We start from the raw sequence: 70,853 nt of genomic DNA on the forward strand, positions 1-70,853 counted from the left end.
TGGAGGAGCCTGGTCCAATGCAGACTGGGGCTGGCCCTGAGGCCGGGGGCTAGACTCTGGGGCTGCAGTTGGCCACGAGGGCAGGGCCAGATGGGACTGCGGATGCCCCCGGAAGGGGGAGAACTGAGTGGGGCACAGCCGGAGGGCTCTGTCCAGAAGAGGAGGCCGCAAGTCAGGGAACAACATGGGTCCCAGACAGCACCGCAGAGCAATGGGTGACACGCCACCTGCAGGGGGGGCTCCATGGCTGGACAGAGCTAATTCCTGGAGCAGCCAGCAGGAGGCGCCGCGGTGGTGAGTCTGCAGGTGTTACAGGTGGGTTGGGACTGGGGCGTCGCTGCTGCTACCCTGAGTAAACTGCATCCGTGCCCCTGCTGGGAGGAGTGGCCTGGGGGCGACTGGGGGCTGGAACATGTCCTCAGTGCCAGCCCTGCCGTGAGCGACAGACAGGACTCGTGGAACGGTGCCCTTGGCACTTACACTTATGTACTTACAAATACGGGGACAAGTCTGGTGTGGAAATCGTGTTGCTCACGTATTTATATATAAAAGTACAAGTGTGTGTGACACTATAGTGCACAGACCGCATCTCATTCCACGAAATGGGCATTCTTCTTCCATAGCACGTCATCTCCAACAGATCATCCTGAAGATGGTTCCTTCTTGGCAAAAGGGCCGAAGCTGAAGTCCGAGCCCCACCGCCCAAAGCGTGAGCCTCACCACCCAGGGCCAAAGCCCAAGGGCTTTAGCTTTGGCCTCCCCGCGTGAGCTGGTGGGGCACAGGCAGGCTCGGGCTTCAGTCCTCTGTCCGGAGGTCACGTCGCAATGTTTGTTGGCAGAAGGGGGTCGCGGTGCAATGAAGTTTGAGAACCCCTGGACTAGAGCATCCCCATTTCTGTTTGTTCTTACCTTGGCCTGCATGCCCCTAGTCTGTCCCCATCCAGCCCTTCACTTTCATACCTGTTCTGTATCGCTCACCTGGCCCCACCCCCTCCCTGCAGTATTGGAATCAAATGTGACTGACGGGAAACCCTCTGCTCTTCCCCCCGTCCCAGTGCTCGTCCCTCCACAGCGATGAACGGTTCGAAAGCCACTCGGCTGCTGGCTCTCATGTTGGCACGGCTGATGCAGGAGGAGATGCCTGTCCTGTTCTCTGCCTGCCTTGTTCTGCTGACGTCAGCCATGGCTGCGCTGAGCCCTGCTCCTGCTCTGAGCCGCTTTTCCCTGGGCGACTGGGCCTGCCCCTAGCAGCAAGTGCTGGGGATTTCTGGTGCCCAAGGGGTTCCCAGGAGTGGGTGGAGTAGCTGGGTCCATCCAGCCCAGGGTTCTCCCTCTCCCACAGTGTTCAGTCGGAGGGGGAGGTGGGGTCCTACCTGGCCAGCTCTCACCCCGCCCATGGAAACTGCTTACCTGTGTCTTGCATCTGGGCCACAAGTACAAGAGCCCTTGCATGTGGGTGCCTGAGGGCACAAGGCCTGGCCCTGCGGGGAGCCGGGCTATCGTAGGTCACCCCATTGTTCCTGTAGGCTCATCAGTGGGGATTAGCTGGGCCCTGGGGGGATGGGAGGGGCACCCACTAAATCTATCACTGTGTTTATGAAGTATCAGAGGGTAGCCGTGTTAGTCTGTATCGACAAAAACAACAAGGAGTCTGGTGGCACCTTAAAGACTAACAGATTTATTTGGGCATAAGCTTTCGTGAGTAAAAACCTCACTTCTTCGGATGCAACAAATGTGAACATCCTCCTGCAAAGCCAGTGACTGAAAATCACCCGGATCCCAGGTCTGGATCAAGCCAGAGTCATGTGCCCAGGCCCGAAAGGCCTGCTGGGCTGAGGGACAAGAGACTTTCCTGTCCTCTTCCCTTCTCCATGAACTACCAAGATTAAGCACTGCCACGGACAGCGGATTCTCCTCTTTCTGGGGAGGGGCTGGTAGAGCAGTGTCCTTGGTAGGTCATCGGATATCGGCCCTTAAAAATCAGTCTGATTTACATCTCTCTCGCTCCCCCTCCCCCCGCCCGGCAGGTTCGTTATGGCCTTTAGCAGCCGTTGAGAAAATCGCTGCCCTAGAAAGCAGAGCTCTATGGCCCGGGAGCAGCTTGTCCCAGGGTCCTTAGGGTGTAGGGGCCTAAGGACGTTAGGTGGCACATTCAGAGGTTCTAAGGCCAGACGGGACCATTAGACCATCTGGTCTGACCTGCTGTCTGGCCTGGGCCAGAGAATTTCACCAGTCGCCAGGAGTGCTGCCAGCCGCCCTAGGCAGCGGAAGGTCCCGCCCCCGAAATGCCACCCCCGGCAGAGGCAGCGGAAGGTCCTGCCCCCGAAATACTGCCGATGACCGGGGCAGCCGAAGATCCGGCTGCCGCGGTCGCTGCCCCCCAAATGTTAGCGTCCTAGGCGACCGCCTAGGTCACCTAATGGGTTGAGCCGGCCCTGCCAGTCGCCCTGTATTGAGCCCAATAACTTGTGTTCAGCTAAAGCATCTGCCAGAAGGGCCCCAGGCTGGATCCGCTGCCCTCGGGAGATGGAGGAGCCCCCGGTTCCCTGGGGAGTGTGTGCCAATGGGTAATGACCCGCCCTGGTCACAACTCTCGCCTAATTCTAGCTGGGATTTGTCTGGCTTCCGTGGGATTTGGGGGCCTGGCTCCCTGCGGTGCCTTTGAACATCCCAACCTCCATCTTGGCTCTAGCCGTTCGTGAGCTTTGATCTGCTCAAATTATCTCAGAATTGAAGTAGGGACAGAAAAGCTAATTCCAGTCTCCAGTTACCTGGTCAGTTAGGCCCGAGAACAGTTGTGGGAGTTGCTGAGGAATTACTATTTCAAAGGGCTGGCACAATTCAAACCAATGAGGAAACAGTCGCTGCCCCAGGGAGCTCCCAGTCTCAGGTAAATTTAAATCCGTTCCCAGGAATCCCTCTGTCTCCCGGCTAACGGCGTTCCTGATTGCAGAGAGCTGGGCTGGGGGTGAGCTAGCGGCAGCCTGCCACCTTCTCTAAGCTAGAACAGGCTCCATCCAGTCCTTTGGGTCCCTTCACTCAGATCCCACAGCCAAAGCGAATTGATCATTTGTAACCATTTGTTGAGCTGAGCATGTAGCATCGCTTACACTGGACCATGAGCTCTTTGGGCGAGGACTGTCATCTTCTTATGTCTTACTGTGCTAGCGCCCCACATTGTAACAGTAGTTCATGTTGTGACAGTGTACCCCATAAGGTTTTATGGGGAGGGGGTGCTTATAAATGTATGTATGACATAGCTGGAATATGTTTTGTGCTGCCTGTGCCATGTAACATATCTCCCTAAAGGTTATGGTCTACTATATCTATTCATCCTATTTGTACATATATATCATTTTCTACTCGAGGTTAAGAATTTGGGCTGTATGCTGGCTTGGTTTCTAAGTAAGGTCTGTGAGGCATTTGGTCAGCTTCTTTAGGAAGGAATTTGCCAGGTTAAGTACCTGATCAGGAGACACTTAGGGAACAATGCATCTTGGAATGCTCCAATCCACATGAGAAGTCTTCCTGGAGACATGCAAGATACCATGTGGACAATGGCGTCGGCCTGCAAAGACTGAGTCATGAAGGGACATGTGACTTGCCCAGGTGACCCCAGAACTCCATCTTGGAGCTGGACTTTGCATAGGAGAGAGGAGGGGGGAGTCTCCACCCACAAGAGAGAGTCTATTTAAACCTGTGGGAGACCCCTCCATTTTGTCTTCAGCTGACTAAAGAAGGAGCCTCTCCACCCCCGCCCCCCAGGATACTTGAAGGAGACTGAAACAAAGGACAGTAACTACAGGGGGTGTGAGTGATTGCTGGACCCAGGCTAAAAGGAGATTAGCCTGTAAAAGGGAGCACTCTGGAACTGGTGAGGAAATTATCTGTATTCAGTTTGATTAGGCATAGATCTGCGCATTTTATTTTATTTTGCTTGGTGACTTACTTTGTTCTGTCTGTTACTACTTTGAACCGCTTAAATCCTACTGTCTGTATTTAATAAAATCACTTTTTATTTAGTAATTTACTCAGAGTATGTATTAATAGCTGAGGGAGCAAACAACTGTGCATATCTCTCTATCAGTGTTATAGAGGGTGAACAATTTATGAGTTTGCCCTGCATAAGCTTTATGCAGGGTAAAACGGATTTATCTGGGTTTAGACCCCATTGGGAGTTGGGCATCTGAGTGCTAAAGACAAGCACGCTACTGCGAGCTGTTTTCAGGTAAACTTGCAGCTTTGGGACAAGTGATTCAGACCCTGGATCTGTGTTGGAGCCAGACAGGAGTGTCTGGCTCAGCAAGACAGGGTGCTGGAGTCCTGAGCTGGCAGGGAAAGCAGAAGCAGGGGTAGTCTTTGCACATCGGGTGGCAGCTCCCAAGGGGGTTTCTGTGATCCAACCCGTCACACATGTGTCAAGTATCAAAGGGGGAGCCGTGTTAGTCTGGATCTGTAAAAAGCAACAGAGTCTTGTGGCACCTTTAAGACTAACAGACGTATTGGAGCATAAGCTTTCATGGGGAAATGCCCACTTCGGGTGATGCATCCAAAAAAGTGCTTATGCTCCAATACATCTGTTAGTCTTAAAGGTGCCACAGGACCCTCTGTTGCTTTTTAGTAGTTCATGTGTAAGCCGGGTCTGAACGAATGCTTCCCTGACAGCTGGCTGGGAGGGGAAGAGACGATGGGTGTGTTTATGTAAATAGTTTGCTCCTGCTCGGTTTACATATTCAGCACATACAGCGGTGTCAGTGATCAACTTAGGCTGGTGTTGGTAGAAATCACCTTTAGGACTGAATGCAGGGTAGTGAAATACAGTTACCAATGTTGTAATTATTGTAGGAATACAGGAAAGCAGGATAGTCCTTAACCTGTCCCAAATGAGGCGGCCACCGTCAGTGGAAAGAACCTCATTAAACCAACAGGAGTACTTGTGGCACCTTAGAGACTAACAAATTTATTAGAAGCTTTTGTGGGCTACAACCCACTTCTTCAGATGCATAGAATGGAACATATATTGAGGAGATATATACACACACATACAGAGAGCATGAACAGGTGGGAGTTGTCTTACCAACTCTGAGAGGCCAATTAAGTAAGAGGAAAAAACCTTTTTGAAGTGATAATCAAGCTAGCCCAGTACAGACAGTTTGATAAGAAGTGTGAGAATACTTACAAGGGGAGAGAGATTCAATGTTTGTAATGGCTCAGCCTTTCCCAGTCCTTATTCAATCCTAAATTGAACCAAATTAAATTAAACCAGGGGCTCAAATGTCAGGTATCCCTAGTCAGGAGGCTGCTAAGCCCTCAAGGAACCCCCGCCCCCTGCTCAAAGAGTAGGGCTTGATAGGCTTTGTTAGGAGCTTCTTTGTTCTGTTCAATGCCCAATCAGAGCTGGACTCAGTTGTGGTAGGACTGTGTGTCTGCCCAGCCTGCAAAGAGCTGAACGTTACTAGGAGCTGTGCAGTGGTCTCTGCAGAGAGGCAGCAGACGGTGACTGACAGTCAGCTGGTGAACGAGTGGCAGAGGGGCACGCTGGGAGGGTGGCTGGCAGAGGGGTGATGAGAGAGGTGAGCAGGCAGGTGGCAGGGTGGCTGGCAGAGGGCAGTGAGCGATTGCCTGAGCAGCGGAGCGAGTAAGGTTCCTCTTTACCCCAGTCGGTTGGGGGGGGGGGTTTGAACTCTGCAGATGCCCCTCTGAATTCTGGGTCTGCACTGACCAAGGACAGCGACTGTGAGTGAGGGGCAGAGAAGGGTCAGGCATGTGAAAGGGACTTTTGGGTAGCTGGACTTAACCTGAGGGGAAAAGGACACTGCCCAACCTATGATTTAGCTGGGAATTGGTCCTGCTTTGAGCAGGGGGTTGGACTAGATGACCTCTTGAGGTCCCTTCCAACTCTGATATTCTATGATTCTATGATTCTATGTGGGGGTGGGTCTTTTACTCATGGTTTATGTTTGAGCCCTGTTTGCGGTGTGTCTTCTCTCCTTTAATTAAAGTTTATTTTCTACGCTCAGACTCTGTGCTTGCTAGAGGGGAAGTTTTGTGCCTCAGAGGCGCCCGGGGGTAGTGTGTAAATTTCCCAGGTCACTGGGTGGGGGCTCGAGCCGGTTCTGTGTTGTATCGATGGAAAGGAACCCCTAGAACCTCTGAACCCGGCCCTGGGTGCTGCTGGCTCCACCTGGCAGACGGGTTACACACAGATTAGATTTAAGGCCTCAAGTGACCCCTCTGCCTGTCCAGTCTGACTTGTATAACTCTGGCCAGAGACTGACTCGGTAACTTCTGCATCGAGCCCAGTAACAGCTGGTTGGGCTAGAGCAGAGCTAGGAAAGGCGTCCAGGGCGGATTTAAAGACTTCACGTGATGGAGAATCCACCATGTCCCTACGTCAGGGGCACCGGAACGGGGGGGACCAGCGGGCCATGGCTACGCTCTCCCAGTTCTTACCAACTGTAAAAGCGAGCGACGGGGGGGGGGGGGGAGGGCATAGGGGGGATTGATTGGGGGGCAGGGTCTTGGGGGTGGGGGACGGTGCAGGAGCGAGGGCTTGCTGAGAAGGGGTGCTGTGGGGGCGGGACCTTTCAGGGAATGGGTAGCGTGAGGGCGGGGCCTTGGGGGGAAGGGGTGGGGCAGAGGCTTGGGGGAGGGGTGCTTTGGGGGATAGGAGTGGCACAAAGGCAAGGCTCAGGGAGATGGGGCAGTGTGGAGGAGGTGCCTCAGGGGCAGGGTGGGAGGTGGGGCCCTGGTTTGGGCACTTGTAGCCCCCCCACACTTTTAGGCCAACGGTTCCAGTGGCAGGTGAGCGTTATTGTTCAATGTTTACACCTGGTTCCTAGTCTGACTGTATCCACCTTCAGCTTCCAGACACTGGCTCTTGTTCTGCCTTTTACTCTTAAAGAGCCGGCTACGGTCAGAAATCTCCTTCCCGTGTGGGGGCTTCTAGACCCTGACCGAGTCACCTCTCCCTTGGCCCTCCCACAACACCAACTCCTTTCGTGGGAGTCCACAGAGTGAGGCGTTGGCTCACAGACGCTGCAGCTGTTCAGAAATGATCGAGCAGCTCCCAGCTCCACAGGGCCGTTGAGCTTGGCTCCCCTTCGGGGGCTCGAATATGGCCCTGGGCTCTGTTGGGCTCCTCACACGTGACTCTTGAGGAGTTTATGAATGGGATCCTATGCCTGGGTGGCCGGTGATAGCAGGGACTGGACTCAGTCACCCGGGGGCCCTTCCAGTCCTACGTTCCTATGTTTTCATGGGGTGGAGACTAAGTAGTGGGATCTCCCAGATGCTTGTGGCACTGAAATGAGACTCCACTCACAGTAGACGGCACCGACCTGTGACCGTCCCGCTCCTTTCTCAGCTGGTTTCCTGAGAAATTAAATAGTTAACAATGTGACAATGAAATAATCCTGACTAGGGGCTGAGTTAACCCCTCACTGGGATGAATGAGACTGTTTGTTCATTTTAGCAGTTACACCTTGGATCATGGTTATTGGTTATACAGGTTAATATAATGATCATTCCATTATGAAATATGGAAACCACATTGGCAAAGCTCCTTGTTACAGTGTTACGAAACTCACACAATAAAATTAAAACACACGCTGTATATTGCATAATATTGCATCACTTCAGCTGAAAGCAGTTACATTGTTATAAATGCCCTTGCGGGTTACATATACACACTGCGTGTGCAGGTAAAACATTGTCTGTGTGTTTAAATACACTTATGTTTTATAGCTTGCAGGGCCAGCTGCAGGCACCAGCATTCCAAGCAGGTGCTTGGGGCGGCAATCTGTAAGGGGTGGCAGTCCGTGTATTTTTGCCACCCCAAGCAGCGCGCCGAATTGCCGCTGTGGACGGTGGGGGCAGTCCGTGTGCCACATGCAGACATCAAAAATTGTCATAAAAACAAGACAATTAACCAAATACTCCAAATACAAAATTACATATTGAAACAAATCACCATCACAACAAGAAGTGTCATGTTTGCAACAGCCCTTATTTCAGCTGATTTAACCCTCAATTTATGGCCAGTGTCCCAACAACCCAAAATCAAATATTAGCACAACGTTAGGTTTCTTCCAGTCCTCTGGAACTTCCCGAGTGTGCCCAGACTTACTGAAAATCAACATAAATGCGCCAGTGAGCTCTTCAGCCAGCACTTCTAATCGTCTGGAATGCAAATTGTCTGGACCTGCTGATTTTAAAAATACCTAACTTTAGTAGCTGCTGTTTTACATCCTCCTGAGTTACTATTGGAATGGAAAGTGTTTCCTCCTCATACGATGTGATGACATCTGCTTTTTTCCCCAACTACAGAACAGAAATATTTATTGAACTCTTCTGCCTTTCCTGCATTATTATTGACAGTTCTACCATTTCCATCTAGTAATGGGCCAATACCATTGTCAGGATTCGTTTTGTTCCTAATAAACTTTAAAAACCTCCTTATTGTCCTTAACTATGTTGGCCATAGATTCCTTCTTGCGTCCCTTTGCTCCCCTTATCAGTTTTCTACAATTCCTAGCTTCTGATTTATATTCATTACTATCCATTTCCCCCCTTTTCCATTTGTTTTATATAAAATCTATTATTTTACAGGGCATTAATTTCCACTTTAAGCCAGGTTCCTTTCTTAACAAATCTGACCTTTCTTGATTGTGGCTTTTTGGGCAGCTGTGGTTTGGAGTTTGCATAAAGTTACACTGCCTACTCCCACTGCAAATCATCACTATAATCATCTCTCTCTCTCTCTCTCTCTCTCAAAGCACTTGAAACCAATACAGTTAAGTAAAACTTTACTTTTAGTAATTTCTGTTATTCCTTTAAGTTCTTTTACAGGTAAAATCCTACAGATGGGAACTGAGGCGAGACCGTGCAACGTGTCCAAAGTGACACAGGGTGTCTGTGGTAGGCTAGGAATAGATTCTCGATCACTTCCTAGTCAAGGGAACAGCCACAAAGCCACTCTTCCTGACCCATCTGGTTCCTTCTCACCAGGATCTGGAAGATACGATGACGGTAAATCCAGGGGCTCAGCAATTGGTGGTGGTGACAGCTACGAAGGTGAAACTCATTAAAATGTAGCAGCACCTTCGTATTGTTGCTCCCTAGCAAGTTGTCAAGTGCTCCCTCCCAAAAAGCTGGCTGTAAACCGAGCAGAAACCCTGCCCCTCAAAGAGAATCAAAGCCAGCCTCTGGCGGTCCCATGTATGAGCACTTATCGGAACAATGTCTCAGCTAGTAGCTATAGCTCATGAGAAACTTGAAACTCACTAATCACAGCTCAGTAAAGGCATCCAGCTCTCACTTCAATTTTTTTTTTAATAAATAATGTTTATGGTTCCAGGGTGGGAGTGAACTTTCCATCTTTCCCCCAGCATCCAGCCCCCTTCACAGTAAGACTAACCTTGACCCCATGCTGACTGGTGCCACATTAGCACATTCCTAAGTAGATGGAACTGTAACTCCCCCAGGTCGTGGGGAACACAAGTTGTGACGGGCTGTCACCCCCGGGCTGCAGTCTGGGAGCTGTGGGAACTGCTTTGCCCCCAACCATACAGCTGAACTGGTCTCTCTCACTGCTCTGCTGGTGAGTCAGCCAGCCGCTGCCCCCCCCCCGCCCTGTTATCCTCCAACATGACAGCAGGTGGCACCACACACCCAACTGAGCTACCTGAGTGCTTTACCTGAGCCACTCAAGGACAGACTGTGACGAACTGGGACTGTTCTTACTGTGGTCTGTGAATGCTGACAGGGGAGTGTGGCTAGGATAGTCTGCATTGGGGGATGGGAGATTGCCCGAATCTGCAGCTCGACCCTGGCAGAGAGGTGGTGACCTCGAGAAGGGCTGGCACACTAGGGGTCCCCCTGGGAACTGTGGGGAGCTGTGAGCACACAGGCCGGTGAGTGGCCAGCAGGAAGATGTATGCCAAGCGGCTTAAGAGCGACCTGGTGGAGCTGTGCAAGCAGAGGGGGCTGCGCAGTGGGAGGCTCACCAAAGAACAGCTCATTGCCCGGCTGGAGGCGGAAGATCGCGCGAATGAACTGATCCCTGTGTCTCAGGGAAGCAGCCTGGCAAATGCAGCTCAGGCACCAGTGTCTGTCCCAGCTGGGAGTGGTCAGCCGGCTGCTGAGGGCTTCCCGAGACCCCTCCTTCCTATGCCTAGGGGAAGGGTGGGGAGGAGCCCAGCAAATACCGAAGGCGCCGTGGCCCCCCCGGCCAGCAGGGGACCCTCCCGGCGAAGCTCGCCGGCCAGCAGAGGATCCTCCCGGCGACGTTCGGCATCCGGGGAGCGGAATTGGCTGGAATGGGAGAAAGAGCTAAAACTGAGAGAGCTGGAGGATCGTGAACAACAGAGACAGCATGAACGGGAGGAGAAAGAGAGACAGAGACAGCATGAAGAGAGACAGAGACAGCATGAAGAGAGACAGCATCAGCGTGAAGAGAGACAGCGTCAGCATGAACGGGAGGAGAATGAGAGACAGCGTCAGCATGACCTGGAACTGGCGAGATTGAAGGGCAGCGAACCCCCGGCTGCGGTGAGTGAGGGGGGACCCAGGACTGCACGGAGCTTTGATAAGTGCATCCTGGCCCCACGCAAGGAGGGGGAGGACATGGATGACTTCCTGGATGCCTTTGAGACGGCCTGCAAGCTGCACCGGGTTGATCCCGCGGACAGACTCCGGGTCCTTACCCCCTTACTGGACCCCAAAGCCGTGGCATTGTACCGCCAACTGGAAGAGGCAGAGAAAGGGGACTACGAACTATTCAAAAAGGCCCTGCTACGAGAGTTTGGGCTGACTCCTGAGATGTACCGGGAAAGGTTCCGGAGTCAGGATAAAACCCCTGAGATCTCATATCTGCAACTAGCCGTCCGCATGGAAGGATACGCCAGCAAGTGGGCTGATGGGGCCCAGACGAAGGAGGACCTGGTCAAACTGCTGGTACTGGAGCAACTGTATGAGCGGTGCCCATCCGACCTGAGGCTGTGGTTGGTGGACAGAAAGCCAGAGGACCCGCGACATGCAGGCCGGCTGGCCGATGAGTTTGTAAAGAGCCGGTCAGGAGATAACAGGGAGGAGTCCCAAAGGAACAGTCCCACCACAACGCAGAGAGAGAGTCACCATGGGACCTCCCCGTGGGAAAATACAGAAAAACCCCATCAAAGGGGAACATCCGGCGTCAGGACCATCCGACCCACTCAAGGGGACCCATGGGACATGGGCTGCTACCACTGTGGCCAGAAAGGCCACATACGGGCCCAGTGCCCCAGGCTCAGGGACAGACTGAGCAGACCGAACCCACAGAGGGTTGACTGGGTAGAGACCCAGCCAGGCGAGAGGCAGCATTCCCAGGGAAGGGGGGCTGGCAGAGTACCACCTGCTAAGGAGGGAGGAGAGCTCCAGGCCAGCTCCTCTGGGGGGCTGGATGCTCCAGACTCAGGGTTTTTGGTTTATACGGTGGGCGCGGGGCTGTCCCTCCGGAGAGAGTACCTTGTTCCCCTGGAGGTGGATGGGAGGAAGGTCAATGGATACTGGGATACGGGTGCAGAGGTGATGCTGGCCCGGCCCGAGGTGGTGGCCCCAGATCAGGTGGTGCCCAACACCTACCTGACCCTGACGGGGGTGGGCGGGACACCAGTCAAAGTGCCCTTGGCAAGGGTACACCTGAAGTGGGGGGCCAAGGAGGGCCCCAAGGATGTGGGGGTACACCCGCATTTGCCCACTGAGGTGTTGATGGGGGGGGACCTGGAGGACTGGCCAAGCAACCCCCAAAGGGCACTGGTTGTGACCCGCAGTCAGAGCCGGCGAGGGGCACTGCGCCCTGGCCTTGGGGGGGTGTGCCTTGTCCGAGGCGCAGGACCCTAACCTGGTGGGGAGGGAACGCCCAGGGACACGGCTTAGGGAGGCTGCAGCTTCAGACCCAGCGGGCGAGAAAGAGCAGGTGGCCATCCCTGTCCCAGCTGCTGAGTTCCAGGCCGAGTTGCAGAGAGATCCCTCCTTGCGGAAGATAAGGGACCTGGCCGACCTCAATGCGGTACAGACCATGGGACGAGGTGGCCGGAAAAGGTTCCTGTGGGAGAATGGGCTCCCCCAGGGAAAATGGAGTCAGGGGGGATCAGGAGGCAGCTGGTGGTACCCCAGAAGTATCGCCGCCAGCTGCTGTGCCGGGCCCATGACATTCCCCTCTCAGGGCAGCAGGGAACCTGGCATACCCAGCAGAGGCTGCTACGGAGCTTTTACTGGCCGGGGGTCTTTGTTACTGTCCGACAGTACTGCGGATCCTGTGACCCCTGTCAGAGGGGGAGGAAGGCCTGGGACAAGGGGAAAACAGCTTTAGGACCCTTGCCCAGCATAGAGGATCCTTTCCGGAGGGTGGCCAAGGTTAAAAGGGCGGCTCTGAACCAAGAGAGCCCAAAGCACAGACCTCCAGACTGGAGCGCTGGGAGAAGACCACAGCCCAGTTGGAACCCCAGGGGTATTGGGGTGGGAAAAGGGCACAGGCCGCATAAACCTTCCCACAGGCGAACTGCGAGTGCCATCAAGCACCCCCGACCTAAGGGGGGGCGTGAAACTGGAGGGGCCTGGTGTAATTCTCACCAAGGAATGGGAGGGATGCGGGGGCATCCATGGGAACGGGGGTAGGTTCGAACTTCCCCGGGTCACTGGTTAAAGTGACCCTGCTCAGTTCGGTCTCGAAGGGGGGAGATGTGACGAACTGGGACTGTTCTTAGTGTGGTCTGTGAATGCTGACAGGGGAGTGTGGCTGGGATAGTCTGCATTGGGGGATGGGAGTCTGCCCGAAGGAACATACCTGAGCTTGTAACATGAGAACCCAGGAAGGGGTTGGAGGCCAGGTGACACCTTGGCCCGGGAAACTGAACAAAGGCTGTGGGAGGGGTCGCTGAAGGCAGAGTGTTGGAAGCGGGCTGGAGAGATGGCTGGGAGGCAGAGATGGCTCTCACCTCCCAAAGTGGGGGGGGGCTGGGATGCCCTGGGACCCCAAGATGGACCTAACTGAGGGGGGCCCTGTTGTCTGTGCCTGCAAGACCTGTCTTGGACTGTATTCCCGTCATCCAAATAAACCTTCTGCTTTACTGGCTGGCTGAGAGTCATGGTGAATCGCAGGAAGCCGGGGGTGCAGGGCCCTGAGTCCCCCAATACTCCGTGACACAGACAGAAGCCAATTTCCCAGCTCCCCAGCCTTGCACCCTTGCTGGAGTATAAACCCAGAATTATACTGTCTTGCACTGCACAGGGACCTGTACAATGCAAGCTTGTTAATGTAGTTCGCTTTCTTCTTGATGTTGGAAAGGTATGCAACGGCCTTTGTTTACAGAGCAGAGATTTTCCCAGATGCTTCACTCAAAGCACACTGCTTAAGATAAAACATAAACCAAGCTTATTAACTACAGACAGATCGATTTTAAGTGATTATAAGTGATAGCAAACAGATCAAAGCAGATTACGTAGCAAATAAACAAAAACGCAAACTAAGCCTAACATACTAGATAGATAGGAGTTAAATTATCAATTTCTCACCCTGACTGATGATACAAGCAGTCCACCAGGTTTCCATACACAAGCTAGAAATCCCTTTAGCCTGTGACCAGCCCTTCCCCCCAGTTCAGTCTTTGTTCCTCAGGTGTTTCCAGGAATTCTCTTGTGTGGGGAGGGAGGCCCCGAGATGATGTCACTCCCCACCTTATATAGTTTTTCCATAGGGCGGGACCCTTTGTTCCAAGCCCAGTTGGTAGAAAAATACAGCTACCAAAATGGAATTCCGTGTCATGTGATCTGGTCACATGCCCTTGCTGAGTCCTAGCAGCCATTACTCACAGACTGGCTGAAACGTTCCCAGGAAGGCCAAGCTCCTCCGTGGTTTATTGTCGTTGTCGATGAGCCATTGGCACTGTCTGGCTTCTCCATTGTTGTACCTGACAAGCTAGTTGTGGGTGTTACCTATGTTACCTCATTAGACCCACAATTGGCTAGAAAGAAAGAAACAAACAAAACAACAATGCTGGGGGTGGAATGAGGTTAAGAAGCAAGTTGGAACTTCTAGCTTGCACTATCCACACCTGTTACCATTTTAATGGAAAAAGTCTTTAACTACGGCTGCTACTAAGAAATTCAGTGACTAATTTTAGGACTGGTTTTAATATGTGTAAAATGTAATAATCATGAATGTGCATAAATTAAAAAGAGTGGGGCCTGGGAGTGGGGATATTCTGTAGGAACAGCACTTTTTCTAGGCTAAAGAGCAGGATGACGTGGGGTGCTGAATCCCTCCAGTCCCTGGGGAAGGCCGTGGGGACGGACGTTCAGCATCTTGCAGGACTGAGCCATTTATTTTTGCCCCAAATTCACTCTTGTTTATCTGCAGTTAGTGCCTTGTACATTTCATTGACTTGGTGAATCACTTGCTCCATTTCATTGACTTGGCCAATCACTTGCTCCATTTCATTGACGGCTTCTCGGATTTTAGCTGCCAGCTCCGTTTTTGCGCCATTGTGGAGATCCACAGAATCCTTTGCTACAAAGATAATATCTAACCCCAGGGTGACACCTGTTAGAACATGGGTCGCAGCTCCTGCAAATTTTGCAATTCTACCAACATTAGCCAGGAGCTGCCCAGCTTTGACCATTTTCATGATGTTAAGAACAGCTCGTCCTGCCCCTGAACCTATCTGTGGGATTGCAAACACAAAAGCAATGTCTCCATAACTTTCCAAGAGTTTTATAGCCTTTTCGATATTATCCAGCTCAGTCTGACACTCCTGAAGGAGCTTCTCTACTGTCTCCTTCTTGACTTTACTTGTCACTATATCTGTGGTGGTTGCGGCAGCACTGGTCAGTCCCCCTGCGGTAGAAACAGCAAGCCCTGTAAGAGAGACTATCAGGGATGCTCCAAATGTAACAGGAGCGAGACAGAGGCCTACGATGGTCGTTATCCCCCCGGCAATTCCCACTGTCCCTCCAGTAACATTTGCTATTGTCGCTCCTTTGTGGACCCAGTCAATATCATCTGCAGTTTTCCGAAGTTCAGGGAAGTGTCTCTGCAATTTGTCTCTTGCCCTCAATAATGACTGCACCACTTCATTGATCTTCTTCCTTCCTGGAAAACTGACAGAAAAGGGAGAAAAATAAAAAAAATTAGTCTCCAGGTCTAAAATCCCTGCTCTTGCACCTTCTTGGGCAGTCTTGACTGGCTCCCATTGACTTCCATGGGAGCTCCATCCACTTACACCAGGGTTGAGTTTGGTCCTTGGTGATGGGTGAACCTCAATAGGTTTCATTTGGATAAACACACAACATTTAATTTAGGACCGTAGGAATTGCCACACTGGATCAGATCAATGGCCCATCTGCAGTTGACTGGTATTCTGTCTCCACTGGGGACTATTAGGATATAGATATTCAGGCCTGTCTGCAAAGGCCTATACTTTAAGTATTTAGGTATATGTTTATCATTTAGCTAGTTATAGAGGTATAAAAGAGAGAATCAAAATCACGGTTTGCCTGTGTAACGGCCTTCTCGTACTGTGACAGTCTGAGGCCTGGTTCTTAGGCTAAGGCCTTTGGCTAAGCAGCAGGGGCAGCCATAAACTGGGAAGTGAATGGTCACATCCCAAACCCGTCACATTGAAATAAATCAATCTGGGGCTGTTAGGAAGGTGATCTGATCTATCACATCCAGAGAAAGGGAAGAGCCTAGAAGATGTAAAAGGAAACTTCATTTGGTAGCATCCTGTCTGGCAAGAACTCACTTATCAATAGCTGGGATGTGAAATCCTCATTTCTGTATTGTTCTATCCACTTCCCTATTGTTTGTCTTAGAATCTCTGTCTGGTTCTGTGATTGTTTTTGTCTGCTGTATAATTAATTTTGTTGGGTGTAAACCAGTTAAGGTGGTGGGATATAATTGGATAGGTAATCATGTTACAATATTTTAGGATTGGTTAGTTAAAATTCAGTAAAATGATTGGTTAAGGTATAGCTAAGCAGAACTCAAGTTTTACTATATAGTCTGCAGTCAATCAGGAAGTATGCGGAGGGGAATTGGAATCCTGTTTTGCTAAGGGGGGGGGGGATGGGAACAGGGACACAGGCAAGGCTCTGTGGTGTCATAGCTGAGAAGGGGGACACTGAGGAAGGAAACTAGAATCATGCTTGCTGGAAGTTCATCCCCATAAACATCGAATTGTTTGCGCCTTCGGACTTCGGGTATTGCTGCTCTTTGTTCATGTGAGAAGGACCAGGGAACGGGAGGGTGAAGGAATAAGCCCCCTAACAGGGACAGTAACAGATGATTCAAATGAAGGTGAAACCCCTCATAAGGGGCAATTATGGAATACCAGGCCCAGAGGTTAAGTTGCTGCATTTTCCCAGCAGGAAGGTTTATATCCCTTTCAGATGTTTTATCCTATCTAATTTAATGGTGGATATTCTCTTCATCTATATTCACAGATAAACACTATATTAAATTGGAGTTAAGACTGAGAGTATAAACCTAGGAAATCGAGAGGTAAAATTAAAGTTAAAAGAAATCCAAACAGGGTGAGGTCGGGAACTGCACAGTCAGGGCCCTAAGAATCCTTAACTCTGCCTTGTAGTGATTCTATGAGGAAAGAATGAAACAAACCTAAATGTCTTTAGAAATCAGTTTATTGCATGGCATCGTTCTAGGGAAGAGTTAAGGCTGTTGGGTGCCTTCCTAGCAGAATTCTTCTCCCTGCGTAGGTGCTTATAAGCTGTGATCAAGTCACCTATGAATTATCTCCAGCGGCGGCTCGTGACTTGCTTGACAGATGAGTCACAAATTACAAAATGCCCTGAGGTGGTTGTTCAGTGTCTGGTGTCTGGGTTCTGCAGTGATTGGCATCACGTGACCACTGGGGACTGTCAAGCCCGTGGCACTGGGACTACACTGCACCAATTTCAGGGGTCCCTGGGACAGGAAGGAAACACCCTGTCACACTGTCTGGAGTGGCTCCAGGGCGTGAGTCCCAACCCCCGGGCAGACAGCCAGAGACAGTGCAAACCCCAGACTGGGTGTGGGCTCTGTACTTAGATCTTACACAGTATTTGGTCCTGCCATGCGGGCAGGGGACTGGACTCGATGACCTCTCAAGGTCCCTTCCAGTCCTAGAATCTATGAATCTCACCAACCCAGCGTCAAATATGAAAACCTCCGATACCATAACACCATGGAGTCACAGACAGCTCTCTGTTGCCTGTGCTTAGTAGCTCTTGCCCTGTTCAGTCCAAGTTGCATAAAAATAACTGTCGTCTTGTGAGGCATTTTCATGTTTCTGTTCCCCAGAGTTCAAGCTGATGGGACGTGTCCACAAGCACGAACCTCTCCATGGCTGGGAGGGGGAAGCAATTAGCAAAGTCTTGGGTCCTTAGACGTTCCACAATGGCTTGTCTGGTGTCTCTCGGTTTTCTTTTGTTGGGCAGGAGATAACCCCCCCGGGAAACTAGTATTTCTCACTTTACTACCTCACAGCGCAGGATACAGATGTGAGCAGTGAGATTGGTGCAGGCAGCAACTCACCAGCATTCCATAGAGTCTAAACACGAAGCTTCACATCTGTTTTCACAATACTCCCACACAGGTGAGCCAGGCTGGTTTTGTCAGGGTTCAGCTGAGGCCTTGGCATGAACTGGCAGCTGGTCTGCCAGTGTCATGTGGAGGCCTGTTGACAATCTCGGTTGCTCACCTTTCTCTCACATTGCAGAGCAGGGGCTCTTGGGCACAGCTCAGAGTTCCTCACTGGTTCCCACGGCAGGGGTAGCTGCGCTGCCATGTTCTTCCCGGGGCTGTGAACAGAGGCAGCTCACAGCAGAGAGTCCGAGGGTGTAGCTGTGACTGTGCTTGGGGGTAGCGGGACATGGTGAGTGGTGCCTGGTCTGTCTGTAGGTTCTTTGTTTGCTCTCTGGGTACGGACTGTGGCTGGGCCATGGCCCCTGCGTAAGCAGCGGAGACAGGCCTGTGTGTTGGTGCTTTGGTAAAGGCCACGAGGCTCTAACCCTGGGGCTTTGACCAGCCCAGCTGTCTGACGTCTCTCCATGGTTAATCGCTCCCTGCTGGGGAGGGGCAGAGCTGGGCAAAGCAGGGAGAGTTGGTGTAAAGAGTCACTTGCTAGGTGAACTCAGGAGCCGCAAAGAGAAGGAGTATCTCTGAGGAGGGAGTGGGAGAGGCTTTTCTCCCAGGTACAGCTCTACAGGTGATTTTTAAGCAACTAACAAAATCATCCAAAGCCCAAGATTTGATGGGGGACTTCAACTATCCGGATATATGTTGGGAAAATAACACAGCGGGGCACAGACTATCCAACAAATTCTTGGACTGCATTGCAGACAACTTTTTATTTCAGAAGGTTGAAAAAGCTACTGGGGGGAAGCTGTTCTAGACTTGATTTTAACAAATAGGGAGGAACTCGTTGAGAATTTGAAAGTAGAAGGCACCCTGGGTGAACGTGATCATGAAATCATAGAGTTTGCAATTCTAAGGAAGGGTAAAAGGGAGAACAGCAAAATAGAGACAATGGATTTCAGGAAGGCAGATTTTGGTAAGCTCAGAGAGCTGATAGGTAAGGTCCCATGGGAATCAAGACTGAGGGGAAAAACAACTGAGGAGAGTTGGCAGTTTTTCAAAGGGACACTATTAAGGGCCCAAAAGCAAGCTATTCCCAGGGCCGGTGCAACCCATTAGGTGACCTAGGCGGTCGCCTAGGGAGCTACAATTTGGGGGGCGTCGACCGCAGCGGCATTTTGGGGTGGGACCTTCCGCCGCCTAGGGCAGCAGAGAAGCTGGCAGCACTCCTGGCTATTCCGCTGGGTAGAAAAGATAGAAAATGTGGCAAAAGACCAGCTTTGCTTAACCATGAGATCTTGCATGATCTAAAAAATAAAAAGGAGTCATATAAAAAATGGAAACTAGGACAGATTACAAAGGATGAATATAGGCAAACAACACAGGAATGCAGGGGCAAGATTAGAAAGGCAAAGGCACAAAATGAGCTCAAACTAGCTACGGGAATAAAGGGAAACAAGAAGACTTTTTATCAATACATTAGAAGCAAGAGGAAGACCAAAGACAGGGTAGGCCCACTGCTTAGTGAAGAGGGAGAAACAGTAACAGGAAACTTGGAAATGGCAGAGATGCTTAATGACTTCTTTGTTTCGGTCTTCACCGAGAAGTCTGAAGGAATGCCTAACATAGTGAATGCTAATGGGAAGGGGGTAGGTTTAGCAGATAAAATAAAAAAAGAACAAGTTAAAAATCACTTAGTAAAGTTAGATGCCTGCAAGTCACCAGGGCCTGATGAAATGCATCCTAGAATATTCAAGGAGCTAATAGAGGAGGTATCTGAGCCTCTAGCTTTTATCTTTGGAAAATCATGGGAGAAGGGAGAGATTCCAGAAGACTGGAAAAGGGCAAATATAGTGCCCATCTATAAAAAGGGAAATAAAAACAACCCAGGAAACTACAGACCAGTTAGTTTAACTTCTGTGCCAGGGAAGATAATGGAGCAAGTAATTAAGGAAATCATCTGCAAACACTTGGAAGGTGGTAAGGTGATAGGGAACAGCCAGCATGGATTTGTGAAGAACAAATCATGTCAAACCAATCTGATAGCTTTCTTTGATAGGATAACGAGCCTTGTGGATAAGGGTGAAGCTGTGGATGTGGTATACCTAGACTTTAGTAAGGCATTTGATACGGTCTCACATGACATTCTTATCGATAAACTAGGCAAATACAATTTAGATGGGGCTACTATAAGGTGGGTGCATAACTGGCTGGATAACCGTACTCAGAGAGTTGTTATTAATGGTTCCCAATCCTGCTGGAAAGGCATAACGAGTGGGGTACCGCAGGGGTCTGTTTTGGGACCGGCGCTGTTCAATATCTTCATCAACAACTTAGATATTGGCATAGAAAGTATGCTTATTAAGTTTGCGGATGATACCAAACTGGGAGGGATTGCAACTGCTTTGGAGGACAGGGTCATAATTCAAAATGATCTGGACAAATTGGAGAAATGGGCTGAGGTAAACAGGATGAAGTTTAACAAAGACAAATGCAAAGTGCTCCACCTAGGAAGAAAAAATCAGTTTCGCACATACAGAATGGGAAGAGACTGTCTAGGAAGGAGTACAGCAGAAAGGGATCTAGGGGTTATAGTGGACCACAAGCTAAATATGAGTCAACAGTGTGATGCTGTTGCAAAAAAAGCAAACGTGATTCTGGGATGTATTAACAGGTGTGTTGTGAGCAAGACACAAGAAGTCATTCTTCCGTTCTACTGTGCTCTGGTTAGGCCTCAGCTGGAGTATTGTGTCCAGTTCTGGGCACCGCATTTTAAAAAAGATGTGGAGAAATTGGAGCGGGTCCAGAGAAGAGCAACAAGAATGATTAAAGGTCTTGAGAACATGACCTATTAAGGAAGGCTGAAAGAATTGGGTTTGTTTAGTTTGGAAAAGAGAAGACTGAGAGGGGACATGATAGCAGTTTTCAGGTATTTAAAAGGGTGTCATAAGGAGGAAGGAGAAAACTTGTTCACCTTAGCCTCTCAGGATAGAACAAGAAGCAGTGGGTTTAAACTGCAGCAAGGGAGGTCTAGGTTGGACATTAGGAAAAAGTTCCTAACTGTCAGGGTGGTTAAACACTGGAATAAATTGCCTAGGGAGGTTGTGGAATCTCCATCTCTGGAGATATTTAAGAGTAGGTTAGATAAATGTCTATCAGGGATGGTCTGACAGTATTTGGTCCTGCCATGCGGGCAGGGGACTGGACTCGATGACCTCTCAAGGTCCCTTCCAGTCCTAGAATCTATGAATCTATGAATCCAGCTGGCCAGTGACGGGACAGTGGGGATCTGCAATGGACGTGCCGTGTTCTCTTCCCCGCCTGAAGCCAGAAGGGATTTCCTGTGCACGCTGGTGGCTGTGCGAGAGGAGAAGATTCTTGGGTTGGAGGGGCAAGTAGAGACGCTACAGAGAATCAGAAGCTGAGGCGTTCCCAGACAGCCAGGCCAGGAAACACCAGTCTCCCAGGTTCGAGGGAGAAAGGAGCTGGCCACCACGGCATCATGGGGAGAGAGGAAGTCGGAGAGGAGGCCTGGCAGTTCGTAACCACCAGAGGCAGGAGGTCACAGGACATTCTGCGTGGCTGAGATAAATGAGGATGGGCAGGCTGTGGCCACTGGAGGGAGGAGGACTGGGAGGAATTCACACAGCTAGAGGTTTCCAGTTGGTACCAGATCCTCATCGTGGAAACCGTGGAAGAGACCTCGCAAGATCCAGCTGGTCCAAGGGAATGGAGAGATGTATGTGGGACACGTGAGGATGGCAGCTTGGTCCAACCTGTGTAAAAATCAAGTTTCCCCATAACGAGTTCTCCAACCATCCATGGAATACAGATGATCCTTTTTGGGGATTCAGCACTCAGAAGAATGGAAAGAACTTTCGTCAAGAGACAGATGGACAACAGGACAGTGTGCTGCCTTCCCGGAGCCAAGACACGAGATGCCTGGGAAACAAGCAGGGAGAACTGGAAGTCCTGGCACAGTCAAGGAACTATGATGCGATTGGAATAACAGAGACTTGGTGGGATAACTCACATGACTGGAGTACTGTCATGGGTGGGTATAAACTGTTCAGGAAGGACAGGCAGGGGAGACAAGGTGGAGGAGTTGCACTGTATGTAAGGGAGCAGTATGATTGCTGAGAGCTCCAGTTTGAAACTGGAGAAAAGCCTGTTGAGAGTCTTTGGGTTAAGTTTAGAGGCGAGAGGAACAAGGGTGATGTCGTGGTGAGCATCTGCTATAGACCACCAGACCAGGAGGACGAGTTAGATGAGGCTTTCTTCGGACAACTGACAGAAGTTTCCAGATCACAGGCCCTGGTTCTAATGGGAGACTTCAATCACCCTGACATCTGCTGGGAGAGCAATACAGCAGTGCACAGCCAATCCAGGAAGTTTTTGGAGAGTGTTGGGGACAACTTCCTGGTACAACTGCTGGAGGAACCGACTAAGGGCCATGCTCCTCTTGACCTGCTGCTTACAAACAGGGAAGAATTAGTAGGGGAAGTAAAAGTGGGTGCCAAACCTGGGCAGCAGTGACCATGAGATGGTCGAGTTCAGGATCCTGACACAAAGAAGAAAGGAGAGCAGCAGAATACGGACCCTGGACTTCAGAAAAGCAGACTTTGACTCCCTCAGGGAACTGATGGGCAGGATCCCCTGGGAGGCTAATATGAGGGGGCAAGGAGTCCAGGAGAGCTGGCTGTATTTTAAAGACGCCTTATTGCGGTTGCAGGAACAAACCGTTGTGAAGTGCAGAAAGAATAGCAAATATGGCAGGTGACCAGCTTGGCTTAACAGTGAAATCTTTGGTGAGCTTAAACTCAAAAAGGAAACTTACAAGAAGTGGAAATTTGGACAGATGACTAGGGAGGAGTATAAAAATATCGCTAGAGCATGCAGGGGTGTAATCAGGAAGGCCAAGGCACAACTGGAGTTGCAGCTAGCAAGGGATGTGAAGGGTAACAAGAAGTGTTTCTACAGGTATGTTAGCAACAAGAAGAAGCTCAGAGAAAGTGTGGGACCCTTACTGAATGGGGGAGGCAACCTAGTGACAGATGATGTGGAAAAAGCTGAAGTACTCAATGGTTTTTTGTCTCGGTCTTCATAGACAAAGTCAGCTCCCAGACTGCTGCACTGGGCAACACAGCATGGGGAGGAGGTGAGCAGCCCTCAGTGGTGAAAGAACAGGTTAAGGACTATTTAGAAAAGCTGGACATGCCCAAGTCCATGGATCCAGATCTAATGCATCCAAGGGTGCTGAGGGAGTTGGCTGATGTGATTGCAGAGCCATTGGCCATTATCTCTGAAAACTCGTGGCGACCGGGGGAGGTCCTGGACGATTGGAAAAAAAGGCAAATATAGTGCCCATCTTTAAAAAAGGGAAGAAAGAACCCGGAGAACTACAGACGGGTCAGCCTCACTTCAGTCCCCGACAAAATCATGGAGCAGGTCCTCAAGGAATCCATTTTGAAGCACTTGGAGGAGAGGAAAGTGATCAGGAACAGTCAGCATGGATTCACCAAGGGCAAGTCATGCCTGACCAACCTGATTGCCTTCTATGATGAGATAACTTGCTCTGTGGATGAGGGGAAAGCAATGGATGTGATATATCTTGACTTTAGCAAAGCTTTTGATACTGTCTCCCACAGTATTCTTGCCAGCAAGTTAAAAAAGTATGGATTGGATGAATGGACTATAAGGTGGATAGAAAGCTGGCTAGATCGTCTGGCTCAACGGGTAGTGATCAATGGCTCCATGTCTAGTTGGCAGCTGATATCAAGTGGAGTGCCCCAGGGGTCGGTCCTGGGGCCGGTTTTGTTCAACATCTTAATTAATGATCTGGATGATGGGATTAATTGCACCCTCAGCAAATTTGCAGATGACACTAAGATGGGGGTGTGACGAACTGGGACAGTTCTTACTGTGGTCTGTGAATGCTGACAGGGGAGTGTGGCTAGGATAGTCTGCATTGGGGGATGGGAGACTGGCCGAGGGAGAATACCTGAGCATGTAACATGAGAACCCAGGAAGGGGTTAGAGGCCAGGTGACACCTTTGCCCGGGAAACTGAACAAAGGCTGTGGGAGGGGTCGCTGAGGGCAGAGTCTCAGAAGCTGGCTGGTGAGATGGCTGGGAGGCAGAGATGGCTCTGACCTCCCAAGGGGGACTGGGATGCCCGAGGACCCCAAGATGGACCTAACTGAGGGGGTCCTGTTGTCTGTGCCTGCAAGACCTGTCTTGGACTGTGTCCCTGTCATCTAAATAAACCTTCTGCTTTACTGGTTGGCTGAGAGTCATGGTGAATCACAGGAAGCCGGGAGTGCAGGGCCCTGAGTCCCCCAATACTCTGTGACAGGGGGGAGAGGTAGATATGCTGGAGGGTAGGGATAGGGTCCAGAGTGACCTAGACAAATTAGAGGATTGGGCCAAAGAAATCTGATGAGGTTCAACAAGGACAAGTGCAGAGTCCTGCACTTAGGAAGGAAGAATCCTATGCACTGATACAGACTAGGGACCGACTGGCTAAGCAGCAGTTCTGCAGAAAAGGACCTGGGGATCACAGTGGACGAGAAGCTGGATAGGAGTCAGCAGTGTGCCCTTGTTGCCCAGAAGGCCAATGGCATATTTGGCTGTATTAGTAGGAGCATTGTCAGCAGATTGAGGGAAGTGATTATTCCCCTCTATTCGGCACTGGTGAGGCCACATCTGGAGTATTGCGTCCAGTTTTAGTCCCCCCACTACAGAAAGGATGTGGACAAATTGGAGAGAGTCCAGCGGAGGGCAATGAAAATGATTAGGGGGCTGGGGCACATGACTTATGAGGAGAGGCTGAGGGAACTGGGATTGTTTAGTCTGCAGAAGAGAAGAGTGAGGGGGGATTTGATAGCTGCTTTCAACTACCTGAGGGGGGTTCCAAAGAGGATGGAGCTCGGTTGTTCTCAGTGGTGGCAGATGACAGAACAAGGAGTAATGGTCTCAAGTTGCAATGGGGGAGGTCTAGGTTGGATATTAGGAAACACTATTTCACTAGGAGGGTGGTGAAGCACTGGAATGCGTTACCCAGGGAGGTGGTGGAATCTCCATCCTTAGAGATTTTTAAGGCCTGGCTTGACAAAGCCCTGGCTGGGATGATTTAGTTGGGGATTGGTCCTGCTTTGAGCAGGGGGTTGGACTAGATACCTCCTGAGGTCCCTTCCAACCCTGATATTCTATGTTACTGTGACCCAGGAGCCCCTCAAATGCCAGTTGGCAGAGGCCACACCATACCATCAGGCCTGACACACTCACTGACCCAATGCACCTTTGTCATAATCTGTATCTAAAAGGTGTCATATGCACACTGGTAACACGCTGGTCATTAATATTATCATGTGATCTCTGTACGGGCAGCATATAAAGCTGATAGGTGTGTGCTGGAAATACGTTCCTAAAACGTGTTTGGCAGGTGGCGCCTACGCCCAGTCTGTCCTAGGCTAGGTCTACACTGGGGGGATCAATTTAAGATACGCAAATTCAGCTACGCAAATAGCGTAGCTGAATTCGTCATATCCTAGTCGACTTACCCCGCTGTGAGGATGGCGGCAAATCGACCGCCGCAGCTCCCCCGTCGACAGCGCTTACTCCTCCTGACGAGGTGGGAGTACGCGCTGTCACGGAGTGTGGGGGAACTCAGGGCCGTGCCCCCCCGGCTTCCTGCGATTCACCATGACTCTTAGTCCGCCAGTAAAGCAGGTTTATTTAGATGATGGGGACACAGTCCAAGACAGGTCTTGCAGGCACAGACAACAGGATACCCCTCAGTGAGGTCCATCTTGGGGTCCTCGGGCGCCCCAGCCCTCTTGGGAGGTCAGAGCCCTCTCTGCTTCCCAGCCACCTCACCAGCCAGCTTCTGAGACTCCCCTTCAGCGACCCCTCCCACAGCCTTTGTTCAGTTTCCCCGGCAAAGGTGTCACCTGGCCTCTCACTCCTTCCTGGGTTCTCATGTTACATGCTCAGATATTCTCCGTAGGTCAGTCTCCCATCCCCCCATTGCAGACTATCCTAGCCACACTCCCCTGTCAGCATTCAAAGACCACAGTAAGAACAGTCCCAGTTTGTCACATCTCTCCCCCCTTTGAGACCGAACTGAGTGGGGTCACTTTAACCAGTGACCTGGGGAAGTTCGAACCTACCCCCGTTCCCATGGATGCCCCCGCATCCCTCCCATTCCTTGGTGAGAATTACACCAGGCCCTTCCAGTTTCACGCCCCCCCTTAGGTCGGGGGTGCTCGATGGCACTCGCAGTTCGCATGTGAGAAGGTTTAAGCGGCCTGTGCCCTTTTCCCACCCCGATACCTCTGGGGCTCCAACTGGGCTGTGGTCTTCTCCCAGCGCTCCAGTCTGGAGGTCTGTGCTTTGGGCTCTCTTGGTTCAGAGCCGCCCTTTTAACCTTGGCCACCCTCCGGAAAGGCTCCTCTATTCTGGGCAAGGGTCCTAAAGCTGTTTTCCCCTTGTCCCAGGCCTTCCTCCCCCTCTGACAGGGGTCACAGGATCCGCAGTACTGTCGGACGGTAACAAAGACCCCAGGCCAGTAAAAGCTCCGTAGCAGCCTCTGCTGGGTACGCAAGGTTCCATGTTCCCTTTTGGCCACAGTGGTAGCAGCCCATGTCCCATGGGTCCCCTTGAGTGGGTCGGATGGTCCTGATGCCGGATGTTCCCCTCTGATGGGGTTTTTCTGTATTTTCCCACGGGGAGGTCCCATGGTGACTCTCTCTCTGCATTGTGGTGGGATTGCTCCTTTGGGACTCCTCCCTTTTATCTCCTGACCGGCTCTTTACGAACTCATCGGCCAGCCGGCCTGCCTGTCGCGGGTTCTCTGGCTTTCTGTCCACCAACCACAGCCTCAGGTCAGATGGGCACCGCTCATACAGTTGCTCCAGTACCAGCAGTTTGACCAGGTCCTCCTTCGTCTGGGCCCCATCAGCCCACTTGCTGGCGTATCCTTCCATGCGGGCGGCTAGTTGCAGATATGAGATCTCAGGGGTTTTATCCTGACTCCGGAACCTTTCCCGGTACATCTCAGGAGTCAGCCCAAACTCTCGTAGCAGGGCCTTTTTGAATAGTTCGTAGTCCCCTTTCTCTGCCTCTTCCAGTTGGCGGTACAATGCCACGGCTTTGGGGTCCAGTAAGGGGGTAAGGACCCGGAGTCTGTCCGCGGGATCAACCCGGTGCAGCTCGCAGGCCGTCTCAAAGGCCTCCAGGAAGTCATCCATGTCCTCCCCCTCCTTGTATGGGGCCATGATGCACTTATCAAAGCTCTGTGCAGTCCTGGGTCCCCCCTCACTCACCGCAGCCGGGGGTTCGCTGCCCTTCAATCTCGCCAGTTCCAGGTCATGCTGACGCTGTCTCTCATTCTCCTCCCGTTCATGCTGACGCTGTCTCTCATTCTCCTGTCTCTGTCTCTCTTTCTCCTCCCGTTCATGCTGTCTCTGTTGTTCACGATCCTCCAGCTCTCTCAGTTTTAGCTCTTTCTCCCATTCCAGCCAATTCCGCTCCCCGGATGCCGAACGTCGCCGGGAGGATCCTCTGCTGGCCGGCGGGCTTCGCCGGGGGGATCCCCTGCTGGCCGGGAGGGTCACGGCGCCTTCGGTATTTGCTGGGCTCCTCCCCACCCTTCCCCTAGGCATAGGAAGGAGGGGTCTCGGGAAGCCCTCAGCAGCCGGCTGACCACTCCCAGCTGGGACAGACACTGGTGCCTGCGCTGCATTTGCCAGGCTGCTTCCCTGAGACACAGGGATCAGTTCATTCGCACGATCTTCCGCCTCCAGCTGGGCAATGAGCTGTTCTTTGGTGCGCCTCCCAATGCGCAGCCGCCTCTGCTTGCACAGCTCCACCAGGTCGCTCTTAAGCCGCTTGGCATACATCTTCCTGCTGGCCACTCACCGGCCTGTGTGCTCACAGCTCCCCACAGTTCCCAGGGGGACCCCTAGTGTGCCAGCCCTTCTCGAGGTCACCGCCTCTCTGCCAGGGTCGAGCTGCAGACTCCTCCGCCCCTGGGACCACTCGCTGCGATCCCCCGGGGGACCCTGTTACTGCAAAAGTCCTTCTCGCTGGTCACACACTCCCAGGGGTAATAACCGTCTCTCTTCCACTCTTCAGCAGGCCTGGTCCCCGTCAATCCTCCTTCGTTTTACTGCTCCCCAGTCACTTACTGCAGGAAGCGCCGTCCACGGGGTGCAGTAGATCCCACCGCTGCCACCAGTTGTCACGGAGTATTGGGGAACTCAGGGCCCCGCACCCCCGGCTCCCTGCGATTCACCATGACTCTCAGCCAGCCAGTAAAGCAGAAGGTTTATTTGGATGACAGGAATACAGTCCAAGACAGGTCTTGCAGGCACTGACAACAGGGACCCCCTCAGTTAGGTCCATCTTGGGGTCCCCGGGCATCCCAGCCCAGCCCCCCTTGGGAGGTCAGAGCCATCTCTGCCTCCCAGCCATCTCTCCAGCCTGCTTCCACCCCACCGCCTTCAGCGACCCCTCCCACAGCCTTTGTCCAGTTTCCCGGGCTCAGGAGTCACCTGGCCTCCAACCCCTTCCTGGGTTCTCATGTTACACACTCAGGAATGCGCCCCCGGGCAGATCCCATCCTCCAATGCAGACTATCCCAGCACACTCCCCTGTCAGCATTCACAGACCACAGTGAGAACAGGCCCAGTTCGTCACAAGTGCATCATGGCCCCATACAAGGAGGGGGAGGACATGGATGACTTCCTGGATGCCTTTGAGACGGCCTGCGAGCTGCACCGGGTTGATCCCGCGGACAGACTCCGGGTTCTCACCCCCTTGGTGGACCCCAAAGCCGTGGCATTGTACCACCAACTGGAAGAGGTGGAGAAAGGGGACTACGAACTATTCAAAAAGGCCCTGCTACGTGAGTTTGGGCTGACTCCGGAGATGTACCGGGAAAGGTTCCGGAGTCAGGATAAAACCCCTGAGATCTCATATCTGCAACTAGCCGTCCGCATGGAAAGATACGCCAGCAAGTGGGCTGATGGGGCCCAGACGAAGGAGGACCTGGTTAAACTGCTGGTACTGGAGCAACTGTTTGAGCGGTGTCCATCCGACCTGAGGCTGTGATTGAGGGACAAAAAACCAGAGAACCTGCAACGTGCAGGCCGGCTGGCCGATGAGTTTGTAAAGAGCCGGTCAGGGGATAACAGGGAGGAGTCCCAAAGGAACGGTCCCACCACCACGCAGAGAGAGAGTCACCATGCGGACCTCCCCGTGGGAAAATACGGAAAACCCCCATCAAAGGGGAACATCCGGCGTCAGGACCATCCGACCCACTCGAGGGGACCCATGGGACATGGGCTGCTATCACTGTGGCCAGAGAGGCCACATACGGGCCCAGTGCCCCAGGCTCAGGGACAGACTGAGCAGGCCGAACCCACAGAGGGTTGACTGGGTAGAGACCCAGCCCGGCGAGAGGCAGCATTCCCAGGGAAGGGGGGCTGGCAGAGTACCACCTGCTAAGGAGGGAGGAGAGCCCCAGGCTAGCTTCTCTGGGGGGCCAGATGCTCCGGATTCAAAGTTCTCCGTTTACAGGGTTGGCGCGGGGCTGTCCCTGCGGAGCGAGTGCCTTGTTCCCCTGGAGGTGGATGGGAAGAAAGTTTATGGTTACTGGGACACAGGCGCAGAGGTGACACTGGCCCGGCCCGAGGTGGTGGCCCCAGATCGGGTGGTGCCCAACACCTTCCTGACCCTGACCGGGGTGGGCGGGACCCCATTCAAGGTTCCCGTAGCGAGGGTACACCTGAAATGGGGGGCCAAGGAGGGCCCCAAGGACGTGGGAGTGCACCACCATTTGCCCACTGAGGTGTTGATGGGGGGGGACCTAGAGGACTGGCCAAGCAGCCCCCAGACCGCCTTAGTTGTGACCCGCGGTCAGAGCCGGCGAGGGGCACTGCGCCCTGGCCTTGGGGGGGGGTGCCTTGCCTGAGGCGCAGGACCCTAACCTGGTGGGGAGGGAACGCCCAGGGACGCGGCTCAGGGAGGCTGCAGCTTCGGACCCAGCGGGCGAGAAAGAGCAGGTGGCCATCCCCGTCCCAGCTGCTGAGTTCCAGGCCGAGTTACAGAGAGATCCCTCCTTGCGGAAGATAAGGGACCTGGCCGACCTCAATGCGGTACAGACCATGGGACGAGGTGGCCGGAAAAGGTTCCTGTGGGAGAAGGGGTTCCTGTACCGAGAATGGGCTCCCCCAGGGAAAATGGAGTCAGGGGGGATCAGGAGGCAGCTGGTGGTACCCCAGAAGTATCGCCGCCAGCTGCTGTGCCGGGCCCATGACATTCCCCTCGCAGGGCACCAGGGAACCTGGCGTACCCAGCAGAGGCTGCTACGGAGCTTTTACTGGCCTGGGGTCTTTGTTACTGTCCGACAGTACTGCGGATCCTGTGACCCCTGTCAGAGGGGGAGGAAGGCCTGGGACAAGGGGAAAACGGCTTTAGGACCCTTGCCCAGCATAGAGGAGCCTTTTCGGAGGGTGGCCAAGGTAAAAAGGGCGGCTCTAAACCAAGAGAGCCCAAAGCACAGACCTCCAGACTGGAGCGCTGGGAGAAGACCACAGCCCAGTTGGAGCCCCAGAGGTATGGGGGTGGGAAAAGGGCACAGGCCGCATAAACCTTCCCACATGCGAACTGCGAGTGCCATCAAGCACCCCGACCTAAGGGGGGGCGTGAAACTGGAGGGGCCTGGTGTAATTCTCACCAAGGAATGGGAGGGATGCGGGGGCATCCATGGGAACGGGGGTAGGTTCGAACTTCCCCGGGTCACTGGCTAAAGTGACCCTGCTCAGTTCGGTCTCGAAGGGGGGAGAGATGTGACGAACTGGGCCTGTTCTCACTGTGGTCTGTGAATGCTGACAGGGGAGTGTGCTGGGATAGTCTGCAGTGGGGGATGGGATCTGCCCGGGGGCGCATACCTGAGTGTGTAACATGAGAACCCAGGAAGGGGTTGAAGGCCAGGTGACTCCTTAGCCCGGGAAACTGAACAAAGGCTGTGGGAGGGGTCGCTGAGGGCAGAGTGCTGGAAGCGAGCTGGAGAGATGGCTGGGAGGCAGAGATGGCTCTGACCCCCCCAAAGGGGGGTGGGCTGGAATGCCCTGGGACCCCAAGCTGGACTTAACTGAGGGGGTCCTGTTGTCAGTGCCTGCAAGACCTGTCTTGGACTGTATTCCTGTCATCCAAATAAACCTTCTGCTTTACTGGCTGGCTGAGAGTCATGGTGAATCGCAGGGAGCCGGGGGTGCGGGGCCCTGAGTTCCCCAATACTCCGTGACAGCACTTATCAAAGCTCTGTGCAGTCCTGGGACCCCCTTGCTCACCGCAGCCAGGGGCTCGCTGCCCCTCAGCCTCGCCAGTTCCAGTTCATGCTGACGCTGTCTCTCTTCATGCTGTCTCTGTCTCTCATTCTCCTCCCGTTCATGCTGTCTCTGTTGTTCACGATCCTCCAGCTCTCTCAGTTTTAGCTCTTTCTCCCATTCCAGCCAATTCCGCTCCACGGATGCCGAACGTCGCCGCGAGGATCCTCTGCTGCCGTAGCTCCTTAATTTTCACGCGGCACTGCTGTGTGTCCCTGTTATGGCCTCGGTCCTTCATGGCCTTTGAGACTTTTTCTAATATTTTGCCATTTCGTTTACTGCTACGGAGTTCAGCTAGCACTGATTCGTCTCCCCATATGGCGAGCAGATCCCGTACTTCCCGTTTGGTCCATGCTGGAGCTCTTTTGCGATCCTGGGACTCCATCATGGTTACCTGTGCTGATGAGCTCTGCATAGTCACCTGTGCTCTCCACGCTGGGCAAACAGGAAATGAAATTCAAACGTTCGTGGGGCTTTTCCTGTCTACCTGGTCAGTGCATCTGAGTTGAGAGTGCTGTCCAGAGCGGTCACAATGAAGCACTGTGGGATAGCTCCCGGAGGCCAATAACGTCGAATTCCATCCAAACTACCCCAAATCCGACCCGCAAATCCTTCATACCATGTGGGAATGGTTTCAAACCGCAGCCCCTCCTTTTACATTGCAAACCCATTTTAAATGGCCAACCCAACGGGTGCTTGGTATGGGAAATGAGGGCGCTACTGTTTGAAACCATTCCCACATGTTATGAAGGTTAAAAAAGCCAAAAGACTGTGGATTACCATGGCTGCCTGCAAGCCGAATTCTGTTGCCTGGCACTGCGTGAGTGATCTTTCACACCAAATTGGCAGGCCCTCTATATAAGAGGAAAAATGCGACCTTGTAACGAAAGCACATGTGCTGTGTAATGTGAACAGCAAAATTTAACGTGAAAGAGTGTACCCATTGTTCTCTAAAATGTGTCTTTTTTAACCACCTCTCCCTTCTCCTCCACCAGCTGCAAATGTTTCTCCTTCACAGAGGCTAGTGAAGATTAGAAGGAGAAAAAGGCGCACTTGGGATGATATGTTCTCGGAGCTCCAGATGTCCTCCCACGCTGACAGAGCACAGCAGAATGCGTGGAGGCAGTCAATGTCAGAGTGCAAAAAAGCACAGTATGAACGAGAGGAGAGGTGGCGGGCTGAATCGCGGGATGAACAGAGCAAGTGGCGGGCTGAAGATGATAGGTGGCGTCAGCTTGCAGACAGAAGGCAAGAGTCGATGCTTCGGCTGCTGGAGCATCAAACTGATATGCTGCAGCGTATGGTTGAGCTGCAGGAAAGGCAGCAGGAGCAGAGACCGCCGCTACAGCCCCTGTGTAACCAACAGCCCTCCTCCCCAAGTTCCATAGCCTCCTCGCCCAGACGCCCAAGAACACGGTGGGGGGGCCTCCGGCCACCCAGTCACTCCACCCCAGAGGATTGCCCAAGCATCAGAAGACTGGCCTTCAATAAGTGTTAAAGTTTTAAAGTTTTAAACTGCAGTGTGTCCTTTTCCTTCCCTCCTCCCCCACCCATCCTGGGCTACCTTGGCAATTATCCCCCTAGTTGTGTGATGAATTAATAAAGAATGCATGAATGTGAAGTAACAACGACTTTATTGCCTCTGCAAGTGGTGCTCGAAGGTGGAGGGGAGGGTGGTTAGTTTATAGGGAAGTAGAGTGAACCGGGGGGAGCAGGTGTGGAGGGTTCATCAAGGAGAAACAAACAGAAGTTTCACACCATAGCCTGGCCAGTCACAAAACTCGTTTTCAAAGCTTCTCTGATGCGCACCGCGCCCTGCTGTACTCTTCTAACTGCCCTGGTGTCTGGCGGCGCGTAATCAGCGGCCAGGCGATTTGCCTCAAACTCCCACCCCGCCATAAATGTCTCCCCGGCATTTCAACATCCCCAACGGTTATTTTCTGGTCTGGGAAGAAAGTCCCTTCCTCCAGCTTTTGAAACAGACCAGAGTTCCTGAAGACGCGAGCATCATGTACCATTCACGGCCATCCCACGTTGATGTTGGTGAAATGTCCCTTGTGATCCACCAGGGCTTGCAGCAGCATTGAAAAGTACCCCTTGCGGTTTATGTACTCGGTGGCTTGGTGCTCTGGTGACAAGATAGGGATATGGGTTCCGTCTATCGCCCCACCACAGTTTGGGAATCCCATTTCAGCAAAACCATCCACTATTGCCTGCACGTTGCCCAGAGTCACTACCCTTGATATCAGCAAGTCTTTGATTGCGTTGGCTACTTGGATCACAGCAGCCCCCACAGTAGATTTGCCCACTCCAAATTGATTCCCGACTGACCGGTAGCTGTCTGGCGTTGCAAGCTTCCACAGGGCTATCGCCATTCGCTTCTCAACTGTGAGGGCTGCTCTCATCCTGGTATTCTGGCGCTTCAGGACAGGGGAAAGCAAGTCACAAAGTTCCATGAAAGTGTCCTTATGCATGCAAAAGTTTCACAGCCACTGGGAATCATCCCACACTTGCAACACGATGCAATCCCACCAGTCTGTGCTTGTTTCCCGGGCCCAGAATCGGCGTTCCATGGCATGAACCTGCCCCAGTAACACCATGATTTGCACATTGCTGGGGCCTGTACTTTGTGAGAGGTCTATGTCCATGTCAATTTCCTCATCACTCTCATCGTCACGCTGCAATTGCTGCAATCGCCTCCTCGCCTGGTTTTGCTTTGGCATGTTCTGGCTCTGCATATACTCCAGGACAATGCGCGTGGTGTTCATAGTGCTCATAATTGCCGCGGTGATCTGAGTGGGCTCCATGATCCCAGTGCTATGGCGTCTGGGCTGAAAAAAGGCGCGAAACTATTGTCTGACGGAGGGAGGGAGGGGCGAGTGATGACATGGCGTACAGGTACAGGGAATTAAAATCAACAAAGGTGGCTGTGCATCAGGGAGAAACATAAACAACTGTCACACAGAATGGCCCCCCCAAAGATTGAACTCAAAACCCTGGGTTTAGCAGGCTGTTGATTTCACGGAGGGAGGGGGAAGCAAATGAATACATCTATTTTTTACATCTTAAGCTGGCAGCAGATGGTGCAGCATGACTGATAGCCCTCGGCATCTTCTGGGTGCTTGGCAGAAGATACTGTACTACGACTGCTAGCCATCATCGTCAAGACGGTTCAATAGGACTGCCGGCAGGACTGAGTCTCCAGGAGACAAAGCATGTCTGCCCAGGTGCCTCTGATTGAACTGGAATACGACGACGACGGATACCAGTCGTAATACACCATCTACTGCCAAAAGGCAAGGGGCTGCTGCTGTGTAGCAATGCAGTACCACGTCTGCCGGCACCCAAATGACATATGGTGACGGTGAGCTCAGCTGAGCTGAGCGGGCTCCATGCTTGCCATGGTATGTTGTCTGCACAGGTAACCCAGGTAAAAAGACGCGAATCGATTGTCTGCCGTTGCTCTGACGGAGGGGGAGGGGCCTGACGACATGTACCCAGAACCCCCCGCGACACTGTTTTGCATCATCAGGCATTGGGATCTCAACCCAGAATTCCAATGGGCGGCGGAGACTGCAGGAACTGTGGGATAGCTACCCATAGTGCAACGCTCCGGAAGTCGACGCTAGCCTCGGTACTGTGGACGCGGTCCGCCGACTTAATGCACTTAGAGCATTTTATGTGGGGACACACACAATCGACTGTATACAACCGATTTCTGTAAAACCGGCTTCTATAAATTCGACCTAATTTCGTAGTGTAGACATACCCTAAGGGTTTGTCTAAACAGCCCACATTACAGCACTACCATGGCAGAGCTGTAACATGGGCTGTGTAGTCGCGAAGGGGATAGCTTTATCGCTGGGAGCACTGTCTATACTGTCACTTTTCAGCACTAAAACTTTTATCGCTCAGGGGGGTGTTTTTTTCACACCCCTGAGCAACAAAAGTTTTAGGGCTGAAAGTGGCAGTGTAGACACAGCCTAATTGTTTTAATATTCTCATTGTACCGACAGCTACCTTACAAAAGCTGATATTGATCATGCTGTATATGACCCAAAATAGGCTTGGCAGAGCCCACCCTGCCACCCCTGGAAAGAGAGCAAATTCCCACAACGGCACCTACCCTGCTATGCAGGGAAGGGAATTTCTAAACATTATAGGTGACAAAGTTGACTGAAAGTGTTGCAGTCAGCACAGGGGAATTTAATATTAGACCTCATCCTAGCAGATAAAGAGGAACTGATTACAGGGCTAAAAGTTAATGATAGCTCGGTACAAGTGATCATGACTTGATCACATTTATAATGTACAAGCAGAATCATAGAATCATTGAATATCAGAGTTGGAAGGGACCTCAAGAGGTCATCTAGTCCAACCCCCTGCTCAAAGCAGGACCAATTCCCAGATAAATCATCCCAGCCAGGACTTTGTCAAGCCGGGCCTTAAAAACCTCCAAGGAAGGAGACTCCACCACCTCCCTAGGTAACGCATTCCAGTGTTTCACCACCCTCCTAGTGAAATAGTTTTTCCTGATATCCAACCTGGACCTCCCCCACTGCAACTTGAGACCATTACTCCTTGTTCTGTCATCTGCCACCACTGAGAACAGCCGAGCTCCATCCTCTTTGGAACCCCCTTCAGGTAGTTGAAGGCTGCTATCAAATCCCCCACCAGTAATATATATACCTGGTGCTTTACTAGGACCAATTTCACACAGCTGAAAACAATTCACACATCTGGAAGAATTTGAGAACACTTTACTAGATGCCCCAAAAGCCCCAATCTCACAGTTGAGGAAAAAGGCAGTGGTAGTTTAAAAAATGACAACAACGCTGCTTTAGAGGGAAAGTGAAGGCAGCCATTTTTACACACGCACGCACGCACACACACACACACACAACCAAGTGGAAGAAAGTGGAATTTGATAGTAATAACTATAAATCAGAAACTAGGAATTGTAGAAAATTGATAAGGGAAGCCAAAGGCCACAAGGAGAAATCTATGGCCAGCAGACATAGGGACCATAAGAAGAAGTTTTTAAAATATATTAGGAACAAAAAGAATCCTGACAATGGTAGTGGTGCATTACCAGATAGAACTGATAGAATGCAGAAAAGGTGAAGTGTTCAATAAATATTTCTGTTCTGTATTTGGGAAAAAACAAATGATATAGTCTCATCATATGGATCACTTGATAAGCTGGGTACAAACAAACAATATGAATTTTAATATGGCTAAATGTAAAGGATGACATCTAGGAACACAGAAAATGCAGGCTATACTTACAGGATGGGGGACTTTCTCCTGGGAAGCAGTGACTCTGAGAAAGACTTGGGGCTTGTGATGGATAATCAGCTGAACATGAGCTCCCGGTGTGATGCTGTGGCCAAAAAAGCTAATGGGATCCTGGGATGCATAAACAGGAATCCTGTGTCCATTTCTGGTGCCCACAGTTCAAGAAGGATGTAGATAAATTTGAGAGGATTCAGAGAAGAGCCACAAGCATGATTAAAGGATTGGAAAACCTGCCTTATGGCAATAGATTCAAGGAGCTCCATCTACTTGGCTTAACAAAAAAAAGTTAAGGGGTGACTTGATCACAGTCTATAAGTACCTACATGGGGAATAAATATTGGACAATGGGCTCTTCAATCTAGCAGAGGAAGGTGTAAAATGATCCTATAGCTGGAAGTTGAAGCTAGACAAATGTTTAACAGTGAGAGTAATTAACCCTTGGAACAATTTACCCAGGGGCATGGTGGATTCTCCATCACTGACTATTTTTAAATCAAGACTGGATTTTTTAAAATATGTTCTAGTTCAAAAAGAACTATTGTGGGGCAGGTCTCTGGCTGGTGCTACGCAGGAGGGCAGACTAGATAATCACAGTGGCCCCTTCTGGGCTTGGAATCGCTGACTAAGCCAGACTCTTATTAGACAGAAGGAAAAAGGAGACACAAAACCATTTATTTCCATCACTCGCTTGTTTCTAGTAGAATCTCCGTCATTTCTTAAATAAACCTTCTGTTGTAGTACAGGTGCCGTGTGGTTTACAGGAGCGGGTGGTACGGTGGGGTTCAGGTAAAACTGGGGCACAGAGCTCCTTTGGGGGCAGAGGCTCTGGGGTTTCTGTGAGTAGCCAGTGTCAGGGGCTGGGATCACAGGGGAGCGACTCAAGGGGGCTTGGGGACTGAGGTGTACCTCCTGCTAGCCTGCAGTGTGAGGACAGGGCTGGCATAGCCCAGAGAAGAGCGTTGAGCAGCTAACGAGCTGGTGGTGTTAGCGAGTTAACAGCCAGTCCCCACAGGCCAGGCTCCCTCTCGCTAGCGGCAGGGGTTCACCAGGTGACTCGGCTGTGAGTGCCCTGGGAACCGTGACAGAGGCCTGGGGATTATTGCACTGAGGCAAGTTGCCGGGGAAGGTGACAGCAGAAGGCAGGGCCGCGCTGACAGTGGGTCCCTGGGGAACCGGGCAGAAATCAGACCAGATCTCGCTCTGCCGTGAGCTGACAAAAGGCTTTGAATCCTGTCCTCAGGTGACCAGGAATCCTGGGTGGGAGGAGAGAGCTTTCCTGTGGTTCATCGCCCAGCAAGGGGCTCCAGGACCAGCCCGGGCTCTGTTTGCTGATCGAGCAGCCGGTTCTGCTGAGGGGGTTCGACTCTGACACTCACCCAGGTAGGGGAGCACAAACAACACCCCCCTTAAAAATTAACTTAAAAAAGAAACCAGACGTTCTGATTTGTGGGGCCCAGGCCTGATCATCTCTCACCTCAACTCCTGTTCTCTCATCTCCGGCCTCACAGCCAACCACCTTCCCCCTCAGGTTCGTTCAAAACCCTCCTGCTGGGATGAGCTTCCCGGCTCCCTGCTCCACCCACATCACCCCGTTGTGTCACTCCCCTGGCTCCCTCTCCTCCCCCATGTCAAACCCCAACTCCTGGTCTTTGCCAGTTGGGCTCTTCCCTGTTCAGCGCCATCCCCCCAGTCAGTTATAGCAGTGATTCTCAACCAGGGGCCCGGGACCTCTGGGGGACCACGAGTAGGTTTCAGGGGATCCGCCAAGCATGGCCGGCATGAGATTTGCTGGGGCCCAGAGCAGAAAGCCAAAGCCCGACTGCACGGGGCTGAACCCCGGGGCTGAAGTTGAAGCCGGAGCAATGTTGTGGCACAGGGGGGCCGTGGAGTTTTTATAGCATCTTGCGGGGGGGGGGGGGGGGCGCTCAGAAAGAAAAAGGTTGAGAACCCCTGAGTTACAGTACCACAGCGCTGACCTCGGCCTTCCCTCTACCCGTTACTTCATCCCTTACTGCCGGCTGGTCTTTCATCCACCAGCACCTTCATACCGTCTCCTAAACGCCCACCTCGTCCTCTGCAATCCTCCTTCAGCTTTACCCCTGCCCTGGTGCCCCAATGAAACAATGGCTGGCTGGCAGTGGCTAGTCTGACCGTGACTACGCTGACAATGGCTGTAGTCTGGCAGTGGCTGGCGCGAGGAAGGCTGAGATGTGTGAGCTGTTACGTAGAGGTGTGAGCAGGTCTCAGCTAGTGCAATTGGTTCCATTGCAGTAAATGGAGCTATGCCACCCTGGTCTGCACCAGCTCAAGGGCTGGCGCATGGTGTTCGTTTTACTGTCACCGTCTCCTCTCACCCCTTGCCCTGGTTGTCTTTCTTCCACCCACTTGCACCTTATGATAATCCTGGATTGCGAGCGCCCTGGGGCAAGGGCTGTCTCTCCACCATGAGTACAGCCCCTAGCACCATGGGGACACAATCCCTGTGTGGGGTCCCTAGGCACCAGTGCCATACAGTCAATAGGGAGGGAACCACACATAACATGCACTGCCCATGGGAAAGGAGAGTTGCTTACCTTCCCTGGAAATTGCAGTCAAGAAACTCATCAGGCACAGCTCTCTCACAAACTGAGTTCTTGGCTTTTTCCCCACAGCAGGAGTATCGTCCATTCTCGTATCTTCCTTTGTGATTTAGTGTAATTTCAAATTCATACTCAATGTTGCTAGCATTTAATATTGCTTTCGCAAGGGAATTCAGATCTGGGACACTGCGTTCTGAACCAACTTTCAACTTTACCAACTTCCCTCTGCAGGCAACATCGATACTCTCCTTGGAATAGGTGATATCTCGTATCCCCAGGAAGTGAGACGCTTCATGGATAAGAATCCCTGGCTGAGAACCTTCTCCAAGATCTGTAGAAGCCTTCCAGAATTGCGGGCACAAATACACTGTTTTGTCACCAGACTCTGAATAAACATAAGCATAAGTATATTTCCTGGTTAGATCCTCCTTAAACTTCACAGCTTCCAGCTCTGAGATGAGGCGTCGAACTAATTCTTCTGTCAGTATCGCATGGCGTTCCATCCAGAATTTGGGATTTCCACTATCACCAAAAACCAGATCCTGGGGCTTCTCCATCAGCACTCGGTCCTGCTTCTTCAGGGCATCTCTCAGAATCTCCATTGCTTTCTGCTTTGCCACTTCTGCCATTTTTCTCTTTTCTTCAGTTAGGGGTGTGTGCTTACTGGAAGAGTAACTTTCTTTAAAAATATAACACTTTATTCCTGTTGGTGTTATGATGCTCATGAATATTTCCTGGCAACTCATCTTTGCACCTACGTAGCACGTTCACTTCAGCCAAGAGTAATTCTCAAGGTGAGCTCTCTCTGTTAAAACACAAGATTTGACTTTGATTACGTTGCCTTTCGAGGTAAAGTGTCTGACACATTTCGATTCACTCTAATGGGAACACAGGAAACACCCGACCAGATCAGACCAGGCATCCATCTAGCCCCCTCTTCTCTCGCTGAAACTGGCTGGTACCAGCTGATTCAGGGGAAAGGGGAAGATTCCCCTCTAGTGGACAAGTGCAGAATAATTCACCCTTAGAGAGAATTTCCTCCTAACTCCAGATAGTTAGTGTCTGGGAGGCTTGTGCCCTGAAGGGGAGGGCTTAGATCCCTTCCAAACATTGGAGACTTGGTTTTGTGTTTTCATTCTCTCTCGTGTAACTGTGGAGGTGCTGCCTGTCTGTCTGAGTCTCCAATTCTCCTCTGAATCCCGCACATGACACCTGTGGCCATGAACTCTACAGCGGAGTTACGTGTTATGTACATGGGTTTCCGCGTGTCAGTTTTACCTTTTCTTCCCTCCACTTCATCGCGTGTCCCGTTGTTCTTGCATTATGAGAGGGGGTAAAGAGAATCCCTGACTGACCTGCTCTCTGCCATTCGTTAGTTTGTACATTTATCATTGTCTCTCTAAACTAAACAGCCCCCTCTTGTTAATCTCTCCTCACATAGCGGGTTTCCCAGACCCAAGTGATTTCGTTATTATCTGAACCTCCTTTATCTCTGCTCTATCCTTGGTGAACAAAACTGGGGACAGAACTGAACTGAGGCCTGGTCTGTGCTCCAAAGGCAGGTTGACATCAGCCAACTTGCACCAACCTCATTACACATTTATCGACACTAACATTTGCCTCCCCCTGACGTGAACTCCCGGTTACAGAGCTGCAGTGACACCACGTCCCGAACGGCGAAAAGCCACGGCCACCTACGTAGGTCACCGCAGTGCGAGTGCAGATGCTGCAATTCTTGTGTCCGCCAGCCACTGCCCCACAATGCCCCGGGCCCTGTGCCAGTGACAGTTCTGAACTTCACTGCCCAGGGGCCAGACACTGGCAGCCTCTCCCCGCCTTTCAGCACCCCAGGGCGTTTTTGAAATGCTTTTTCCTTATTGCCCACCTTGGCGAGCACAATTCCCTGCTGCCTTTGTGTGCGTCCAACCCTGCTGGCTCCACACACTCAGAGCTGCTCCACGGGCTTCTGGCGGGAGCAGGAAAGAAGCCTTGGATCTATTCTGCCTGGGGGAAAAGGGACTCTGCAAGCTCAGTTACGGAGCAGCCGTAGCAAGACCGACATCTACATGCAAGACGCAGAGGGATTCACAGAGCCTGGGTTCGGTTCCCAGGCTTCCTAGACAACGAGTGGTCTTCCCAAAAGCCAGCACCCTGGGCAGGGAGCCACCGAGCTAGCCAACGGGAGATGCCGGGGAAAGGGGGGTGCTAAGCCCTGCTCCTCTCCTGGCGTTTGTCGCCCAAGTCTGGGCTGGAGGAGGCGCCTCCCTCTGGGGTGGGATTCACAGCTGGGAGCTGGGCCTGGGGTCAGGCACCTAAGCTGCTGTTTGCAAGAACAGCCGCCAGCAGCACTCGCCGTTACCCAGGAGTTCACGCACTCACCCAGCAGGGGGGAGAGTGGGGTTCAGTCCCCCCCACCCCCGCTTGATGGGGAGAAGGGATTTGACTCTGGATCTCCCCCCGCACAGGAGAGAGCTCTCACCCCTGGGACAGGCTGATGTGCGGCTCTCCTGCTCCCCTGCGTATAAACATTTAAAGAGTCACTGAGCCGGTGACATGACGATATAGCCGTGGGGGTGGGGCACTTACCTGGGAGATCAAGTTCATGTGCCCCTGCTCCAAGGAGTCGTTAATTACTTACGCCCAGTTGGAACAGCTTCCACAGGAGAGAGTGAGAGAGACACCCATCAGAATCCCCCCAGCCCAGTGATTCGGGCACCCGCGTCCACTTGTGAATCTCACCCGAAATGTTTCTCTGACCGTTCTGGTTAGATTTTGATTTTATATCATTTAATATAAAATACAAGTGAAAATGAAACGTCGTGTGTATCAGACAAACATTTCTGACCCCGAACTGCATTTCTCAAAACTTTCAGACTGTTTTGTGAGCAATTCTGCTATTTTGGTTTCTCGTTCTGGTTCAGAATGAAACAACTTTGGGACTCTCCGAATTTTGCATGGGACAGAAATTTTGGGTTTCCACCAGCTCCAGGCTTGTGGGATGATGCTGGTGAGTAGATACAGGGCACCAAACTAAGGGTGACAGGAACCTTAGCTCTGGCACTTCCTGAGTTCTGAGTGCTTGGCTTTGTGACTTTACCACTGCCAGAGACGGGCTCTGAGCAGGAGCACGGATCTGGTCCGGCAATGTGCGTGTTTCTCCTCAGTGTCTTTTCTCTCTCTCCCCTGCTTCCTCTGGTGAGGCCCCTCTGTCTTAACCCCACTCTCGCGGGTGACACTAAGCTGGGAGGAGTGGTAGATATGCTGGAAGGTAGGAATAGGGTCCAGAGTGACCTAGACAGATTTCTTTTGCCCCAATCCTCCAATTTGAAGAGGTTCAACAAGGTCAAGTGCAGAGTCCTGCACTTAGGACAGAAGAATCCCATGCACTGCTACAGACTAGGGACCAAATGGCTAGGCAGCAGTTCTGCAGAAAAGGACCTAGGGGTCACAAAAAGAAGAACAGGAGTACTTGTGGCACCTTAGAGACTAACAAATTTTAGGGGTCACAGTGGATGAGAAGCTGGATATGAGTCAACAGTGTGCCCTTGTTGCCAAGAAGGCTAACGGCATTTTGGGCTGTATTGCCAGCAGATCGAGGGACGCGATCATTCCCCTCTATTCGGCATTGGTGAGGCCTCATCTGGAATACTGTGTCCAGTTTTGGGCCCCACACTACAAGAAGGATGTGGAAAAATTGGAAAGAGTCCAGCGGAGGGCAACAAAAATGATTAGGGGGCTGGAGCACATGACTTATGAGGAGAGGCTGAGGGAACTGGGATTGTTTAGTCTCCAGAAGAGAAGAATGAGGGGGGATTTGATAGCAGCCTTCAACTACCTGAAGGGGGGTTCCAAAGAGGATGGAGCTCGGCTGTTCTCAGTGGTGGCAGATGACAGAACAAGGAGTAATGGTCTCAAGTTGCAGTGGGGGAGGTCTAGGTTGGATATTAGGAAACACTATTTCACTAGGAGGGTTGGTGAAGCACTGGAATGCGTTCCCTAGGGAGGTGGTGGAATCTCCCTCCTTAGAGGTTTTTAAGGCCCGGCTTGACAAAGCCCTGGCTGGGATGATTTAGTTGGGGTTGGTCCTGCTTTGAGCAGGGGGTTGGACTAGATACCTGCACACACACCCCCACACAGCTCCCATTGGCTGGGAATGGGGAACCGCAGCCAATGGGAGCTTTGGGGGAGGTACCCTCAGGTGAGGGCAGCGCGCGGAACCCTCTGCCCCCTCCAGGGGCTGCAGGGACGTGGTGCTGGCCGCTTCCAGGAGCGGTGTGGGGCCACGGCAGGCAGGGAGCCTGTCTTAACCCCGCTGCCACGCCAAAGCCGCTCCAGGTAAGCAGTGCCCGGCCGGAGCCCCCACCCCAACTCCTCCTGCACCCCTCACCCCAAACCCCTGCCCTGAGACCCCCTCGTGCACCCCAAACTCCTCCTGCACCCCTCACCCCAAACCTCTGCCCTGAGACCCCCTCGTGCACCCCAAACTCCTCCTGCACCCCTCACCCCAAACCCCTGCCCTGAGACCCCTGCCTTGAGCCCCTTGCTGCACCCGTCCTGCACCCAAACCCCCTGCCCTGAGGCCCCTACTGCACTCCACACCACACCCCTCCCTGCACCCCAACCCCCCCCCCCCCAGCCCTACATTCATGGCCCTGCATGCAATTTCCCCACCCAGATGTGGCCCTTGGGCCAAAAAGTTTTCCTACCCCTGATCTTGTCTGAGCTCCTGGACAGCCCTGGCCGGAATATTTTGCCCAGTTACTCTTGTGCTGAGCCCCCAGGACTTTGTGTTTCACTAAAGCCCCCCCAGGGAGGCCCCAGGCTGGATGTGATGCCACCAGGAGCTGGAGACTCCAACCCTTCCCTTGGGAGCTTGTTCCAAATCGGTGCCTTGTTTCCGATTTCAGTTTGTCGGGCTGCAGCTTCCAGCCGTTGGCTCTGGTTCGTCCCATCTCCGCTAGATGAGAGCGCCAGCGCTAGTGCCTGCTGGTATCTGCCTGGGGAGGGGCTTCCACACGCATCACGTCACCTCTCCCTCTGCCCCCTGCTCAGCTGGGCAGACCCAGCTCGGTACGGCTCCCACGGCACAGCGATTTCGGCAGCCCTCGAGTCATTTCTGAGCCTCTTTCTGCACCTGCCCCAATTTATAAATGTTTTTTTTTAATGTGGAGCCCAGAACTGGAGGCAGGATTCCAGTATCGGTCTCCCCAGTGCCATATTCCGGCTAAAATCCCCTCCCTGCTCCCACTCGCTTCTCCCCTGTGTATCCAGCCCAGGTGGGCACTGGCCCTTTGTCCCACTGCATCGCACGAGGGGCTCACGGTCAGATGCGTCTCCACTCTGACCCCTACGTGTCTGTCAGCGTCTCTGCTTTCCAGGTACAGCCCCCCAGTGTGTGGGTCTGGCCTGTGTCCCTTGTTCCTAGATATCTGACCTTGTACTTGGCTGGATTAAAACATAATTGGTTTGAATGGACTCAGCTTTCCAAACACTCCGTACAGCAACCCCAGGGCTCTGCCAGTGCCCCTGCACCATGACCCCCAGCACCTCCTGCTAGTCACGTCTGTGACCCACGGACCTCTCGGTGCCAGCTGGCAGAGGGCACAGGGCACATGGGGTACAGGGATCCCCTGGGTTCACCATCGGGGTCATGTAACGTCTGCTGAAAGCCTGTGTCACACTGGTCATCGTGAGATGTAAGTGCGGCGAATATGTGGGGACGTCTGTGTATCTGCTGGAAATTGTGTTCTCCAGCCTTGCAGGTAAAGACAGATCACTCAAAGGCAGCGCGCGGTGAGACAAGCTGCTCCTGACAGCGGGTGGGAGACACTCATCTCCCCGGGGGCCGGTGGGTTTTGTGTGTCTCACAATAGACGTCTGTTAATGGAGTGAGTCAAATGCTAACAAAGAGCCGGTGGAGAATGACCACACTGGGGGATGGACAGACAGACACCAACCGGCATATGGTCCCTGGGGGACAAACAGACAGAAGCACGCAGCGCCATTGTGGACAGAGAGACAGACAGACCCATGTGGTCCCTGGGGGAGGGACAGACAGAGAGATGCATACGGCCATGCGAAACCTGGGGGGGATGGACAGACAGACGCATGCGGACCCTGCAGATGGACAGACAGACGGACATGTGGTCCCCTGTTGTGATCCAGGCGCCCGTAGAGCGTGGGGCGAGGGGGAGACCAATGCCCCAGCGCCCATCAGGGCCCTGCCCCATGTGCAGGCTGCCTGCTGCTGCAGCCGCTCCCACCCAGAGCCAGCAGCTCCCTGCCCGTTCCCCGCCCCACGCTCCACCCAGGGCAGCTGGCTCCAGCTGTGTGGGAGAGAGTGTCCCCACCCCGTATAGGGAGAGCAGCCCCTGCCCAGCATGGGGCGTGTTAGGGGGTGTCAGGCTCCTGGGGGGTGCCCCAGGGGACCCCACGCTGCCAGGCCAGGTTTGCCTGGACAAAAGAATGGGGCGGGGGGGAGGGGGGAGAGGAGGCTGCCAGGGCCAGGGCCGGCTCTAGGTTTTTTGGTGCCTCAAGCAAAAAAATTTTTGCCTGACCCCCACCCCAGCCCTGGGCTCTCCCGCCCCTCCCACCCCCAACTGCACCCTCCTGCCGCCCCAGCCCTGGGTCACTGGTAACTCGCTCCCAGGGCGGGTCATTCAGCAGGAATTTTGGATGTGCACAGAACACAGACAGGATTGGTTCCCATATGGTTACAGAACAGGAGTAAAGTGGAACAATTTTCAGCTTGTGTGACTGGAGGATATCTGGATGCAGATTATAAGACTGTCCTACAGAAATGAGGAAAAGTTGAGGTGCCTTTATTATTCTTTTGTTCCACTCTTTGTTTCTATGGGGAATTTGCCAATGCAATATCACTGTCTGCCTTTTAAACAAATAAAACTAAAAAAAATAAAGGCAATGGCTGTTGAAAATAGCAATTCCAGTCCTAATAACCACTGGGAAGCATTTCTTGCTCAATTTATCCTACTTTTTCTACAGCAAGTTACAGTGGATCAGTAGATTTGATTTGGGAGAAATGAAGTAACAGCTGCCCAAATTGCGCTTGAGCACTCCTGAATGTTGAGGTGTTCAAATCTGGAAGGCAGGTGCTGGATTCCCTTTCTGAATATTCGCTAAATCTGGAAAAGAAAAGTCAATTTCTGCTTCCATGGCTCAGAAGTGGAAATCCTCCTACGTGCCTGGTACTGTATCTAAAGCTGCCCAGGTCCAGAGCCTCCCCTCCCTTCCTTTTCATTTTAAATTCCAGTGGGATCCGCGTACCTCCCTTGCTAGGCTTCAGATAGAGAGGGGCACTGTCCATTTAGTCCCCCCAATTCTTTCTTTGGGGGAGAGCCCAGGGCTGGGGCGGCAGGAGGTGCAGGTGGGGGCCAGGGCTGGGGCACAGGGGGTGCGGGTGGGGGGAGAGTCCAGGGCTGGGGCAATACAGGGGTGCGGGGGGGCAGCAAAAACCCTAGAGCGTCTCTGTTCCTACCATTCACAGCAAGCTGCAGCATGAGGTTTCAGTTCCATACTCCTTTCCCCTCCCTTTCCTGTTGTAGCAGCCAAGGGAATGCTGGGAAATGTAGTTCTTTCCCTGCTCCAGGGCTGGCTCTAGAGGCAGGGAGCTAACCAAGGAACTACAGCTCCCAGGGACCCCTGTTGGTTCTCAGCTCTCATGCGGGATTCTTGCGCCCCTTGGAAATTTGCCGCCCCAAGCACCTGCTTGCTTTTCTGGTGCCTAGAGCCGGCCCTGGCCAGGGCCCCTCCTTGTGCTGAGCTCAGTGGGGGCCCTGAGTGCCTACAGGGAGGAGTGACCCCCCCTGTCCTCCCGCCCCGTGAACACGCTGCCATCACACCCCCACGCACACACACACACCCCACGCACGTGGCCCTGACGAGGGGCAGCACCGACACCCCGATCACAATTCTGCCCCCCCACACCCCCCAGGCGGCACTGGACGGGCTGTGGGGGGAGCCCACTGTCACGCTGTCTGGGGTGGCGCAGGACCGTGAGTGCCAGCCGCAGAGCACAGCGTCAAGAGGCCAGGCAGATGCCCCGAACTGGGGTGTCCATCACAGATTTCACCTGCCCAGTAACAGGTGTGAACACCCGAAGCACGGCAACAGTCTGACCGACGTCACAGACAGTCCCTGTGGGCTCTCTGTCCAGCCGGCCACCCAGCAAGCTGCTTCGGGATCGCTGGTTGCCAGGCACCAAAGATCACAAACGATTCCGGTTACTCCCCGTCTCCGAGATCAGCCACTTGTCCCAGGTCAATTTGTACCTAGATCACACCCCAGAGACAGGGCCTGGAGCCAGCCCTATAGTAACTAAGGATTTACTAACTAGGAAAAAGCCATGAGAGAGTTTGTTCCAGGTCAAAGCAGGGCGCGTCTACACACAACTGAGTGACAGTCGGTGGGTCCAAAAGGTGACACTCGGTCAGCGCTGACTGTCTTTTAGGGCTGACGCAGGCTGACCCCGGGGATCTCTGCTTCGGTTCGGTAGTTCTGCCCTGGGAGCCTCCAAAGGGCAGAAGAGAGGAAACATTTTCTTGTCAGCTGTTTTTATTTCCTTCCTCCGGAATTCAAGCTCATGGGTGGAGCCTTTTCCTGCAGCCTCGTCAAGGGTGCGAAGGGACAGTTAACACAGGCTATGGCTACACTTTGCAGGTTTTTTGCACTGTCAGTTTCACCAGTGATAGTGAACCGGTGAAAGTGAAGCGCTGGTTTGTGTACTCACTTACTTCCTCAGGCATCAGAGAGTGTTTCCATCGGGGATGAGAGCAGCGCTCTAGGGCAGCTGTCCCACAGTGCAGCTCACTCCAGTTTGACGATAGGTTTTGTGGGAAGGGGGGAGGGTGATCAGGGCACCCTGGTCCCTGCAGGGCCCCCTCTCCCCAGACACTGATCAGCCCAGGAGCTCAGCATTGCTCCAAGCAGGGGATCCTTTGCTCCGAGTTTCAAAGTTCCCGGGGCTTTACAGGGGAGGGTGGACGTCTGTTTACCTGGCCTCAGAGCTGCTGGCCAGAGTGGTCACCCAGGCACTGTGGGAGATGCTGCAGAGGCTAAACGCCCTGTAAACAGGAAGAACGTGTCTTCACTTGCACATCACCGCAAAAGCAGCCGCGATAAGAGCCGTCCGCCTCTCGTGGAGCTGGTTTTCGGTTTGCGGTGAAACTGCTTTAGCGTTGCCAGTGCAGACCAGCCCTTAGTGTCCATCCCTCCGGCTTTCCTCTCCCTGTCCTGACCCTTCCTGCAGCTCCCAGCTGGCTGCTGCTGTCTGGTGACTCTTACTCCGGAGGGGATCTAGTAACTTAACAGTGAAAACGCCTCCAGCCTGCCCGCCCTATCAGCACAACACTGAAACTGTTAAAGAGCCAAGTATCAGGGAGTAGCCGTGTTAGTCTGTATCTACAAAAACAACAAGGAGTCTGGTGGCACCTTAAAGACTAACAGATTTATTTGGGTATAAGCTTTCGTGAGTAAAAACCTCACTTCTTGGGATGCATAGAGTGAAAGCCTGCATCTGTAACTTTCACTCTATGCATCCGAAGAAGTGAGGTTTTTACTCACGAAAGCTTATGCCCAAATAAATCTGTTAGTTTTTAAGATGCCACCAGACTCCTTGTTGTTTTTGTTAAAGAACCAGTCAAGGGGGAATGCAGCCATTCCGCAGGCACTTGCCAACGCCCAGGGATATACTGTCAGGTTCTGAATTTACTGACAAAACCAGCTGTGCGTCACTGTTGTATTTACTCAGAACGTGTCAGTCTATAGGACCCTTAATTTAAAATTTGCTTTAAAAATGTTTCATTAGTGAGTTGGTGACAAGTATAATATCACATCTCTAAAAAATCCTTGCATAGATTTTAAATGCACAATCATCTTTAGCCTTAAACCAGGGGTCGGCAACGTTCGGCACGCGGCGGGGCCAGTTTATTTACCTGCTGACGCGGCAGGTTTGGCCGATCGCGGCCTCCGCTGGCCGCGGTTCGCCGTCCCGGGCCAATGGGGATCTTCAGACATAAAGTTTTTTTAAATAAATCCTTCAAAAGACCCCCCTTCTCTAAAATACACATTTTAATTTTAGTTACTATAGTAAAAAAAACTTGCTTCCAAAGTCTTTCTGTCCTTTCTGGCTATCCCTTTCTCCCTTCACCCCCCACACACCCATTGAAGAGAGCTCTTAAAGGGACAACACCCCTTTCCTTCCAGATAGATGGACAAAGAGATTCCCTGTCTTTATTTCTGACTATCTGATGAACTAGTTTTAAGATAACCCTCCAGCAAAATCAGTACCTAGTAAGATATAAAATCCTTCGTTATGCCTAACATTTTTGTAAACATATTTTTTAACATTGGTGAAATTTCAGAATAGGGTGACCAGACAGCAAGTGTGAAAAATCGGGACAGGGAGTGGGGGTAATAAGAGCCTATATAAGAAAAAGACCCAAAAATCGGGACTGTCCCTATAAAATCGGGACATCTGGTCACCCTATTTCAGAAACACGTCTATTGTTATGGAGATCACACACAGTAAATTAGTGTTCCCCTTTTCTAAAAGCAATGAACATTGTTATGAACACATGATACCTCTGTGACCGATTAATTTAAAATAACGTCTTTGTTTCAGTGAGTTAAATATGTAGTAATCTGGAAGGATTGCTTTACGAAGGCTTAAGGGTACATTTAAAATATAAAATCAGCTTAGAAATACTGATTAAGAAAATGTCAAACAGAGAAGAGCTGCATCCTGAATTCCATAATATTTAATGTCGTATTCAGCAGGACGCTGCCTCGCCCTTACTACAAAGTGTTTACAAATAAATGTCTGACAAACTTCAGGGCATATCAAAAAACCTGTGACTGACATTTCTTATTCCCAAGTTTAATGCTTTTAATTAGGTACTTTCTGCATGTCCATTCTGCGTGAGGGAGAGGGTACGGGGGTCTCTGCGGGGAACTGTGACTCTCCGCCACCGTAGGGCGGGCTGGGCATTCGCTATCCTTTGCTGCCTTGTCCCCCCACAGTCTGGGACCGGGCTGCCATCGGCATAGGGGCACCATTTTAATAATACTGTGCAGGGCCCCATAAATCCTAAGGCCGGCCCTGGGGGCAAGTCACTGCTGAGCTGGGCTCTGCACTCACCAGATGCTGCTGAGTTTGGGTCTCTTCTGGTGTCTCACTTCAGGGGCTGCAGCGACGGCTGTTCTGCGTCCTCTGAACAATCTGATGCAGCTTAGCCCCTTTCCCTTAGGCAACAACAGGAAATCCCTGTGATGTGAAACCTTTCGCTTTTGGTTTCTTCATATTGTATTATGGGAATTATGTTTTTGGGTGAGTGGAAAAGCCTGTCCCCTCTAGACAGGATTCACGGGCGCAGGTCATTTCTAATGATTCAGCGTCAAACGGGAGCAGCCAGAACTTTCTGGGCTTTTCTTCAACGCAGAGTTAACGCCAGAGTTAGGCAAAAAGCTTTTCACACACTTATTTTCGGCGAAGAATGGAGATTGAGTGACACCAAAATGGTTTGTGACTTTGTGTTGATTTTGCTGAATTGTTCATTTTTGAAAAAAAAAAATGTCAAAATGGCCAGTTATGATATTTTCAGAATGAACCGTTCATTTTTTTGGTTTGAAATGAATTCTCATTTAGAAAACTCCTTTAATTTTATTTTTTTCAAATAGCTTGAAATCAAAATGAAATTCATCCAAAAATATTTCTGGTTGAAACAAATGTTTAGTTTTTGATTTGCTGAAAACTTTGAAATTTTTCAACTTCTGTTCAGTTCAGATTGAATTTTCTTTTTATATTTCAAAATTCCCAACACATGGATCAATCTGTTTGGGTTTCTATTGCCCAGTTCTAGTGAACTCACGTTATAGCTCAAGTGGTTGCTCTTAAGTCAAATCCCGTCCACACACAAACTCCTTGTTCACGCGCAGGGCTGCTGTTAACTCAAGCTTGTTGGGCCATCAGGGGTACAGACTAAAGCCTGAGTGAGCACAATTCATTAGCTGCTAACTTGGCCACTGTGTCATGTGGATGCAATTTTAAGAGGACCCCCTAGATCGGGGGTGGGCAAACTTTTTGGCCTGAGGGACACATCTGGGTGGGGAAATACAGGGCCATGAATGTAGGGCTGGGGCAGGCGGTTGGGGTGTGGGAGTGTGACGATGCTGTCCGTGGGAGCCAGCTGAGGTCACTCAGTTAGGGTGAACTGCAAACAAAACGGGGCAGACAAACCCCAAAAGCTGGTGGATATTCCAATACTTAGATTTACCAACCAGCACAGAACAGCTCCTGTAGTACCTCACTGGTTACTCAGACGTCCAAACAACGCAGTTCCCTTAACGTGCCCAGCCTCAGGCCTCCGTCCAGACACACCTGTCAGATATGATGATGATTGCTGAAAATCTAATCTCGTCATATAAAAGAAAAAGATCTTCCAACCCCAAAGGATCAGCCACATACCCAGGTCCAATTATAACTCAGATCTTACCCAAAATACACGCTATAGCCAATTCTTATTAACTAAGCTAAAATTTATTAGAAAAGAAAAGAGAGAGAGTGTTGGTTAAAAGATCAATATACAGACAGACTTGAATTCAATTCTTGAGGTTCAGACACAGCAGAGATGAGCTTGTAGTTGCCAAAAGTCCTTTTAGAAAGAGTCCATAGGTTATAGTCCAATGTCCATATTCAGGGTGACTCCAGTCAGTGACTGGGGATCTCAATCCTTGTGGCTTAAGATTTCCCCCTCTTGAAACCCAAAGCAGATCTGAGGTGAAGCAGGATTGTGTCCCAGGGTTTTTATACATTTCCAGCAGCCTTTTGGCCTGAGAAAACAATAGGCTTAACTCTCCTTCTCCCAAACATCTTGGCAATTAGCACAGGGTAATTTATCCATTAAACAGTTCAGATACAGGTTACCACAACCTTCAAAGAGACATAGAGACAATAATACTATTTAATTTAAGTGTCTTCCTAAATGTTAATATTCCTTTTTTGATCTTTGAATCAAAGCTGTAGCAATAGACAAGACTTGTTTGCTGACATCACAAGACCTGAGCAAACACCTCCCCTTCTACATCTAACAATGCAGGCTGCATTTCAAAGCTCTATTTATTTACAGATCTTCCTAACCAGTCTTTAAAGTTCGGCCATGGGTCAGGTCAGTTAATTAACTCTTTCTGGCCCTGTCACCTTCCAATGAGATATGATATTACACTCATAAAGTCACAGGGAGGGAGTGCAGAATGCAGGAGGGGCTCAGGTCAGGGGGTTGGGGGGCAGTGGGGGGCATGGCTCAGTTTTTACCAGCCAAGCCACATTCCAGGGAAGGCTCCGATGTGAACTGGCATCTTCAAGTGCATTGTTGGCTTAAGTGGTTTTTGATTGGGCACTTAATGTGCACTTTTCTCAGGAAGCTGACCAAATGATCTACTAGGCTAGTTAAAATCAAGCCAGTACACAGCCAATATTCATAACTTCGAATATGAAAATGGTACATGCATTCAAATAGGAGGAATAGATTCAGTAGATCAGAACCTTTACAGAGATATGTTACATGGCATACAGGGGACACTGAGACCTTCTAACTAACCTGCCCAGGGGATTCAACTATAACCCACGTCCCCTCCCCACTGCGTCTCTCCCTCTTTGGGCTTCCAACAAAAATTAAAAAATAAATCAATGAAAAGCGTCAGGATAAGTCAAAGAAGAACCACCCCCACGTGGCCTGCTTTATGTGTCCACAGGCGCACAAAACCTCACAAGGCCACATTTAAAAATGTTTTTAGATCATTCGTCTTTAATGCTTCCACGTGCCACTTGGTCAATCCCCGCTCCAGGCCCACTGCTGCCGCCCAGCTGGTAAACAACCAGCTCCCCCAGGCCTGGCGGTGGCTTGGGAGCCAGAGATTCAGGTTTAAATGTGAACTATCGAGCTGTGCACCCAGCCGACCACCGTAACCGTGGGAACTGATTCCCATTTCCATCACTCTCTCCTTGTCTTTTGGTTTCAACTAGCCCCTGAGCTCTGTGGGGCAGGGATCAGGTGTCTGTGCAGCACCCGGCGCAGAGGAGCCCTGAGCCCAACTGGGGCCTCCGCAGATGCCACCACAGCACAAACAAATACACAATGGTTGTGTTATTTGCCAACTTGCACTTAAAGATTTGTTAGTTAATTATAAACCTACTGTCACTGGTTCCTGGTGCCATTAACAGACAAACAAACATCGACCTCGCCCTGACTCCACCCCACCCAGGCAGACCCACCCTTTCAAATAAACCAGCTGATTTCTGGGCAGTGAGGTTTTACTTTTGGCCTCCCACAGCTGGCTAGTGCCCCACTGTGGCTGCTGCCACATTCACAGCTGACTTACAGGAAATACATGTTTTCAAAGCCAAAGGCTGAGCCCCAAGATTGCCAGCTCTGCTGATCTTATCACTGTTCTCCTGCTGTGACACGCAGGGTCCAGCCACCCCCAGGGGAGAACGGGGGGGTCTGAACCCCCAGGAGGGAGCAGTTGACCCGACTGGTGTGTGCAACGTTAGTGGGTATAAAATACGTCCGGTGAGATCAGTTAGGAACACTTGTAATGTTCTGAGCTGGGTGGTCATTAGGAGCTCTGTACAGACCGTGGGGCTGAGTCTGTGCATCCCTGTTTACCAAGTGACCTCTCCTCTGCAGCTTGTGTCGTCTGTACATTTTACAGGGATTTTTGATTTTTTTGAGGTTATTGATAAAAAACAACAACAACTGATTGCTCTGAGACACCCCTGGAAACAGCCCAGCTCCATTACGATTCCCCCTTTACAGTTACATGAAGACCTATCAGCCAGGCACCTTTCAGTCCATTCAACATGTCCCAGGTCAATTTTATATTGTTCTAGATTTGTACTAAAAATGTTCTGTGATGCCAGGTCAAAGTAGAATCTGTCAACACTACTACGCTTATTAACCAAAGTCATGATCCCAGCAAAAAAAGATCAAGTTAGTCTGACAAGATCTATTTTCCGTAAACCCATGTTGATTGGCATTAATTATATTATCCTCCTTTAATTCTTAATAGAATCCTGCATCAGCTGCTCCACTATCTTTCCTGGCATCAATGTCAGAAATATTTATTGAACACTTCTGCCTTTTCTTTTGATAATTCTACCTTTTCCATCTAGGAAAGGACCAATCTCATTATCAGGATTCTTTTTGTTCCTCATATGTTTAAAAAAACCTATTCTTATTATTATCCTTACTTCAGCTGGCCTTAGATGTCTCCTTATGTCCCTTGGCTTCTCTTATCAATTTTCTACAGTTCCTAACATCTGACATATTAATTACCATCAATTTCCCATTTCTTCTATTTGTTTATAGATATAGAGAGAGACTGTCAGTTCCCTTCTTATCCAGGCCATTTTTTAACCAGCACAGCCTTCTTCCTCAATTGTGGGGTTGTTGTTTTTTTTGCATATCTACTAAAGTAATTTTGTTTAGGTTTTTTCCACTTTTAAATGAAAGCCAAGATCCTCACATCATCCCTTGAGTGGGGAGGAAGGGGGAGAGGAGCTGGGTTTTTAAGACAAACACTAACTAGTGGGTGTGATGTTTTGGGGATCACCAGACCAGTGTGTGGTTCTGTCACCACCTGCCTTGTAACAGCCAGTGCCTTAGCGCTGTGCTGCGCTGGCACCGAGCCCTGACCCCAGCAGCCAGCCCACAGGCACCGAGGTCTCCCCCTGGCTTCTACCAGCCTAGCTACTCCTTGCAGGGTGACCCCAACAGACCTTCCTGTCCCAAGTGTCCCTGTAACGGTGGGGATCACCTGGGAGTTCTTTCTCACCTATGGCACAGACCACACCCACTCCAGGGCTCCTTCATCACCACGGTGCTTTATTGGGCTGTGCCAGTGGCCAGCGCCTGTGGTGCTGCTTACAAAGTTACACGTCCCAGCCAGCTCCCCCACCTCCTTCTGTGGGACGGGAACAGAACTAGCAGCAGCCATCTCTGCCCTGCTTGGGGGGTCCCGGTCCCCCTGCTTCCAGGGCTTTCTTCCTCTCCATTTATCTGCTCCCAGGACCTGGGGTTCTTTCCCCCTCTAATTAGCCCTTCAGCTGTAGCTCCATTTGTTAATTGATCCTCTAATTGGGTCTCAATTAACGTATATTGGTGGGGATTGGAGTGACTGAGTCAGTCCCCGTTACACTCCCCAAATCCATCTACCCTGAGTTCAGACAGATGGACTCTTCCCCTCTGGGTTGTCACCCCCGAATGTGTGAAACCAGCCCCCCTCCACCAGTTCACCGTGGCACACGTGCTCTGCACAGTTTGCACAACAGAAACCTGCTTGGGGTCAAATTAATAAAGGTTCTTTAACAGAAAAATCACAGATTCCAAGACAAAATAGGGAGGGGACGCAACACATACAAGTCACACAGGAAATGAATATAAAGACCCAACCTCAGGCCTTACACTCCCGGATTAGCTAGGCTGTATTACAAAAGGGAATTTATCTACTGGTTTCCCAGCATGCTCCCCCCATCCCGCATCCTAGAGTGGATCTAGTGTTTCACAGGCAATAACCCCCTTAGACGCTGGCCCTCAGGTTCTGGACACCCGTCACTTCACAGCCCTCCCCTTTTAAGGGTTTGCAGTTCTTTTCTCTTTCTCTCAGAGAATGGAGATTCCTGGTTACACAGAGTGGGGGCACCTCCCTCCATTCTTAGATTTCCAAGACTGTTTTTTTTTTCCCAGTAACTTCCAGGGCCCCCCGTTGCCTCTTCCTGGCTGGACAATGAACGGGAACTTGATGTTAGTTTTGTCTAAACAGCGAGTCTGGGGGGAGCCGCTCCCTGCTGAGAGGTGCACTTGGAATGGTGGTACAGATCACGAGCGAAGCCTTCTCTGTACAGGGACACACGGACTCAGCACCATGGTCTGTACAGAGCTCCTAATGACCACCCAGCTCAGAACATTACAAGTGTTCATCACAGACCTCACCTGACATATTTTATACCCACTAACGTTGCAGACACCAACTGCTCCCTCCTGGGGGTTCAGAGCCCCCCCGTTCTCCCCTTGGGGTGTCTGGACCCTGCGTGTCACAGCAGGAGAACAGTGATAAGATCAGGAGAGCTGGTGATCTTGGGGCTCAACCTTTGACTTTGAAAACGTGTATTTCCTGTCATTCAGCCGTGAACGTGGCAGCAGCCGCAGTGGGGCACTAGCCAGCTGCGGGAGGCCAAAAGTAAAACCTCACTGCACAGAAATCAGCTGGTTTATTTGAAAGGGTGGGTCTGCCTGGGTGGGGTGGAGTCAGTTCATGGCAATGTTTGTCTGTAAGCGGCGCCAACCATTGTGTAGTCGTTTGTGCTGTGGTAGACAAGATTTTTTTACCTTATCAAACTCTTCCTGAGATGCCTTCACACATATGACGTTGTTAATTTAATCTTTTTGCAATGGCTTCAACTTTGAAGGGATCAGGGGATATTTGACACTGCTCTTCCCCCAGACCCAACCCTAAGGAACTCTGGCTTCTCCAATTTTACACTTAGAGGCTTCTATAGTTTGTCCTCTGGGCTGTCAAAGCTCAAAATCTCCAAGTATTTTTCATGATCAGCCCAGGTGTTGCTAAACACTGTGTTGTTGTCCACATGTGCTATTGCAAAGTTTTGTAAACCATTTAACACTCTGGCATTAATTAACCCAAAGGGTAACATTATGAACTCATAGAGCCCGGTATCAGTGATAAACACAGATTTTTTCTGGGCATCCTTATCTAAAGGAATCCGCCAATAACTTCCAGGTAGATCAAAAGAGCTGAGATACTTGCTTTGCTTAAAACGTCCAGCACATCATCAGTTCTAGGCCTGGGACACACATCTGGTACCGTGACAGACCTGAGCTTTCTATAATCAACACAAAACCATACAGTGCTCCCTTTCTTAGGAGCAGGGCCGGCTCTAGACACCAGCGAAGGAAGCAGGTGCTTGGGGCGGCCAATACAAAGGGGCGGTGCTCCATCCACTATTGGGGCGACCCGTCCGGATCTTTGCCAGCATTTTGGCGGCGGGTCCCTCAGGAACAAAGGACCCGCCGCCAAATTGCCACCAAAGAACGTGCCACCAATCGGCTTTTTTTATTTTTTCTCCCCGCTAATGGGGCGGCAGAAAACCTGGAGCCAGCCCTGCTTAGGGACTCAGACCACAGGTGATGCCCAAGAGCTGTCAGACTCTTTAATTACTCCTCAGTCTAACACGTTTTGCATTTCTGTACGAATTTGTTCCTGCACCTTGCCAGTAGCCCTGTAGGATCTGCTGGGGGGGTGGCTGTGGTTCTTCTGTGGTGATTTTATGGGTCAGCAAGTGTGTCTTCCCTGGCTTGAAAACCCTTCTTCGTGTTCTTGCAGCACAGAGAACACCTCTTCCCTGTCAGCTGGTGTTAACACATTCCAGACATTGATGCTTTCCAGAGATGAGTCAGTTTGGCATTCAGCCATCGGATCAATGAGGTTGTGGTGCCTCAGTTTCCCCTTGCACACAGCAGAGCATGTTTACCATGGCTTCCCTGCTGTGACAGGCTGTCTGTTTACATGTACTAGCTGTGGGACAGTGTCACCATGAGGCTTTCCAACATGACATGTGTCTTCATTTACCACTTCATTATCTCAAAAGGGCCTTCCCAAGAATTTTGCATTTTGTACTTTTTCACAAGGTTGAACACCAACACTTCTTGGTCAGTGACACAGGCTTTCTGCCTGTCCTCTTGTTTCAAAGCGTTCTCTGCAGCTTCCCTCCCTTCATTTCTCTCTCTCTGTGTAACGGGCTGAACGGCTTTTGCTTTTCTTGGCTGTTTCACAACCTCTCTCACTTTGCGTCTTGTTTAACCAGCCTCCTCTCCCCCCATTTTCTCTAAAAATGCGTGTTCCATTACTAATATTTCATGCCTTTATTTAAAAAAAAACACTTATTTTTCAGACTTTATTTCAAAACAAACTAAATGCATAAATCTTTTTTCTGAAAAATACATGTTCTGTTACTAATATTTAATGCTTTTATTTAAAAAAAATACAATTATTTTTCTCTACTGATGTCTGTCATTCAAACTTTGTTTCAAATCAACTTAAATGCATAAACATTATTTTTTTCTCTATAAAGGTCTGTTAACATATTTCTAGCTTAACACTTTATTCCTCTGTTTACCAAACTTTATTTAAAATGTGTCAAAAGCCTTGCTAAAGTCCAGGTATATTATGTCCACTGCATTCCCTCATCCACCAACCAGTTACCCTGTCAAAGCAGGAAATCAGGCTGGTTTGGCATGATTTGTTCTTAGTAAATCCAGGCTGGCTGCTAGTGCTCACCCCTCATCCTCCAGATATTTGCAAGTTGAATGTTTTATACATGGCTCTAGTAGCTTCCAAGGTATGGAGGTCAGGCTGACGGGTCTGTAGTTCCTCGGCTCCTCCTTCTCCCCTTTTTAAAGATGGGCACAACATTAGCCCTTCTCCAGTCTTCCAGGACCTCTCCTGTCATCCAGGAGTTTGTATATATCCTTGCCAGTGGCTCCAAGATTTCTTCAGCTAATTCCTTCAAATTGGCCAGAAGATCTGACATGTTCTTTCCTTATCCCGATCTGCATCTCTTCCCCTTTATTGTCTGTGGTAACGTCACTACTCATCCGTCACATGTTATTTTTGTGAGAAGACTGAAGCGAAGTAGGCATTGAGCAGCTCCTGTCATCTTCCTACCCTATTGCTTCATCTCCCTGCTGAGGGTAACAAAGACACAGAAAGCTCAACTCCTGCTGGTGTCCTGAAGCCACGCAGGCCCGTGTGCCACTAGCCCTTTACTACAGTGGTGCCAGCTGAACTCATTGCAGAGTAGCGCGGGTGTCAAGGAGTCACAGGCCTGGCGCTCCGGAACTGCTGTCTGAAGCCAGCCAGGGCTCTGGGTAGCGTGACTCCCCTCGTGGCACGCTACTGTCCAGGGCAAGGAGCCACTTCGGCTATGGCCTTCCTGGGCCTAACCTCGGAGCATTCAGCCCCCTGTTCTCACTAAATGCTTCCTGCAGGGGGTCCACCTGGACAGGACCCCTGGGGTAGCCAGAGGGCCCTGTACTCCACTCCACACTCAGCTGTGACCCTGTGACAAAGTGGGGATTTTTCCCTTGTTGTGTTATATGTGAGCCTGTGTTGTATGTTGTACGTGAGCCTATGTGAGTCTTACTGTTACGCATGAATACTGTGTGTGCCTCAGTTTCCCTGTGTATTGCACCAACGTCTAGGTGGTGGGAATAAGGGAGTGTGACTCCATGGGGGCTGCTCCAGCTGCCTGCACATAGGCTATGGCCCCTTCCTAACCTGAGCCCAGAAGGGGGCTGCGACCGGGTGACTGTGAGACAAAGGCCGGAGGAGGGACAAGAAGCGGGTCGGAGCCGGTGGCTGGAAGCTGGGCAGTCGTGTTGGGAGACAGGAAGAGTGGGGGGATCCCGGGTATCTCACCTGGGATTCCCCTGAGATGGATGAGGCTAAAGTCACTGATTTCTGTGCTAACAAGCTCTGTTCTATGCTGTGATCCTGTCGACTAATAAACCTTCTGTTTTACCTGCTGGCTGAGAGAGTCACGGCTGACTGCGAAGTGGGGGTGCAGGACCCTCTGGCTTCCCCAGGGTAGGGTGACCAGATGTCCCGATTTTATAGGGACAGTCTCGATTTTTGGGGCTTTTTCTTATATCGGCTCCTATTACCCCCCATCCCCTGTCCTGATTTTTCACATTTGCTATCTGGTCACCCTACCCCAGGGGTCCCATTCAGGTGGGCCCACCCAGGGGAGGCTCACGATGGACAGGGATGCTGGATGCTGCGAGGTCAGACCCAGGAAGGCGAGAGCCGAGGAGGCTGTTTGCTCTGGGCAGCGTGCCCTGTGGGGAGACACGCCACCCCAGAGTCCTGGCTGGCTTCAGACAGAGCAGGTCCGGCGCATTGGGCCTGTGCTCCGCGACAGACTCTCAGCCAGCGAGTAACACGGAAGGTTTATTAGTTGACAGGAACATAGCGTAGAACAGAGCTTGTTAGCACAGAAATCAGGACCATTCAGTAAAGTCCATCTTGGGGGGGGGGGGGGGGGGGAGCCTGGTGCTCCGGACTCCCCCCTACAAGTCCCCAAACAGGAGACTGACCCGCTTCCAGTGGCCTGACATCCGACATGCCCATCACCCCTCCTCCAGCCTTTGTCTTGCTTCCCGGGCAAGATGTCACCTGTTCGCATCTCCCTCCTGGCTCTCCGGTTCAGCCATTGTCTACAGGCAGGCAGCTGGGCAGCCTCACCTGCCCTCAGGTCTCAGCCAAGGTCACACACCCTTATCCCCACCACCTAGACACTGGCGCGATACACAGGGAAACTGAGGCACACACTGTATTCATGCAAAATAGTAAAACTCACATACAACATAACAAGGGGAAAACCCCACTTCGTCAGTGGGAAAGTGTCCCATCTTGTTGTCAGTTGTCACTGTGACGGCCTGACTGAAGGGACGGAGAGAGAACCAGGAGTGCCCTTGTTCAAGGCCCCTCCCCCCAAGCATTCTGTTGCAATTGTGGACTACATGCATTCCTTCTCCTTTCCCATCCCACTCTATGAACATGTAATAGTGTCTGTAACTGTGCCTTTGTGGGACACAACTGAGAATACCAAATTCAGGACAAACTGCTGAGAAATAGGGCAGAGACACCCCAACACTGGAGGTTAGTCTCCCATAGGATATACCAAACCAGCAACAAAAGTAAACGTCTGTTTCACCACACTGGCTAACAAAAGGTCATAAAAGCAGTTTCCTTAGACATCCCAGTCCTTGTATTACCACCGAAAACACTAGATTTAAATATGAGTGGTTCTTTAAAACCAAATTGAATTGAATAATCAGGGGGGCCCATTTCAAACAATGTGGAGCTGGCCTGAGCTGCTCACCCGAGCCCTGCCCCCTCCTTCCCAGGTGGGGCTGGTGTCGCTGCTCACCTGTGCCCTGCCTGCCCCCCCATGCGAGGCTGGGGATGGCATTGCTGCTCTCTCGAGCGCTGTCTGCCCTCTGCCCGAGCCCTGTCTCCCCCCTGTGTGGGGCTGGCATCGCCACTTCCCCGGGCATTTGTCCCTTTGCTCTTGCCAGCTGATCCAGTCAGCAAACGCAAACGGGACAAAAGGCTACTTTTGCCAAAAAAGTCGGGACGGCCAGGACAGGGCTTAAAACAGGGACTGTCCCGGCCAAAAGGGGATGTCTGGTCACCTTATCTCAGATTCCCACTTATCCCAAAGCACCTTCCTGCCCTAGTTCTTAGCAAGACACCAGCCTGCCCACCACAGCCCTGCTCCATCCCTGGCTGTGAGAAGGGGGCCTTGTGCTTACCTAGAAAAGACCACCTGTCACGGAGTCCCCGGGCGATGCTCCGGAACCGCTCCCCACAAAGCCAGTCAGGACTTTGGGGAGCCTCCTTGCCCTCGGAGCAGACTGTCTTCAGGGCAAGAAGCTCACAGGGCTTCATCTTCCTGGGTCTGACCTTGGAGCATTCAGCATATGCCCCTCCATGCGCTTCCCACAGCGAGTCCACCCAGGCGGGGTCCTGGGGAAGCCAGAGGGTCCTGCACCCCCACTTCGCAGTCAGACGTAACTCTCAGCCGGCCGATAACACAGAGGTTTAGTAGATGACAGGAACACGGTCTAAAACAGAGCTTGTAGGTCCAGAGAACGGGACCCCTCAGCCGGGTCCATCCTGGGGCCCAGCGAGCCAGACAACCCCGTCTGCCCTCACTCCTGTCCCCAGCCAGCTTCAAACTGAAGCCCCCTCCAGCCCCTCCTCCTCTGGGCTTTGTCTCTTTCCTGGGCCAGAAGGTCACCTGATCTTTTTGTTCACCTTTAGCTATTCCCTTGCAGGGGAGGAAGGGCCCTGGCCATTTGTTGCCAGGGAGACAGAGTGTCGGCCATTTATGCACACTGGAGATTTAAGAAATGCATAGGGGAAACTGAGGCACCCACACAGTATTCAGAGGAAACATTAAGAACAGTCCCACTTCGTCACACCACCCCTTTTAAGAAAATCTAACAGGTTATTTGCAGCATGCGAGGCAGGGAGAACCCATCGCCAGGCAGGATGAGGAAATGCACGAACACTGTTACACCCGAGGCAGAAAGCCGGTTCTCCCTGGCTACAGACGGCTCCGTAAGAGCCACCGCAGCAGCCGTGCTGTGCCGCAGGGAAGCTCTCTGCGGGAAAACGGCAAAGTGGCATCTTGGACTGTGGTGCCTGTTTTCACTCTGGATTTAGCATCGTGCGCCGATGCGCAGTGTGGGAGTGCGACGTGCCGGCCACGCTGACCTAGAGCTCCCTGCCCACCATCCGTCGGGTGGGGCACTGCTTGCTAATCTCCCTGCAGGGGGAAAGCACCTCAGCCCCCAGGGAAGAGAGGCTCCTCGCCCCTGTGCCCCGTCCCCTCCCTCTCTGCCTCGGTGTTCTCGTCAACAGCAGGACTCTGCAGTGGGGGAGAAAGAACGGAGCCGGCTGCGTGGTAACGTACATGTCCTCCCTCGTATCCAGTAGGGCAGGAAGGTCGCCCTGGCATGAGCCCGCTGGTGACAGGGCCCTGAGGACACTGATTTCACGGCCTGCGTGGAAATAGCGGCATTAGCGGAATTCCGCAGCTTTTCCAATGCGGGGGAGGTGGAAGTGCACATCCCTGCTTCTGCACCCGTGCTGAGGCGGTGGCTGCTCGTGGGGCGTCACTGGGCTGGTCCTGTCCTGGAGGGGACAGGGAGGGGCAAGCGGGTCCTGTCCTGGGGCGTGGGGGCTGAACCCCACCTGGACGAGCAGCGAGAGCCAGCGCAGTGCGTACATCAGCAACATGGCGCCGGATGGGCCAGCCCGGGGCAGGGATCGGGGCCTGGCTCACCCTGCGCCCAGCTCCCGCTCAGGCTGCTTCTGTTTCCTGCCCAGCTGGGGGGGTTCGGGGGTGGCTGACGGCACAGAGCTTCGGGGCCTGGCCTGGCTCACACCAGCGCCTGCAGGCCGGGGAGACACTGGAGCGCTGGCTGTGAGGAGCTGAGACCCTGCAGAGACAATGGGCACCCGCTGACCAGTGACGAACACCGAGCGGCAGGGGCAGCTGTGGTGTGAACACGGCAAGGCTGGGTCGGGAGAACAAGGAGGTGAGAGGTGTCTGTGCTGAGAACTGGGCTCACAGACACGGCAGCTCCCTGAGGGCACAAAGCCAACGGGAACGTACGTTTCTGAAGCCTTGTTAGGTTATTTTTAGTCAAGTTGCAGGTTTTTGTGCTTAATGCTAATGGGCTGCTCTTCCTCTGGGCACTTTTGTGTGTGTGCTTCGATCGTGCCCTGCCCCCACCCAGGGTGACTGACTGACACCCCCCACTCCTTTGCCACTTTCTAACCCCACCCTCGCCTCTGCCAATGGGCTGCAATGATTCCTTTAAAAAGTGAGCAGAGGCACATGATGGGCCATCCCACTCATTTAAAAAAAAACCATTAATTTCATTGATTGGCTCAGCGTGGCTATTTGAAGAGCAACATTCTTCTCTTTTGGATATGGTGAGGTGATGTAGTGGGGCAGTTGCTCCACTTTGGCAGAGAAGGGGTTAAAGCAGGCTGGAGGGAGCCTGCGCAGAACCCGGCCAATCAGAGAAGGGAAGAAAGGCAGCCAATCAGGGCCAGGCTGGGCCCTATATAAAGGCTGCAAAGCAGAGGCAAGAGCAGTCTCTCCCTGACAAGCAAGGGAGGAGGGGGACTGGCCCCCCAGGGATAGCCCCTGAGATAGAGCAGCGCTGGGCAGGCTCAGGGGAGCGGAGGGAAAGCTCCAGCCTGGTCCCTGCCGGGCTGAGGCCCCTGGAAGGAAGGGCCGAGGAAGTCCCAGGGGAAGTGGCCCAGGGAGCGCGAGCAGTAGAGGGGAGAGAAGCAGGGCAGGACATGGCTGCTGCCCGAGGGTCCCTGGGCCGGGACCCAGCGTAGTGGATGGGCCTGGGTCCCCCCCTTACGCTGCACTTGGCCGTGGAGGAGCCTGGCCCGATGCAGACTGGGGCTGGCCCTGAGGCCGGGGGCTAGACTCTGGGGCTGCAGTTGGCCACGAGGGCAGGGCCAGACAGGACTGCGGATGCCCCCGGAAGGGGGAGAACCGAGCGGGGCACAGCCGGAGGGCTCTGTCCAGAGGAGGAGGCCGCAAGCCAGGGAGCAACGTGGGTCCCAGACAGCACCGCAGAGCAATGGGTGACACGCCACCTGCACAGGGGGCTCCATGGCTGGACAGAGCTAATTCCTGGAGCAGCCAGCAGGAGGCGCCCCCGTGGTGAGTCTGCAGGTGTTACAGGTGGGTTGGGACTGGGGCATCACTGCTGCTACCCTGAGTAAACTGCATCCGCGCCCCTGCTGGGAGGAGTGGCCTGGGGGCGACTGGGGGCTGGAACATGTCCTCAGTGCCAGCGCTGCCGTGAGTGACAGACAGGACTCGTGGAACGGTGCCCTTGGCACTTACACTTCAGTACTTACAAATACGGGGACAAGTCTGGTGTGGAGATCGTGTTGCTCACGTATTTATATATAAAAGTACAAGTGTGTGTGTGTGACGCTATAGTGCACAGACCGCATCTCATTCCACGAAATGGGCATTCTTCTTCCATAGCACGTCATCTCCAACAGATCATCCTGAAGATGGTTCCTTCTTGGCAAAAGGGCCAAAGCTGAAGTCCGAGCCCCACCGCCCAAAGCGTGAGCCTCACCACCCAGGGCCAAAGCCCAAGGGCTTTAGCTTTGGCCTCCCCGCGTGAGCTGGTGGGGCACAGGCAGGCTCGGGCTTCAGTCCTCTGTCCGGAGGTCACGTCGCAATGTTTGTTGGCAGAAGGGGGTCGCGGTGCAATGAAGTTTGAGAACCCCTGGACGAGAACATCCCCATTTCTGTTTGTTCTTACCTTGGCCTGCATGCCCCTAGTCTGTCCCCATCCAGCCCTTCACTTTCATACCAGTTCTGTATCGCTCACCTGGCCCCACCCCCTCCCTGCAGTCTTGTATTGGAATCAAATGTGACTGACTGGAAACCCTCTGCTCTTCCCCCGTCCCAGTGCTCGTCCCTCCACAGCGATGAACCGTTCGAAAGCCACTCGGCTGCTGGCTCTCATGTTGGCACGGCTGATGCAGGAGGAGATGCCTGTCCTGGTCTCTGCCTGCCTTGTTCTGCTGACGTCAGCCATGGCTGCGCTGAGCCCTGCTCCTGCTCTGAGCCGTTTTTCCCTGGGCGACTGGGCCTGCCCCTAGCAGCAAGTGCTGGGGATTTCTGGTGCCCAAGGGGTTCCCAGGAGTGGGTGGAGTAGCTGGGTCCATCCAGCCCAGGGTTTTCCCTCTCCCACAATGTTCAGTCGGAGGGGGAGGTGGGGTCCTACCTGGCCAGCTCTCACCCCGCCCATGGAAACTGCTTACCTGTGTCTTGAATCTGGGCCACAAGTACAAGAGCCCTTGCATGTGGGTGCCTGAGGGCACAAGGCCTGGCCCTGTGGGGAGCCGGGCTATCGTAGGTCACCCCATTGTTCCTGTAGGCTCATCAGTGGGGATTAGCTGGGCCCTGGGGGGATGGGAGGGGCACCCGCTAAATCTATCACTGTGTTTATGAAGTATCAGAGGGTAGCCGTGTTAGTCTGTATCGACAAAAACAACAAGGAGTCTGGTGGCACCTTAAAGACTAACAGATTTATTTGGGCATAAGCTTTCGTGAGTAAAAACCTCACTTCTTCGGATGCAACAAATGTGAACATCCTCCTGCAAAGCCAGTGACTGAAAATCACCCAGATCCCAGGTCTGGATCAAGCCAGAGTCATGTGCCCAGGCCCGAAAGGCCTGCTGGGCTGAGGGACAAGAGACTTTCCCGTCCTCTTCCCTTCTCCATGAACTACCAAGATTAACCACTGCCACGGACAGCAGATTCTCCTCTTTCTGGGGCGGGGGGGCTGGTAAAGCAGTGTCCTTGGTAGGTCATCGGATATCGGCCCTTAAAAATCAGTCTGATTTACATCTCTCTCGCTCCCCCTCCCCCCGCCCGGCAGGCTCGTTATGGCCTTTAGCAGCCGTTGAGAAAATCGCTGCCCTAGAAAGCAGAGCTCTATGGCCCGGGAGCAGCTTGTCCCAGGGTCCTTAGGGTGTAGGGGCCCTAAGGACATTAGGTGCCACATTCAGAGTTCTAATGGTCCCGTCTGACCTGCTGTATGGCCCAGGCCAGAGAATTTCACCAGTCGCCCTGTATTGAGCCCAATAACTTGTGTTCGGCTAAAGCATCTGCCAGAAGGGCCCCAGGCTGGATCCGCAGCCCTCAGGAGATGGAGGAGCCCCCCAGTTCCCTGGGGAGTCTGTGCCAATGGGTAATGACCCACCCTGGTCACAACTCTCGCCTAATTCTAGCTGGGATTTGTCTGGCTTCAGCTTCAGTGGGATTTGGGGGCCTGGCTCCCTGCGGTGCCTTTGACCATCCCAACCTCCATCTTGGCTCTAGCAGTTCGTGAGCTTTGATCTGCTCAGATTATCTCAGAATTGAAGTAGGGACAGAAAAGCTTATTCCAGTCTCCAGTTACCTGGTCAGTTAGGCCTGAGAACAGTCGTGGGAGTTGCTGAGGAATTACTATTTCAAAGGGCTGGCACAATTCAAACTAATGAGGAAACAGTCGCTGTCCCAGGGAGCTCCCAGTCTCCGGTAAATTTAGATCAGTTCCCAGGAATCCCTCTGTCTCCCAGCTAACGGCGTTCCTGATTGCAGAGAGCTGGGCTGGGGGTGAGCTAGTGGCAGCCTGCCACCTTCTCTAAGCTACAACAGGCTCCATTCAGTCCTTTGGGTCCCTTCACTCAGATCCCACAGCCAAAGCAAATAGATCATTTTGTAACCATTTGTTGAGCTGAGCACGTAGCATCACTTACGCTGGACCATGAGCTCTTTGGGCGAGGACTGTCATCTTCTTATGTCTTACAGTGGGGGGCGCTATCACAGTAACAGTAGTTCATGTGTCAAGTATCAGAGGGGTAGCCATGTTAGTCTGGATCTGTAAAAAGCAACAGAGGGTCCTGTGGCACCTTTAAGACTAACAGACGTATTGGAGCATAAGCTTTCGTGGGTGAATGCCCACTTCGGGTGATGCATCCGACGAAGTGGGCATTCCCCCACGAAAGCTTATGCTCCAATACATCTGTTAGTCTTAGGCCTGGTCTACACTACGAGTTTAGGTCGAATTTAGCAGTGTTTAATCGAATTAAGCCTGGACACGTTCACACGGCTAAGTCTCTTTTTTCGACTGAAAGGGCCCTTTAAACTGGTTTCTTTACTCCACCTCCGACAAGGGAATTAGTGATAAAATTGGCCTTAATGGGTCGGAATTGGGGTAGTGTGAACGGAATTCAACGTTATTGGCCTCTGGGAGCTATCCCACAGTGCTTCGTTGTGCCCGCTCTGGACAGCACTCTCAACTCAGATGCACTGACCAGGTAGACAGGAAAAGCCTCGCGAACGTTTGAATTTCATTTCCTGTGCAGTGTGGAGAGCACAGGTGACCATGCAGAGCTCATCAGCACAGGTAACCGTGATGGAGTCCCAGGATTGCAAAAGAGCTCCATCATGGACCGAACGGGAGGTATGGGATCTGCTTGCCATATGGGGAGACGAATCAGTGCTAGCTGAACTCCATAGCAGTAAATGAAATGGCAAAATATTAGAAAAGGTCTCAAAGGCCATGAAGGACAGAGGCCATAACAGGGACGCACAGCAGTGCCGCGTGAAAATTAAGGAGCTAAGGCAAGCCTACCACAAAGCCAGAGAGGCAAACGGAAGGTCCGGGGCACAGCCGCAAACATGCCGCTTCTACGCGGAGCTGCATGCCATGCTAGGGGGTGCAGCCACCACTACCCCAACCGTGTGCTATGACTCCATCACTGGAGAAACACACAGGGAAGCGGGTTCGGGGTTCGGGGTACGAGGAAGATGAGGATGAATATAATGAAGATAGCTCACAGCAAGGAAGCGGAAAAACCGGTTTCCCCAACAGCCAGGATATGTTTATCACCCTGGACCTGGAACCAGTAACCCCCGAACTCACCCAAGGCGTGCTCCCAAACCCTGAGGGCACACAGGGGACCTCTGGTGAGTGTACCTTTGTAAATATTACACATGGTTTAAAAGCAAGCGTGTTTAATGATTAATTTGCCCTGGCAATCGCGGCCAGTACAGCTACTGGAAAAGTCTGTTAACGTGTATGGGGATGGAGCGGAAATCCTCCAGGGACATCTCCAGAAAGCTCTCCTTCATGTACTCCAAAAGCCTTTGCAAAAGGTTTCTGGGGAGGGCTGCCTTATCCCGTCCGCCATGGTAGGACACTTTACCACGCCAGGCCAGTAGCACGTAGTCTGGAATCATTGCATAACAAAGCATGGCAGCGTATGGTCCCGGTGTTTGTTGGCATGCAGACAACATCCATTCCTTATCGCTCTTTGTTATCCTCAGGAGAGTGATATCATTCACGGTCACCTGGTTGAAATGGGGCGATTTTATTAAGGGGACATTCAGAGGTGCCCGTTCCTGCTCTGCTGAACAGAAATGTTCCCCGCTGTTAGCCACGCGGTGCGGGGGAGGGGTGAAGTGATCATCCCCGAGAATTGGGTGTGCGGGAGGAGGTGGGTTAGTTGGGTTTGTGCTGCATGTTAACCTAGAAACCACAGCCCCTCCTTTTACATTGCAAACCCATTTTAAATGGCCAACCCAACGGGTGCTTGGCATGGGAAATGAGGGCGCTACTGTTTGAAACCATTCCCACATGTTAAGAAGGTTAAAAAAGCCAAAAGACTGTGGTTTACCATGGCTGCCTGCAAGCCGAAATCTGTTGCCTGGCACTGCGTGAGTGATCTCTCACACCAAACCGGCAGGCCCTCAATATAAGAGGAAAAATGCGACCTTGTAACAAAAGCACATGTGCTGTGTAATGTGAACAGCAAAATTTAACGTGAAAGAGTGTACCCATTGTTCTCTAAAATGTGTCTTTTTTAACCACCTCTCCCTTCTCCTCCACCAGCTGCAAATGTTTCTCCTTCACAGAGGCTAGTGAAGATTAGAAGGAGAAAACGGCGGACTCGGGATGATATGTTCTCGGAGCTCCAGATGTCCTCCCACGCTGACAGAGCACAGCAGAATGCATGGAGGCAGTCAATGTCAGAGTGCAAAAAAGCACAGTATGAACGAGAGAAGAGGTGGCGGGCTGAATCGCGGGATGAACAGAGCAAGTGGCGGGCTGAAGATGATAGGTGGCGTCAGCTTGCAGACAGAAGGCAAGAGTCGATGCTTCGGCTGCTGGAGCATCAAACTGATATGCTCCAGCGTATGGTTGAGCTGCAGGAAAGGCAGCAGGAGCAGAGACCGCCGCTACAGCCCCTGTGTAACCAACAGCCCTCCTCCCCAAGTTCCATAGCCTCCTCACCCAGACGCCCAAGAACACGGTGGGGGGGCCTCCGGCCACCCAGTCACTCCACCCCAGATGATTGCCCGAGCATCAGAAGGCTGGCCTTCAATAAGAGTTAAAGTTTTAAAGTTTTAAACTGCAGTGTGTCCTTTTCCTTCCCTCCTCCCCCACCCATCCCAGGCTACCTTTGGCAGTTATCCCCCTAGTTGTGTGATGAATTAATAAAGAATGCATGAATGTGAAGTAACAATGACTTTATTGCCTCTGCAAGCGGTGCTCGAGGGGGGGAGGGTAGGGAGGGTGGTTGGTTTACAGGGAAGTAGAGTGAACTGGGTGGGGGGGGGCGGAGGGTTCATCAAGGAGAAACAAACAGAAGTTTCACACCGTAGCCTGGCCAGTCACAAAACTCGTTTTCAAAGCTTCTGTGATGCGCACCGCGCCCTGCTGTGCTCCTCTAACCGCCCTGGTGTCTGGCTGCGCGTAATCAGCAGCCAGGCGATTTGCCTCAACCTCCCACCCCGCCATAAATGTCTCCTCCTTACTCTCACAGATATTGTGGAGCGCACAGCCAGCAGCAATAACAATGGGGATATTCTTTTCGCTGAGGTCTGAGTGAGTCAGTAAGCTGCGCCAGCGCGCTTTTAAACGTCCAAATGCACATTCCACCACCATTCGGCACTTGCTCAGCCTGTAGTTGAACAGGTCCTGACTACTGTCCAGGCTGCCTGTGTACGGCTTCATGAGCCATGGCATTAAGGGGTAGGCTGGGTCCCCAAGGATCACGATAGGCATTTCAACATCCCCAACGGTTAGTTTCTGGTCCGGGAAGAAAGTCCCTTCCTCCAGCTTTCGAAACAGACCAGAGTGCCTGAAGACGCGAGCATCATGTACCTTTCCCGGCCATCCCACACTGATGTTGGTGAAACATCCCTTGTGATCCACCAGGGCTTGCAGCAGCATTGAAAAGTACCCCTTGCGGTTTATGTACTCGGTGGCTTGGTGCTCTGGTGACAAGATAGGGATATGGGTTCCGTCTATCACCCCACCACAGTTTGGGAATCCCATTGCAGCAAAGCCATCCATTATGTCCTGCACATTTCCCAGAGTCACTCCCCTTGATACCAGCAGGTCTTTGATTGCGTTGGCTACTTGGATCACAGCAGCCCCCACAGTAGATTTTCCTACTCCAAATTGATTCCTGACTGACCGGTAGCTGTCTGGCATTGCAAGCTTCCACAGGGCTATCGCCACTCGCTTCTCAACCGTGAGGGCCGCTCTCATCTTGGTATCCTTGCGCTTCAGGGCAGGGGAAAGCAAGTCACAAAGTTCCATGAAAGTGCCCTTACGCATGCGAAAGTTTCGCAGCCATTGGGAATTGTCCCACACCTGCAGCACGATGCGGTCCCACCAGTCTGTTCTTGTTTCCCGGGCCCAGAATCGGCGTTCCACGGCATGAACCTGCCCCAGTAACACCATGATTTGCACATTGC

At 51.9% G+C, this 70,853-nt stretch overlaps 1 protein-coding gene and 1 long non-coding RNA gene across 2 annotated transcripts; one reads left to right on the forward strand and one right to left on the reverse strand.

The window, feature by feature from the left end:
• Window positions 1-13,414: 13,414 nt before the first annotated feature.
• LOC135974288 (uncharacterized) lies at window positions 13,415-50,165 on the reverse strand. The gene is made up of 3 exons (XM_065561317.1): window positions 50,040-50,165; window positions 38,879-39,689; window positions 13,415-15,138 (listed from the first exon to the last, which is right to left on the reverse strand). Exons 2-3 carry the CDS (start codon window positions 39,628-39,630, stop codon window positions 14,379-14,381), a joined length of 1,512 nt encoding a protein of 503 aa, XP_065417389.1. The 5' UTR covers window positions 39,631-39,689; window positions 50,040-50,165; the 3' UTR covers window positions 13,415-14,378.
• A 13,482-nt stretch (window positions 50,166-63,647) lies between these two features.
• LOC135974232 (uncharacterized) lies at window positions 63,648-69,603 on the forward strand. Its single transcript, XR_010591454.1, has 2 exons — window positions 63,648-64,235; window positions 68,980-69,603. It is a non-coding gene; the product is annotated as an uncharacterized LOC135974232 (long non-coding RNA).
• The last annotated feature ends 1,250 nt before the right edge of the window (window positions 69,604-70,853 follow it).

The sequence above is a fragment of the Chrysemys picta genome, chromosome 11, assembly GCF_011386835.1.
Source record: "Chrysemys picta bellii isolate R12L10 chromosome 11, ASM1138683v2, whole genome shotgun sequence".
In the NCBI taxonomy this organism is placed as follows: Eukaryota; Metazoa; Chordata; order Testudines; family Emydidae; genus Chrysemys; species Chrysemys picta.

What these genes read in the sequence shown, in the direction of transcription:
- LOC135974288 (XM_065561317.1), bottom strand. Translation starts at nt 39,630, where the DNA reads ATGAGTTGCCAGGAAATATTCATGAGCATCATAACACCAACAGGAATA. An exon ending in GACTGCAATTTCCAGGGAAG is followed by an intron (nt 15,139 to 38,878) that starts GTAAGCAACTCT and finishes CTTTTCTGTCAG; the next exon opens with TTTTCCAGGAAGGAAGAAGA.